A 71,129-nucleotide genomic window follows, 5' to 3' on the forward strand; every position below is an offset into this window, starting at 1 on the left:
AACTGTTATAACTAAAAAAAAACTTGTCACATTTTGGTTCATTGATTACAGCATCTTTTTAATTTTTATATTGAATACACATAACTGAAATATACATATACGAGTATGTAAGTAAACAAAATTTGAAAGTAAAATCAGAGCGTTATAATTAGGAATAGATCTGTCTCTCAGGGATACTGAGTAACTGCTGCAAAAATCGTCATCCACAGAAAAGTGTCCCCTAAGAAATCAAAAAAACTGCATAAATTATTTTAAAGAATGATCTGCATTCTTTTTAATATGACAAAAATTATCATATTTGTATCAACAGCAAAATGCTGATATTTACATTTGATTCTCTGGCTGTTATTTTCATGTACACCCTTATTGTCGAAGACCTGAAGTTTCTTGGTCAGAGTTCTGGTTTGGAATGGTGCATTTTCAATGTGCCGCTTTTTGCGAACTGTTGGAGTTCTCATACACAAATTCTATTTAAAATATTTTTTGATATAATATTTTTTATCATTTTTGTCCACCGCTTTCGCGAAAGCGAGGGGACATTAAATCTCATTCGTCTGTTCGTCTATCCGTCAGTCTGCCCGTCCGTCACAAAAACTTTAACCTTGCCCATAACATTTGATTCAGTGGAGCTATGACTTTCATATTTCACAGTGTATTCCTTATGACAAGACCTTTCTTTAGGTACCACCAAATTTGACCTTTTGACCTTGACTTTGGAGTTTGACCCAACTTTTACACAAAAATTCCAAACTTTTACTTTGGCCCTAACTTTTGAATGGTGGACACTAGGACTTTCTTATTTCACATATGTATTTTTTGTGGCAAGACCTTTCATTGGATACCAACAACCTTGACCTATTGACCTTGAACTAGGAGATTTACGTACTTATGAAAAAACTTTAACCTTGACCATAACTTTTGAACGGTAAGGGCTAGGGCTTTTGTACTTCACATATGTAATCCTTGTGAGAAGACCTTTCATTGGATACCAAGAACTTTGACCCTTTGACCTTGACCTTGGAGTTTAGCTAATTTTTAAAAACATTACCCTTGGTCACAACTTTTGAACGGTAGATACTAGGACTTTCATATTTCACATATGTATTTTTTGTGGCAAGACCTTTCATTGAATACCAACAACTTTGACCTTTTGACCTTGACCTTGGAGATTTACATACTTATAAAAACTAACCTTGACCACAACTTTTGAACGGTAAGTGTTAGGGCTTTCATACTTCACAAATGTAATCCTTGTGAGAAGACCTTTCATTGGATACCAAGAACTTTGACCCTTTGTCCTTGACCTTGGAGTTTTAACTACTTTTTACAAAATTTAACCTTGGTCACAACTTTTGAACAGTAGATACTAGGACTTTCATATTTCACATATGTATTTTTGTGGCAAGACCTTTTATTGGATACCAACAATTTTGACCTTTTGACCTTGACCTTGGAGATTTACGTACTTACCAAAAATCTTTAACCTTGACCATAACTTTTAAATGCTAAGAGCTAAGGCTTTTATACTTCACATATGTATTTCTTGTGAGAAGACCTTTTATCGGATACCAAGAACTTTAATCCTTTGACCTTGACTTTGGAGTTGACCTACTTTTAAAAAACTTTAATCTTGGCCATAACTTTTGAACGGTTAGGGTTTTCATCTTTCACATATGTATTACTTGTGACAAGAAACCAACAACTCAGGCCCTTAACTTGGAGTTAGACCTTCCTTTCAAAATTTTATCCTCAACAATAACTTTGAACAGGTGGTGCTAGGGATTTTGTATTTCACAATCGTATTTCTTGTGAGAAAAACCCTACATTGGGTAATAATATATTTAATTTGCATTTAAGAAAAGTTTAATCTTCGTTATTTTGCCATACGGGCCATTACGGGGTCATCAGTGTTTCACAAACACATCTTGTTCCTTATATTGAGAAGGGCTTTCATATTTGACATGTGCATAAACTGTGACAAGATAATTCCGAGCATGCTGCGATTTCTTTCCCCTTGACCTTTACCTTCACGATTGACCTTATTTTAAAAAAAAAAAAATCAACTACAATGATAATTTCTAAATAAATGACATTTGCTTGTCTTTCTTTAAATTCAAAACCGTATTTTTTTTTAAAACAAGACTGAAGTACTTACTTTATTTCCACTGGAGGTGATGCTATTATAAATCTTCACCTGGCATGCAATAGTAATAAAACCCTTGTCTTTTCTTGCAAATCGAAACCCGAACATCTTTGCATAAATGAGGGTTTTATTGTACCTGTAAAATCCCTCTAAGAGATCTACGTGTGTGGCACAGCTTTGATCACTGTAAATATGAATGATATAAAGACGGCGAACAGTTTTTCAGCTCAGAGTCCATTAAAACAATACAAATGGAGATCAGAGCGAAACAACAGAGGTGAGACCATGCAGGTACCATGTAAGAGTACGAAATTATGAACAAGTAAATGTAAATGCTATACCTACATGAGAGGTCCATGGGCCACATGTGCACATGTGTATCTAATGCTTGATTTGACAAATGCATGTACACTATATATGCGGATACTTGTTTTACTTTCTATGATAGCAGCTACTTTTTTCTTAATGAAATTTACTTGAAATGGGGGATCAATTTGGAATCTCCTTAACCAAAGGCTACTTTGTTCAGATTTATAGCAATAGTCTGGAGAACAAGATGAAACTTTGGAAATTTTACAACTACGCCTTCCTACTGCCCAGGCAGAACTTTCACAGTATTTTAAGTCTTACATGTACGTATATTTGTGGATATTCCACAACTCCATCGAATTTTTTTGGTCTGTTTGAAGTTCTTTTGAAGTCCATGCTTCCCCAAATGCTGTACACTTTTCAGGAATTACAGAATAATCCTGCTCTATAAAAGAATTCAGATGCAACTAAAATGTTTATTAATAGTATATACAAGGGCTGTTCAATAAATAATGTCCTCGGTGCTCGGAAAGAAGAAAAAGACGCTTTTCAATTATTTAGTCTCAATAATTTAACTTAATATTCTCTTTTAATATGAGTGCAAGGATGTGCCAATCAAACCCATCAAAAAGCTTCAAGTTTCAATAACTTTATGATGAAATAAAATTTTTAATATATTTTTGTGTGAAATGCTATCAAAATGTTAGCTGCAAAACTGTAGCTCTCCGAAAAAAAAAATGTATATATATTGATAGACCGGAGAGCTATTGTGCCACCCATTGTAAAAACTGTATATTTATTGCGCACAAAAAAGTGCGCTGTTTTTCAATTTATTTATCCATGTTTTTAAAACTGTGATCTCAAAATATTACTAACCGTGTGTTCCTTACATATTCTTTTACTGTTTCCACAACAAAACATTCCTTATAATTGTTTTTAATAGCCCTCCTGGCCCTGGAATTGAAATCATCGAAAATTTCGCCTGTTTATACTGCCATTTTGATTTGCAAGATTATTCGGTCCAACGCGCTTCGTACAGATGTAAACGGTTCATTCTACCTATTTCCTTTTTTTGAAAATCATGTAGAAAAAGGTAAGATTTTATGTGGGAATAGGTGAAATTTTGTGTAAACAAATAATTAACTATGTTCTTAAATTTAGGTATTAAGTTGCTTTTTTTTTGTAAGATCTTTTTATTATTTCAAAAATCTGAAATAAATCATATTTTCTCACAGATGTATTCACTATTTTCTGTCTTAAAATTACAAAATACATGTAAATCTAAACATCTATTTTATTTGCAAGTGGGAATAGGTGGAATTGAGATTTTTAAAAAGAGGGAATAGCTAGAAGACACCATGTAAACTACGAGAGTAATTGATACAGGAGTAATTTAAGGACTATTTCGAAATCTATCTTTTTTTGCAATTCAGGTAAGAATTTTAAGGAATTGATCCAGAACCGAGCACACTTTTTCGTGCGCAATAAATATAGTTTTTTTAAAGGGTTTATCAATATATATTTATTCGAAGAGCTATACAGTTCTGCAGCTATTAAAATGTATAAGTTGTGATATTTAACAGAAAATATTAACTTCAAATCTGTGTCCATGCACCTATAATTGATGGAAGAGCCACTTCTCAAGTTTATACATGGCGCCTGCTTGATAAAACGATCATGGTATTCTTAAGAAATAAAGGAGATGCATGTTATATTCAGTGGATGTAAAATGCAAAGTACGAAAAAAAGTCCACAGCCATCATTTATTACCTCCCATGTATTTGATGAACATGTAGAATTCATCTCCAGTGTAGACAGTGTTGATATCGGGAGCGGCGGAATCATTGACTGCTTTAAAACGCATCTCAACGGACCCGACTTCTTTGTAGCTTTTTGAAAGTTCGTTGAAGTCCCTGTAGTATATATTGATTGTATAATCTTGTTATTTTGTATGAAAAAATATTAAAAAACAAAAATAACAATTAAAGAAACGAAACACAAGCATGAAGTCTCTAATTAGACTGAAGCTCTACTTGGTTTTACTTAACAGAAGAAAAGAAAGGCAGCACTTCGCCTTGAAACTATGGCAACAGCAAGTATAAAAAATGATCCTTGGTTCAATCTCTTTCTGAGTCAAGTTTAGTTGTAATTGGACAAGAACAGTAGGTGGAGTAAGCCCTATGTTTGGACAGAAAGACGGAACATACCGTAGTCAAATACAGTATTTATGAAAAAAGGCTTTACAGTTGGTATGAAACAAATTTACAAGTACGGCAAAATACGACCCAGTGAAAGTTGTATCTGTTTACAAGGTCATTACAACGACCAAAGAATTTACGAAATGCTGACTTTCACAAGGCCATTCAAATTCCTGTACATTAACTTATTTGTCACTAGCCTATCTCTGTTTAAAATTAAATGATCATACTCGGAACATGCTCTTGAGTGATCGTACACGGTAAAAACATATGCAAATAACTGATAAAAAATGTTCTTCTCATGCAGAAATTTCCAAATGAATTCTGCCTCAGAGGATTATAAAACAGGTCAGCTATAATAAAATAAATGTTGTCAATGAGTAACTCCAGCATCTTTTTAATACCATCTTCAGAGTACTTGTGTGTACAATCAGATTGATCTTTAGCAAATATTTTTGTTGATGACCAATTACAGTTTGGGAAATTAATGTGTCAGTAAAATATAAAATTGTAAAATATTTAAAAATATACTAGTAGTCAGAAAAAGATTACAAATACAGCATCAAAAATATTTCTTTTATTCATAAACATATCTTTATCATTATTAGAATTGCTAACATATTGTAGAATTTGAGGAAAAATTACAATTATGATAAAATTTCAAACTTTTGCAGCCAAAATGTATGTCTCTTTAATTCGATATGTGTGCAAAGATGCAATTAACATATTCTGTTTATTTGTTTAGAGCAAGGAAACAAAAGAAATTAATAAATCACTAAGAATTTAGATAAATACTCACTTTTCTTGAAAAACATGGGCGACTGTTTTATTTATTCCTCTATCACGAATATTGTGACACATGATGACAAATTTATGCAGACCGAGTCCTCCTTGAAATATGGAAGGACTGTAAGTCGTAAAAGACTTTACTGTAGGTGTAGGTATATTAGTGCCATCAAATTCTCTGTCGTAAACAGTTATTGTTGCGGTATGCCCATCATCTGTTTCATTCTATCCAAGAAGAAGAATAATAAGTAGAAAATAAAATTCAATAAAATAGACAAATCATAACATTTAAAGAGCATTTTATTTTACCAAAATATCCTAAAATACATAAATTTAAAGGACACCATATTCACGTCAGAAAGACATTAACTTGTGGTTTTAGTTGATGGGGACAGATGATATACTAGGTGCAATGTCTTCACAGACCTGTCCACCCTCTTCAGTTAAAGCCTGGTTTTGGTGGTATTAACTAAATTAATAGGCCAAGACTTAATTTCGAATTATCTTTTATGTCTGCAGTCAAATCTAAACAACTATACACACCGTATATGAAACTTGCATAGTATAAAGAAAATAGAAACTCTTAAAAATCAAATATTACTCTAAATCGTGTACATAAAAAAATTGACAGATTTTTTTCAATGTTCAAACTCTATAAATACACATTATTATCTGTGTTTTCATTATATTTCATACACCAAAGAGTTGTCGAAGATTCGGGGTAAATAGTTTTGCGCTGTCCGTCCGTCTGTCTGTCTGTTTGTTCGCTAAAACATTAACTTTGTCCATTTCTTTTGATTGAGTGGAGCTAGGGCTATCATATTGCACATATGTATTCCTTGTGGCAAGAACTTCATTTTGGGTACCTACATATTTGACCTCTTGACCTTGGAGTTTGGCCCAATTTTGCAAAATTTTACCCAACTTATCCTTTGCCATTACTTTTGAACAGTTTTTACTACAATGTAGGGCTTTCATATTTCATTGTGACAAAACCTTTCAATGGGTTTAAGTATTTTTTACCTTGACCTTAGAGTTTGACCCACTTTTAAAAATTTTACCTTGGGCCATAACTTTTGAACAGTTAGTACTGGAACTTTCAAATTTCAAAGGTACATGTATATTCCTTGTGGCAAGAACTTTCTTTCAATATCAACAATTTTGACGCTTTGACTTTTATCTTGGACCTTAATAATTTGATCAGTTGTTGCTAGGGCTTTTATATTTTACACTGGTATTTATACTTCTTATGATGGGTTTTCCCTTTCCATTGACCTTGGAGTTTGATCCACCTTAAGAAAACAATTACATTGACCATATATTTTGAATAGTTGATGTTTGGGTTTTCATGGTTACTAGGTATATCTGTTGACACAAGTCCTTTTTTGGTAACAACATTTTTGATCTCGTGACTTTGGAGTTTGAATTGCGTTGGAGAAACGTTAATATTCGCCATAAGCTGCCATCAGTGTTTCACAAACACATCTTGTTATTTTACCAATAATAATGTATAAAGAAATTGAAAATATCCCTTGATGGATAAAATTTAAGGGCTTTTCAAGAAATACCGAGAGACTGCGAAAAAAAAAAGTGGGTCAATGATGTAGTACTTAGTTGTTAAAAAGTTAAAATAAAATAGCACTTTAATCGTAAGTCTTCTACGTGAAATAGGTGGGTTTTTTTCTATCAGTAATTTTTGTCCATCTGGAAAAAGTCATTCTTAAGAACAATAATTCCTACGAGGAAACTATACGAGTCATTCAAACAAAGACATAAGAAGTGTGAGAATTTACTTATCATATCACACTTTTTTTTCTCGATCTACCATTGCAAAATATGACATGTTGTAACATATACTAGTAATATGTATGTAAATATTAATTATATAACTGAAAGATTTGAATATATGTACACCTTGTTTAAAATACATGTAATTGTCTGATGTGCCAAATGGCATAAGGGAATAAAGAAATGAATTGAATTGATAAAAAAGTTAATTTGAATTTAGCTAGTCTAGTAACTTTTAGTTTTTATTTAGTTTGTAAATATACGTGGTCACCCCAAGGGCATACAAACTTAAAGGTAATTCATAAGTTTTTTTTTTTTTTAAAGAAATATATAAGATATTTAATTATTTTAGAAGACTATTAGGACATACCATACAGGTATATGGGATGAAATAGTAGAGAACATTATGTTTTCCTCTAGTTGTACTACAAGGTTTCCCTTCCACCTCCATGCCGCTTATACTATGCATTCCAAAAAATTCAACGCCCCTGTTCTCCAAACATCCTTGAACATTTTGAAATAAGAAATGTATGAGTGAACATAAATTTTATGATTTGTATATTGTCTTCATAAAAAAATGATGAAACCTGGTTTGTACAGAGAACATTGTATACATGGAAAAAAGGACATGCATGCAAAAGAGAAAATTATGCTGAATCTTAAGATAACTAAGCTGAGCAACTGTTGCGTCATGGTTTTCTTAAAGTCTTTGACCATATACATGTATAACATAATGCTGCTACAGATCACGCAATGCAAATAATGTGCAATTTACTGTGCAAGATTTTCTGCAACAGTTGGGGAAAATTTCTCCACTTTCCAGCATTGGCCATTCAACTACCTTTCACTTCCTATAGCTAATTCTAGACATATTTATTAACCACCTGTATATCTTAATTACCAAATCCTTAAAGGTAGTCTCTACAGACCAATTAACTCCTTGTTTTGATTACTTTGTCGTATTGCACAAAATTCAAAACCATAGCGCTACGGTTCTGCAGCTTAAGATAACTATACATAACTGTAGCTGTAGTGAGGATGCTGCCAATCCGCCAAAGACACGTGAAAATTCTGCCACAAAACCTTTAAAAAAAGTTCATTCATTTGTCTTTAGTTGGAAATTGCATAAGTTGGAATGTGAAAAATTAGAACTCAATTACAAAGAATATAATTTTTTTGGTGTACAATTTGAGTTTACGTCCTTTCCATAGTTTGTCTCATTTCTTTGCACGCATAACAGAACATGCATAATTTATCTGTAAAAACGTTATATATGCAAACATGCATTTCATGAGTTGATAAACCAGCAGAATTACAGAAAGCTGTACAGTTCGTTTTCCATTTGTCTACTACTTACTGTTAGGGTGAATACAAACACCAAAAAATTCTTCATCTCTCTCTCTGTAACAAATATCGAATCTTATTTTATAGCAAAGCACCTGAACAGCTATTTAAAGGAACATGGACACAGTTTCACCTAAAATTTTAAAAATATTTTTTCCATTTTTATGTTTACAAATATTTAACTAGTGCTAATTGTAACGGGGACCGTTACAGATGTTCCCCAAACGCTCCCAAATTCCCTTTTGGTGCCATATTCCCTGTTAGCTTCATTAAATAAGACAAACTTTATGCATTTGAGAATTTAACAACGTTAACACAGAAGGGTACCAAGTTCATTCAGATTTTAGCATTGTACGCGTGTGCATGTGAATGCATGTGCGTAATGACCATATCATCTTGTCTACACAATCTATATACTTTAATATACTAAATGTTAAAGTATTTAATCCAAAAGTATTAAAAAATACGCTCATTCAAGTGTATTTTTGGTTTTACTCATTTCAAGTGCATGCATGTGCATACATGAGCATGGTGACATACGTTCTTGTAGAAGTCCAATACATCTATCTATGTTCCAAATCCCACCCCGTTTGGTTGAAAACCAAGGGAGTTCTAGCTGATTAAAGTTTCAGCCAATCAGATTGCAGCGTACGTTCTCGCACGTGTATGGATGTGCATGGGGATCATACTTTCTTGTAGAAGTCCATTATATCTATCTATGTTTCAAATCTCATCTTGTTTGGTTGAAAACTAAGGGAGTTATAGCTATTTAAAGTTTCAGCCAATCAGATTGCAGCGCACGTACACTCACGTGTATGGATGTGCATGGTGACTTACCTTCTTGTAGAAGTCTATTATATCTATCTATGTTCCAAATCCCATCCTGTTTGGTTGAAAACCAAGGGAGTTACAGCTATTTAAAGTTTCAGCCAATCAGATTGCAGCCCACGTGCATGCACGTGATTTCTTGATAATTGCTATATATCATGTTGTAGGATATCCTAATGCATGGCTATGTTCCAAATTTCAAAGGATTTCATCAAAAAACAAGAAGGATATTGAGACTTTAGTTTCAGCCAATCAGAGCGAAGCGCACGTGCATGCGCGTGAGATCTTGCTATTTTGACCATGTCATATTGTCTATGCTACTACTATATCCTTATTAAATGAGTTTCAAAGCATTTCATCAAAACGGTAAAGATTTACCTCTATATCAATTAAATCGGTCATTTCACGTGTTGCTCGTGCGCGCTCTTGCAAGCACGTGCACACAAAATGGCATGTTGACAATGTCATCTTATCTACATTTATAATATGTCTATATATTCTAAATATCAAAGCATTACATCGAAAAATGTAAAAGTTACGGCAATTTCAAGTATATTGGTCATTTCACGTGTTGCACGTGCGCGCTCTTGCAAGCACGTGCGCGCAAAATGACCTTCGTTCCGCAAATCTACATAACATGCCTACTTACCCTAAAAAGGTTTCCCCTTAATCGGATGTGTACTTTACAAGATCATTCGCGGACAAAATTTTCCCGAGAAGAAAAATAATAATAATAATAATAAGAAACAGAGTAAAAACAATATGTTCCCCAACTTCGTTTGGGGAACATAACTAAGGTTATTTCTTATGATCATCAAACATTTGAATTTCAGTTGTTGATATACAAGACAGACTTAGAACTCCAAACTTGGTTATGTAAACATGACTTGTGTCATGTTTTGATTACATAGGTTACATTTATTAAATATATGCTCGATTTTGCAATGAAAAAGTTAATTCTAAGTTCTATTAGACAATTTCTAATTATTTGTCGAATCTCTTTTTGTTATAAATATGATATTAACTATACTCATATGTAAACAAAAACAAGGTACGAGTCAAGTTATCATTATGATGACTTTTACGTTCTATATCATTCTCCTTTGTAAACCAACAAATGATTTAAAGTTTTTGTAGATCATTAGAATTGCCCTAGTTAAGAACTGTGAACATTAAAATTGGTTTTAAAAAAATCATTTGAAACTGTGTCAATGTCCTTTCAAATAGCTCCATTTGAATAAAATATACAACACACATTTCTGTCTCCCTAACACACGTTTCTAGTCATACATATTTCAGCTATGCATTTATGATTTAAACTTTGAGGTATTTTAAGAATAAGATTTATTTTAATATTTTCGGGTATTTGAAAAAGAAATCCATTTTAGGAGGGGCTATACTTTTATACCTGCATACATTCAAATTCCAATATATCGGATGACTTGAATATATATACGGAAGATCGAAACTAGCATTCCTTTTATTGCAGTTGATCATAAATGAATATTATCTGGATGTTGGACAATTTTTGACAAATTTTATTTAACAACCCTTTGGGGATCCGGGTTAGACTAGGTCCTCAGTACACCCTTGCTTGTCGTAAAAGGCGACTAAATAGGGCGGTCATTCGGATGAGATCGTATAAACCGAGGCCCCGTGTCACAGCAGGTGTGGCACGATAAAAATCCCTCCTTGCTCAAAGGCCGTAAGTACTGAGCATATGCCTAAATTTGCAGCCCTTCACCGGCAATGGTGATGTCTCCATATCAGTGAAATATTCTGGAGAGGGACGTGAAACAGTATACAATCAATCAATTTACAAGGCAATACAAGACAATTTACAGGCTGAGAGGGTACATACATAGACTTACGCTAACTTTACAAGTAACTTTAAAAATAATACTCCCAAGGTCAAGAGAAGGATATGGAGATAACGAACAGAATTCAATATCAAAGTCCAGGAGCAGAACAAACACGGACCTCCGAAATATCAGATGTGGGATCAGGTGCCATGGAGGATTGAGCATCCCCTATAATCAGAGTTGATCGAGTACAATTCGAACATTTATTTTGTCTGTGATGTGCAAGTCGGCACATTATGGTTATTTTACCTGTGAGCGGGGTTTCAGTACCAGGATCTGCTGTAACACTACTGGACCTTGTTTTTCTCGAAACGACAAGTTTTAAACTAGCTAGCTCAGTGGAGTTGCGAATCCACAACAAAGGGATAAACTTTGCGAATCTACAACGCAAAACCAGGAAGACAGAATTGGAAATAGAGAACAAAGGACTTTTCGTGGAAAAGGCCTTGATATAGATGCCTCGGAAGTCTATTTAAGTCTTTTTTGAAGTCTATTCCCCAAATGGTTAATTAAAGGTCAATTAAAATATCTTTAACATAAATATTAACATCTATAATCCTGGTGATATTTCAGCGGTTGTGTTAGTGTTACTTTAAGGAAGAAACCTTGCCAAAATGAATGTCCTTAACTGGAATTAGGACGTTGATCACACTTTTAATGATCAATTTCCTCCACCTATATTTTTTTAGTTATATATAGTTGTTATAATTGAGAAATTAAAAAAAATATTGTTTACCTTCATAATAACTCCCTCTTTGTGCACCCCATATCGAAGAATTCTAGATACATGACCATGTAAGTGGGTCAACACATTTATTGATAATTCGCAGTTCTTTAAGTTCTTATGACGCTTGAAATTCTATCTTTTACGGAATTTTTGCTTGAACATCGACAAAGTTATCACCAGCTTCAGACCTTATCAGCATTGTGTTCATGCTTCCACAGAAGAACTAAAGCACATTTTAATCTTCGGTTAAAAACAGATAAAAACATTTTTAAACAGATAGTAAAATAGCCTTTGATAGGAAACAAATAGATAGATGTTCACTTTATTATATAATAATAGCAAAATTTAAAGATAATAGATCAAACCTAGTAAATAAAAGGAAAGGACAAAATACTAACATAAGTTGCATAAACATAAATACAGGTTGTTTAAAAAAACAACTTGTATTAAAAGAAATAAAATCCAAAGAATTGGCTGCATTTCTTGTTGGCGTTCAATCGGCAATCCTCGCCTGGACAAAGGACATAGGATTGAGGCTTTACCTTGCCCAGCAGTGTCTACATCTTTACAGCTGTATTTATGTAAAACCCATTTTGTTGTCTAATTTTCTATGACCTCTGTAAATCCTGGATCCGCTTTAACACGGAAGTTTCTGTAATGTATTCAATGATCATATATATACCTCTATTGAAACACATGTTTTCCATTATAACCCTCACACCTTTGCATCTTCTCATAAAAATTATGTTCCAAGAAACGCATGTGTTTAGCTTCTTTAAAGATGTTGCTAAATCTAACAGTAGTCATCGATTTATTTGCTACTGTGTACTAGCATATATAGTATTTCATGCCATAAAATTACTCTAGTATGATAGTTTATAAATGCACAAAAAAAAACATCCACATGGAGTATGTTATATACAAGAGCAAATTGATGCTGAGTCGTTACCCTCACAGACGACAAGAAAATAAAATTTCCTGTCATTTGAGGAAGGCATTAAACTCACATTTAAATATAAGCGCATGTAAAATATCCAAACTCAAGTACTCTGGCATTTGAATATGGCATGTCAATATGAACTTTATAATACGGATTTTATATTCTCAAAACATTTTGGATATTGTAACTGTGACCACTTGGAGAATATACAAGATAGATTAGACTGTTACAGTGAATTCAAATGATTTCATTAACTGGATATGCTGTTTATAAGCTTTTTGTACTCTTTAATAAAATCTTAAAGGGATAATTCATTAAATCAATAATAATTTAGATGGAAGAAAATGTGATTTTAACTAACCTTTTTCTCATCTTACGACACAGTGGCATAGTTTGTTAGAAAATGATGTCATATGCAGGCATTTTATCATAGAAGCACTAAACATTTTTAATAGTAATTCATATAGTATTTTATTATCTAAAACCACGATAGTAGGTGAAATCTGTGAAAGAATTAAACATATGAAGATAACGAATAGTATTCAAGATCAAAAGTCGATAACACAATACATAACAGGAGCAGAGCAAACACGGACCTCCAAAACATCAGAGATGGGATCAGGTGCCATGGAGGAGTGAGCATCCCCTGTCGACCGGTCACACCCGCCGTGTCATGATCGGGAAATAACGGAAAAGCCGTCGTCGATTCCATAATAAATAATGGATTAAAAATTAGTATGAAAAACTAATCAGACTCTATGGTATTTTTTTATTTCAAGCTCCCAGGTTATATCGTATCGACATAGAAATGGAAATTACCATTGTCAATTGACAGTGCATCGTCGATATAATAACCTAAATGTCTTTTCTATCATCAACGTTACTTGTTAGTTCCCTGTCGGTGAAATTTAGCGAGTATAAACTAGAGGTACTGTGAGCAATGAGCTCACTAAATGATACCCCCCGCTTCCCATATGAATATATTGGCAGTATCCATGTTTTGCTCTGGAAAATCCAAAATATATGTCAGATCAAAATGTAAAATAGGAGGTGCACAATGGCAATATGTAATAAAGATTCTGTGAAAGTTTCATTAAATTTCCTTCAGTGGTATAAGAGGAGTTGCGGATAAGAGATGGGTACCCCAAAGCGTAACAGACGGACGGACAGACGGACGGACGGACAGACAGACAGACGGACGGACGGACAGACGTACAGACGGACGGAAATACCGATTACTATATACCCTCCCGCTTTTCAAGCGGGGGGTATAATAATGCATGGCCTAACAATTAGTATGAAAAACGTTACTCATCATTTGACTCCATGATAAAATGCATTTGCGAATATGTGATTACATATAATTGTGTTAATGTACCTCTGACACTTGATTTATTCTTTATGTTTCTCATGTTCCATGTTTTATAGTATGAGGTTATGAGCGAATTGACTAATTGATTGATTGACTCTATATTGCACGAAACAAAGCCTCCAAAATGGCTTTGCCTGTAAAAAGTATCTTTAGTAGTCAATTTAGTCAATTATGCTTTTAATATTTGTACCACCTGGTTAGGCCAATAGATGAGAATAAACAAACACTGTTATGTGTTTGAGTAACTCGAATAAGTAAATTGGTACATGTGGAAAGTCTTTTTTTCCCTTAAATTATATTTCTTTGAACTTTAATTTTATTACAAATTCAGAAATATCTCACGTATGCGGTACTATACGTTTTATACATATTCATAATAATACATATTTTCTCCGAAAAACCAAAAATGAAAAATAAATCAAGAAATTTATTAATTTTTACTGGCTTTATAATGCTGACACTGTTGATATATATACAATGTATTCACATTCTTCGTCAATCATACATTTACTGGAAAAGGATAAAAATTAGTGAAAGAATTAATAATAACATATTTTTTTTTCAAATGACATAAGTTCTAGCACGAGGACAATCTGATTGTCTATGCGTATACGAGTAAATAACAACTACAGCTATATACAGGAGACATAATGCGTTTTTCAATACTGTATACAGGGTTATTTTCGCCCCGTGTTATTTTCGCCTTTTCACACTTGCAAAAAATTCCGCCCAGCTTTAAATTCGCCCAGTCAAAGTTTTGTTTAAGAAAATATATTGTATTAATTGAATTCGCCCCGTTTTAAATTCGCCCGATTGATAGTAGGGCAAAAGGTGTGAAAATAAAACGGGGGCGAAAATTTCCCCGTACATACAGTAATCAGGAATCCGCCATCCGCCACTAAACGTGCAAAGTAATAGTGGCAAAAATCATTATCCACAGCGAAGACGCCCCTAGTGAAAAAAATAAATGAATGTTATTGATTGGCTTGAAATTCAAGTATAAAGAAAACGTCATTTCAATCTGTTAGATGGAAGGTTGATACTTACATTTCAGTTGCTGGCTATTGTTTTCAGCAAGGTATACCTTTTTATTGTCAGCAACCCGTAGTTTCTTGGTTAACTCTTTTGTTTGGAATGACTCATTTTCAATGTTACGTTTTCTTCGTCTTGTCGGACTTAGTTTCATACATGGATTCTAAACAATAAGTATTAATAGTGTTGCTATGATTTTAACAGAATGTATACATTTGTAACCGGTCGGAGAGTTCGGAACCGATTACGATTTTAACACTTAGCTAGTACTGTAAAATCACATATTTTCAAGGGGTAAAATTTTCGTGGTTTGAGGAAAATATATTGGGTAATGGGGATTTGATTTCATGGTTAACGAATTAGTCAGTAGTAAAATATGGAAAAAATAGCATTTCGTGGTGTTTATAAATTCGTGGGTCTCTTCATACCTTGAAAACCAATAAAATTTTAAAAACAACACGAAAATTAGTGATTTCACAGTATATAAATTTTGCAGCATATTGATTTTTCATTATATATATATATATATATATATATATATATATATATATATATATATATATATATATATATATATTAACAGTTACTTGATCCGAAGGGTCTTATCACGTCGAGTTGACAGGCGCGGATCATCAGATCAAACGAGACGCGAAAACAAGATAAATCGATGCAAAGCCAAATCGGCCGCTTACAAAATCTACCATAAATTTTTTTTCTCCAAATTTTATAAAAGCATTCTTGCAAGGAAAGCAAGATATTCAAAGCTGAAATAGTGATAATTTTTAATTTCAAGATGTCTCCAAAGCAAAATAATGATTAAATATTTTTAAAAAAATTAAACAAAAATTTTATTGCATTTGCTCATCATTTTGATTCATCGATGTTATAAAGCCAATGATTAATGATAAGAAATTATTGTCATCAAAATGAAGATGTAGGCCTCTCACGATGAACCACGTGCTGATACCTTGGATCGTTGTTACGTGATAATGCTTATGGTTTCTGCAGAGTAGGATATGCTGCATGGTGCGGTGCAAAATGTAGAAAAATAATACGTGTGTCATTCGCAGCTGTAGTATATTCAAGTACGTTTAACTTGTAGAACGACTTTTCAATTTTTATTCACCATGCACTTTTATCACGTCGTTCTTATCCGGAAAATCATGAAGATTTCTTTTCGTATCTTACACACTACCAGGACGGGCCAAGCTCCAGACAGCTCAGTATTACGTTACGCTACAACTCCATATCCATGTAATCGAAACATAATAACAACAACTAGAGCCGAGCTCGTTGCAAAGCAACGAATAGGTCTTCCGTTGGAGCTACGGACTAGAAGACGTAACCTTGAGTCGAGGTCAAAAGCCACATACTATAGATATACATGTAAAAAACCTTGTAAGAGAAGCAACTTACAATGTTTCGCTAGGAAAAAGACTGTAGAGGAATACTAGTACGTGTGACCTTGATTTTTCTAAATGACCTTGTGCTAAGCAATAACTAACTCTCGTTAGAGCTAAAATTGAGATAAAAAGAGTTAGGTCAAGGTCAAAAGAAAGGCCAAGTTCAAAAATGGTGATGCCATTAAATAGCTCTCATCAGTATGCATCAACATGTGAAGTTTGATAACACCATTTTGAATGGTATGTTTAAAACTGAGCTAAACACTAATTTAAGAAAAGTGAGGTATATACATGTACATGTATTTAATGTCAAGTTTAAAAATATGTTAATGCAATTGCATAACTCAAATTAATTTCTTTCAGTATATAAAGATTGATAAAAATATCTTGGATAGTTTGTTTGAAACTGAGCTAAAGGCAAAGTGTGACAGAAGGAGAGACGGAAGGACAGAAAGTAGGAAGGATGGAAGACGTCCAACAAACACCAAATGCCTTGGCCATATTCATGGCAGGGCATAACGTGTCATGTATGATTATTGGTTTACATAAAAATAGGTCGTAACTTTCAGTCTCGGAATTCAACGCCTAAACTACATGTATATATGCATGTACAAAAACAAATCAACCGACTGACATTCTCTGCTTAGAAGAAAGACATTGTATTCATTTTAAGGGATGAGGTACTTATAGTGATGAGAGGAATTTAACAACCAGACGGTCCATGAAACATTATTTTGGAATGTCTGTATACAGCTGCGTGGCTTTTCTTAGAATGAAATTAGTATTTTTTGAAATATCTAAATAATTCTTTTATTGACGCCGTGATATATTTGATAGGCTGTATAATAGCTGTTCGGATATAGTGCCGTTTGAAGGTCCAGCACCTTTCTTTTAATATAACCAAAGGTTCTAGTGATCTTTTTTCCGTATAGTCGAAATGCATAGTGTGGGAGAAAGAAAAAAAAACCTATGGCGTCGTTCAAAAACAAATTAATGAGTTGCGTTTTTCATCTACACAGACACTTTTTTTCTTCTGGTTTTCCTTTTTTGTGAATTGCCGTATATTTTGTTTACAAGCTTGTGTTCATACCGCTGTTCATACGCGCTACCAATGTGAGAGGAGAAAACAAGACGTCGTCAAGCAACAATGACTGACCAGATGGACGTTTGTATACATTGATATCATTATACAACCAAATATCAGAGCGAATCGATAATTTAAGTACCTACTTAAATACATAGGAATTCAATAATTAAGGAAAGAATTTAATTTATATTTTATGATAAATAGGCAATAACGAATTTTCTAATTTTGTAAAATCGTATTCTGAAAGCTCTGGATGTATATGTTTAGCTGCTCTTCTATGTAAAAGTTCATACATATAAAACATGTAATTATTATCGGCCGCGGTAGCGGCCAATCTTTGTGTTATTGTGTTAGAGAGTGCACATGGGGAAATGAGACGTATTTTTATTACTTCAATAAAATAATTAGTAAATTATAACAAGTAAAAATCATGCGTAAAATATTTTAAAAACTTGTTTAAACTTTATAATAAATGTTGAAATATATTTCAATTTCATTGTCATTAATATTTCATGATCATCGATAATTTATGGTCATATAATTTAATATCACTTGTATCAAGCAATTTCATTGGCTGAATCATTCAGAGGAACATATAATATTTTGGATAACATAACTTGCCTACGTCACAATGAGTTACGTCAAAAAATTATTACTCCGCTTGACGTTACTTTTAAAATAATGCTCAATTTGAAGTCTTTTTCCGGAGTGAATATTGTCTCATTGTCTACACTGGAATTAAATTATAAGGAATGAAGCTTATTTCAACTTATGTTATCCGATATAACAAAACTTGGGGCAGTTTACGCTTTTTTATAAACCGCTTCGCGGTTTATAAAGCGTAAACTGCCCCAAGTTATGTTATATCGGATAACATAAGTTGAAATAAGCTTCATTCCTTAAATAAAAAGAGTTTACCTCAGATACTCCCCAGTCTGAGAGTGTGTAATATTTGAAAAATCTTTTGATTTTCCGGATAATGATGATGTGGTTAAAGTGCATAGTGAATAAAAAAATGAGGAGTTTTTCAACTTCTAGTAAAAATTGTTTTGAATTTGCTCTACATCTACAAATTACACAAAGATCATGAAGATATTTTTTTTTTAATTTTGCACTGCGGTTTGCAGCATAGCCTGCTCTGCAGAAACCATGAGCATTATCACGTAATCAAGATCTAGGGTATCGAGGCTCGGACAGGCCTACACCTTCATTTTGATGACAATAAATTCTTCTTATACATCAATGAACATGTTTTTTTGTTTTTTTTTTTAACATCGATAAATCTATTTATGAGCAAATGCGGTAAAATTATTTTTTATTTTCCTTTGAAAACAGCCTGATATAGAACTGAAAAACTATTTCAGCTTTGAATATCTTGACGTGCTTTCCTGCATGTGAAAGAATTTTTTTGCTTTGCAGCCAATTTTCGTACTGACATTGTACATGTACAGGCATGTAAAATATTCTGTTTATTTGACGAAATAGTATACCATTCTGTACAATATCATTTTAAGTTTAGTAGCAAATAACTGCAAACTTCATGAAATATGCCTACGTGACAAGTCTGTGTGATTCACACACAAATAATTCACACTAAAGTTAAAAACATTCCTTATATTTACATTTTACGTGTTTGGAAGCACAAAAAATATACTCAATATTTGGATTTCTTGCTGCCCTATATTGTTGTACTTTCACTAACGTAGCTGTAGCCTTATTGTGACGTCGCTGTAGCCTTATTGTGACGTCACGTTAACGCACGTTTCTCCGTGTATATTTCTACGCGTGAGTATACACGAAAATGGTTTTCAAATCAATTTCACAGTAAGGTTACTAGAAAAACACAGCAAATGTAAATATTCTCTGATAAAGAAGATGGGCGGATAAGGCGGGCAAAATGCCTATAGCGTAAGATATTAAGAAATCACACTTGATATGTAAATTGAGTATTTAAATTTACATCTCATTATGAAATTATGAGGGAAAAAAACTTTTTATGAGAGAAAATAAATTTCTTTGAAAAATTTCAATCAGAAAAATATTCCATGTTATTCGTGGGATTCGAACCCCAGCAATAAAATACCGATTCGTCAGACTGCTTTGAGACTAACGCGCTAACCACTATGCTACATGCATATAGCTCATGATGATTAGGGGCATTTAAATCATGTTTGTGATATGACCCTTGACTTAATGGACTTGAAGTATTTCTCGGAAAGATGCGAATGTTTTGTCATAAAAGTGTATTTTTAAGGTATAGTGGGTCTTCCCTCCATTTTTTTGTAAACCAAAAAATATGTATTTTATCGCAAACTTTTAGGATTATCTTTCAAAAAAATGGAGCGAAGACCCACTCACATTGAAAAATTTTGTTAAAGTATGAAAAAATGATCGTTTTTGTTCTTTTAAGTCTGTGTATGCTTTTTCATAGGCAAATATTTTCAGTTTTTGATAGATTTTTGTAAATCATAGAGATTTTACATTAAGTTACTTTAATACTAGATGAGATATGACATAAAATTTGAATATAATTGAGATTAAATTTTTTCACTTCTTATCTGTCGCGCTAGGCATTCTGCCCGCCTTTTACGCCCATCTTCTTCAATAACATAAAATTCAATACTTACATTTAATGAATCAGAATTTTTATATATCCTCACTTGACACGTAATTGTTATATATGTCTTTCCTTGAAACCGGAACCCATACATCTTAGCGTAAATCACACCCCCAAACGTAGTATTGTATTTGTAGAATTTCTCCAACAGTTCTTTATTTTTAACACAGTCTGCTTGATTTGGCCTGTAATGCATAAATTCATTCTTAATAAGTTAAAGATGATATTATTTATGATTTCAGAAATGAAGTTTATGTATTTATCACTTTTATCCTTATCAATACTTGGTCTGTTACATTTTTTTTTTGAAAACATATTTGATTCATAATCGATTTTTAAGAATAGAGGTTGAGTTGACCAGACGACCAACAAAATCCTCAAAGCCAAGTGAAGCGAAAATACAATGCGTTCCTTCTTTATTCCTGCAGCTATACAAGGTTAGCTTTTTCAACAAAGCTGAGAGTCAACCACTGTATTATATTTAGCGCTATACAAATTTTATAATAATAATAATTAGAGGCTGTTATTTGAAAATAAAAGTAGACTATTAATTGCAATAATTACTATGCGAGTGAAATCTGAATACAGTATATGTAGTATAAACGGATATCACCTTAAATACCAAGTGAACTCCAAGGGGAGAAAGTATGGACCCTGGGTTCATCTGTTCCAGAATTTATTTGCAAAATTTATTAATGTAAGGACACATGTAGGTGCCTTTTTATTTATTATAAACAACATTGTGTTACAATGTTAAAACTTAGTTTATAATGATATTTAAGGATGATAACATGATGGATAAACCAAATTATATATTATCACAAAAAAGAAAATGTCTTTTTTTCCCTTGACCGTTCTAATGAATATTTCACCTTTGACCTTCACATATGATTTTTGTAATTATAAACTTAATATTCTTACAATCAGTATTGGTAACAGCAATCATGTTGTCATTATTTTCTTACAAGTTTAGACCTTTCCAATGACCCAACTTCACTTTTCCTCCACTTAGCAGTTACTTATGCATGTACAAAAATTATTCTTTCTGTCATCACATGTTACTGATATGTACTCAAAGAAGGAGGACACATTTCAAATATTTGGGAGTTGAACATCACAGCAAATTTGTATGCTACTCAAATGTTCAAAGCGATAGAGAGTTTCAAAATTTATTGATACAAACTGCAGTGCCCTATCAGGAACAGGCATTGGTGGAGTTCAGTAAGAGCCAACTGGAAAATGATTTGGTTTGGCTTTAAAATCCAGAAAATGATTCTCCCAGAAAGTAAACAATTACTTGTCTATGATACGTGAAGAATGTTAGAAAGCAGTAAATTGTCCAGATTGTGTTTTATGCAAAGAAGAAAGTAATGAATGAAATTTTTTTAAACGAAATAATGGCTATATAGCTAAAAAAAGGAGGATGCATTGTGTCACATTCATCCCAAAAAAATTTAAAGTCATTTCACTTTCCCCCAGTAAAAAGAATTTGTCTCAAATATCTCAATGTTTGTATCGATGATGTTAAAAATTTGCAGAAATTGTTTCTACTTACATGTAACACTCAAATAATTATGTTGATCAAATGACTAGTATGATGAATAATGAGTTCACTTGGTTCACTTGTGTAAATATTGAGAAAGTATGTATACATGTATTAAATGTAAATAAAGGTTTATACTTAAGTTTATCCATTTAGTGGTTTATAAAGAATTAATAGCCCCCCTCCCCCGGCCGCCTTTTCCATGTTTTTTTTAATCTAAATTCATTTAGTATAAAATTTAGAGATATGTTTGTTTAAAGTCTTCATATTTTCTTAACATAGGCATTCTTAACAATAAGCAGTAAAATTTACTGGATTAAAACATCCCCCTTTTTAACAGAATAGTTTCAATTCCAATAAAAATTGTCACTTTTTCCAAATTTTGGAACAGTGCCAATTTCATGATCTACTTTCACTAAAACAAAAAAATGAATGTCAATCATTCTGACTTTGCATTTAAGAAGAACTAAGTTAACCTTTATTCTTTAACTATAAAACAGAATATTTGAATAATTTTTAAAGTTGCAATTTTTTTCCTCCTTAAAATATGTCTAAAATGTTGAAAAATTTCCTCAAATTTTGTTGCATAAGAGCTATTTTTAGTAACAGGCTATAAAACGCACGTGGGTTAGATTAACTCGATTTGGCTCATAAAATTTGAAGGCAATCGGAGAAACCTGGTTTTGGACTATTTTGTATGATTTTCTCGGAAACAGGCTGTTAAAAAACAAGTATATACTGACAAAAGGTCAGAAATACTCAAGCTGTAGAAAGTCAATTAGGAAGTGTCATTAATATCCTAAATTGGTATAAGATGAGGGCTATTAAGTTCAATCTTCTGTTGAATGAACTACATATACATGAAACAAAATTCATATACCGGGTACTGAATTTAATTATAAGAAATATAATTAATCATACTACTTTTAAAGATGAATTTCAGGAATGTTTTATAGAGCAAAGTAACGTTGCCGTTTCTTACTTTTATGAAATATATTTTTTATAAGTAAACATTTAGTATAGTTTACTTTAAACTTTATACGTTTTTTCGTATATTTTGCTTAATGACGTATATCGCATTCAATATATACATCAATATATAAATACTTAGTAGCTTGTTACAGTCTTGTAGAAAAGTTTTTCAAAGTGGAAGGGGCGGGGGAGGGGGGCTCCGGGCTCCAAAAAAAAATCCACGTGACTACAGGTTCCTTTATCGTTGCAAACCACAGCCAAAATGTACGATCCTCTCCTACTCCGGACCGTGGCTTGAGAAGATGGGGTTCATCTAGCTGAGCGGAATGTCCAATACATACCCAAGGCACGGAAGCCAGAGGAATCTTCAAGTTTCCTTATAGTATCCAAGTGGTTTCCAAAACATGGAATCCTCGAGATTCCCGAATCCAAAAGAAGTTATTAGGCCTATAACATAGGTTCTGTTACCAAAGCTTAAGATACATGTAATACGAGAATTTCACATTGATTTTGTTACATGCATTATTTTACTGTACACATCATTTGCAGGCCAGTGAAAAGCAATTTCAGTTGGGGGGTACACCCATACATTTTTTTGCCATGCATTGTAGAATTTGTTGACGATGGAATAACCTGCGTCCCCTTTCAGAATCTGCAGTGGACTCGTCCAAGGATGCTTTGTCGGCGACTGTAAAAAGTTACCTAAGATTCCTACGCAAAGAAAAGCGCGAAATTTCTGTTATAGAAACTGTTACGGCTGCGGAGCTTCACTCATTGCTCATTCGCCATAGAAAAGAATCCGATATTTAACACTTAATATCTTTAAATATACAGACATTTTTAAGATAAGCTTCATTTTTGTTTCTAGAAATATTTTTGTCTACAAAAATAATTTAATTTTGTGTTTTTAAACTGAGTAAATCGATGATCTAGCATCTCTGTAGATAACTCAAGCCCCTCTAGGGCTTGAGTAAAATTTGATCTCGACTGCATGGTACCTTAGCCCCCCTCCTTAAGAATTGGAATTATATCGGTTTTAGGATTTCCTTTTTTCTTCTTCTCCTCTCTGTCTCTGGTTATGTTGGGCATAAATATACACTCCTGAAGTATGGAAGGGAATTACCGCCAAAAGTCTATGCATCTTGCTTTTATTCTTATTCTGCCTACTTCTTTATGCTTTGTTATTATTTTAATTATATGTCACTTTAATGTTTTCATATTCGTCTTTATTACATTTCACTTTGACTTTTATCCATCTTCATTTTGCCCTTACTTCTATGTTGCTTTATTCTTGTAATTTCATTTTACTTTCTTTTAAATTGATACAGTTTCTTAAATGATTATCTCTATTACGAAAGTTAATTCAATCACGCAAACAATGAAGCATATTCAATGAAGACGAATACAAGTCGTCTGAATTTAGTGCCGCATTATAACGCTAGGTGGCAGGGGTGTTCGCTAAGAGTGTTGGTAAAATTACATGTAGGTAAGCAAACCCGGGCCAGGGTTATTCGATTTTTTTAAATTTTCTGTCTTAATACTTAATCAATCAAACTTTAATTTTCAAATGATTGATGTTTGTTATAAGATTAGGTATGCACCCGATACATGCCATTCCCTCGGAAGTCTCGCTAGATGGTATAAGATTTCCCCCTGGAAGACTGACTACATATGTACATAGTGATGCTTTTTTCGGAAGACTATACAGTGGGACTTCCCCCCGTGGAAGTTTCAATATATAGGTAGTTTTCTGTGGAAATTTCGCTATATATAGCAATTCACCCCCTTTATAGCAACCCCTCCCCCGAATAGTTTTTTTAATCGTAAAACAATGTTTATATACCGGTGTACCGGGTGTATACTAACGTTTTCAGTTTTTGAAGAAAAGTTATCCGTCCTATATGAATAAATATTTGAATAATATCATTTTAATAGTGTTTTATAATGAAATCAATTTAACCATTAGTTAAACATAGATAATCTACATATACGTATATATATCGTACATATGGATAATGACTCCCCCCCCCCCCCTTAGTTGTAGCTTCCCTCGTGGCACTATGGTTACGGCGTCTGCTTTAGAAGTACAGTAGTAAGGAGTCGATTAATACGTCCCAATAATGGCTGATGACAAATACGGTGCATACTAAAGATAGTTCTTTCTTTATTGAAAAGTGATATTTTAATATAAAATATTAACGCAGAAAAAAGACCGGGGAGTTTCTAGTATGTCTGGGTGCATGTAGCCTGGTTCCGAATTCGCCTACCATGTCCAGATTTAGAGAGGGGTTTAGGACCCCCTGGAATTAACAATTTAAGGTTACTAAAGCAAGGAAAAAAAGTTACCCCCCCCCCCCACCAACACACACACGAAATAAAATTTTGTCGTTTGGGCGAGTTTACAATTTTTTTTCTAATTTTTTTATGCTTGTCAAGAAATTCCTGGAATTGGATTTTTTTTTTGGAATGGTTTGCCCACCCCCTCCCCCCACCCCCGGAAAAAAATTATGGATCAGCGCCTGCCTACCCATAACGCTTCTCACTCCTTTGCAAAGCCCTGTCTCTAGAATCACGCGCATGAGCAGTTACTATCTGTCGTGAAATAAAGTTCAGTTCAGTGGAAGGTTCTGAAAAACAACCCAATTTATAAGGGTTAACTAGTATCAAAATATTTAACATTTTTATATCAACTAAAGTGGAATTCAATTATCCAGCAAATAAATTTCATAGAGTTATATTTTTCAGTTTTTGAAAGTGGGGAGGGGGGCAACATGACAATATATATATTCAAGCTACCCGGCTGAAAACAACTTGACAAGCGCAAAAAAAGACCCAGGAAATTGTCCAAACTCGAAAATACAAAGGGGTCGGAACTGGGGAAGGGGAGGGGCTTAGCCTCCACTTTTTTTTAAAACAAAGATGGACTTAGTATTGACATTGAACATTCATGTGTAGGCTTAGCCAGCCCCCTCCCCCCACCCCCACTCTTCATGGACACGATGCAGTATAGGTTTAAAATGGGGAAAGTGGTGGTGTTTAGAAAAAAACTTTGGCACCAGAGTTCGAACCTACACCCCCCTCCACACACACACACACACACCCTCCCTCACACACACACACACATACACACGAGGGCCACACGAAATAGGATTTTTGTGTTTGGAAAATGGACATTTCATTTTTTTTTTTGGCTTTTTGTGGGTTTTTCTTAAGGTTTAAAGACATTCGCAACGTAATTTTCTTAAACTTATAATATCATTACAAGTTCTTAGACAAAAAAATCAGCATGCGACCAGGGGTTTTGAAAAGAGAGTATCGAATTTTGAAAATTTTTGCATTATTCAAATAAAAATGCACAAAAATTATAAAACATGAATTCCAGATTTTTTTTCATCAAAAATTGTTTCAGAAGAAGTATACAAATCCATATGTAGAGAATGAAAATATTGCACACAGGTCCTTCATTTAGTTGAACTCTTCAACTCCAGGGAAGAATCCAAAAAACTTCAAATTACGTTGCGTGTGACCTTATTAAAAATTGTTACACTTAGTCCCCTCCCCCCCCCCCCCAACTTTCAATTTGCTTCCGACGCCATTGAAATCCTTTTTCGGGGGCGGGGTGGGTTTTGGGTTAGATTCAACTTCATCTATAGAATCAAATTTAAATTTTCTTCCTACTATACGTACTACGATTACTTATTTGACCCTTACTCTTACAAAAAGTGGGTCGGTCTTTCAATGAACATATTCAGTATAGTATAAAATTATGTCTGAAAAAAAGAGGCCGCTATTCCTGTGTGCCCAGACAAATAAATAGGGAGTTTCCATCATTGGAACGGGTGATCGGATCCGGCCTTCAGAATTCGATTGATAAAGTACTAAGGACTATTGAAGAATCTCAAATAAACCGACCCGGGTTTGCTTACCTAATTTTACCAACACTCGTATCGAACACCACACCACCTAGCGTTATAATGCCGCACTAAATTTTGACGGTTTGACAACATTGAATATGCTTTTAATTGTTTGCGTGATTGAAATAACATTCGTAGTAGAGAAAATCCTAATAATTTATTTAAGAAACTGTATAAGTTTAAAAGAAAGTAGAATGAATTAACAAGAATAAAGCAAAATAGAAGTAAGGACAAAATGAAGAATGATAAAAGTTCGAAGTGAATTGTAATAAAGACGAATATGAATACAGTAAAGTGACATATAATTACAATAATAACAAAGCATAAAGAAGTAGGCAGAATAAGAATAAATGCAGGATACATAGACTTTTGGCGGTAATTCCCTTCCATACTGATGAGCACAGGAATAATAATCTAATTCGACAAGGCCCCGGGAAGTACTTTAGAAATCAAGCAAATAGCATCCATGCAAATACGTAAAGGAGCCTATATCTTGCTTCTTTGAATAGTATACTACAAAAAGATTAAAACCTGACCAATGAAATCCCTCCTAACAAAATAAACAACCAATCCTTGGATACAATACAAATGAAAAATTATCGAATACAAATAGAGATTTTACAATACAAATAATTGATTATACAATGCAATCGGAAAAATAGAATGCAATTGAAAAATTACAATTCAAATGGTTTTTAACAGTACAAATAGAAAATTCAGAATACAAATTTAAAATTATACAATTCAAATGGAAAATTATACAATACAAATGGATAAATTTATACTACAAATAAAAATTATGCAAAACAGATGGGAAATTTATAATTCAAGTGGAAAAGTATACAAAATAAAATTATACTTAAACATGAAAAAGATCGCATATTGCAACGTTTGACATATGCCATAGTTATAATTGAATGTATGTTTTAATGGTTTGTTGATCTTAAGAACAATATACTTTTTTTTAAAACATCAACTCTGACGGGCATTTCTTAAAATTCACCCTTATAATTCTTCATACCTGTACCTACAATAACCCTCACTCATAAAGGTATACCATAATCATATATTTATAACTTACCCATTAACATTCCACAACTCCACCCTATGGGGACTGGAAGTTTTTGGTACTAGTCCTTTTTCAATCCAAGGCTCATCGTAGGCATTACACTCCTCGGGAATTACGGTGTAATCTTCCTCTACAGAAAATAAAATAACTTAAATGTTCTGAACCCCTAAATAGAAAAAAGGGAGGACCCAATGGACTTAACTGATGCCTGAGTTTAACACAATTATAAGGATCCATAGAGAATAATATAAAACAGTACATGAAGCTATGTTGCCCGATAATAAGATCTACAGGATAGTCAGGATCAAGAAGAATAAATAGTCTAGAATTCAGCAACAACTCATAAATTAAATTCTAATAATTTTTTCCCCACTTTTTATTACAAAAGATTCTTATTAATACCAAAGAGCATATAAAAAGAAATTTTCCATGAATGCATTTTACTAATAATAAAAATTGCCCATCCCAACAATGACCTAGGGGGCCCCGAAATTAAGTTTACTATAGTAAACTACAGTAAAGAATGGAGGCGCACAAGGCGATGTCAATCCCCCGCTCTGAGAAGTCATTTCTCAATTCTAAAAGTTCATGAAAGCTATATTTTTCAAAATCATATGGTTTATATAGTCTTTTACTCATTTAATTCTGTATTTCATTGTTTTAATAATTCATTTTTTCATTCATGTTTTAACATGTTTAAAGCTATGTTAAAACAAAAAGAACGTATGATTCGAACTCTCTCCATAGTGCAGGGTTTGGCACAAGACCGACCACTAAGCAACGAAGTATATGCGTTATCGATGTCTGTAAGTGTGATTTAAATGAACGGGTTTGTTGAAGCTTGTATTTTTCAGAAAAGTTCCATTTTCATATAAAATAGGTACAGATTCCATTTCTTTGGAAAAATGAAAGATTTCACATTTACGTCTCTATAATTTAAGCCTTGACGAAAAATGGAGACTTGATCCATTCATGTTCAAAATTCATTTTTTATGGCTCTAGTTACATCCATTTCCTTGAACACAACCAGAAGAGTCCATTTTTTCCGTTCCCTTGGGTACCACCGGTAGAATCCATTACATCCGTTCCGTTGGTTACCAGCAGAAGAATCCTTACATCAATTCCCTTGACCACAAGCAGAAGAATCCATTTCTTCCATTCCTTCGGCTACCAGCGGCAGAATCCATTACATCCGTTCCCTTGGTTACCAGCAGAAGAACCCGTTAGCGTCATGGCTTTTCCTAGGTCTCATTGAACTGCAGGATACATGGTCTTCTTACAGGCTGTTTTTTTATGGCTGAATCGAATTTTGCTAGAAGCTCGCTGCTGATCCTGTTACTGAGTATCTTCCAGGGCCAGTGGCCAATAATTGAGCTTCCGTCATTGTGCCATTGCTATATTGATTCTACGTCATATACTATTGATAAAGTCGACGTAGACCATTGTCTTTGTAATACATTGCTACGTGCTCATTGCAATTCATATCATTGAATATCATTGTGTATCATTGAATATTAGTGTATCATTGAATATCATTGCCTATCATTGAATATCATTGCCTATCATTGAATATCATTGTACCCATTGTGTAAATACATGTATACACTTTGCGTACATAATTGATTGAATGTCATTGTTTATCATTGAATATCATTGTACCCATTGTGTATTAATTTATTCAATATACACTTTGTGTACATCATTGAATTGATACTTTATGTACATCATTGTAGAGATACCTTGTGTACATCATTGTATTCATTGTATTGATGATTGATTTGACTATTGATTTGACCATTGATTATTGATTTTGTCTATTGATGATTGATTTGACTATTAATCAATAAAGCCATGACAAAAACTGCCAATCATTCTTAATCTATTTTGTCGACATAACTTGATTTTTCATAAATTTACAATAGAGAATACATGACAAATGTTATTGCTGATATTTCAATTTTGCCTGTGGACACTTTCATGTCATATGATATTTTTATACAAGTACATGACCTAATTGTGTTATTCATTTGTACACATATACATGTTTAACTACTAAATCATTTTGCTGAAATCTTACAATTTAATTGTACTCATTTAAGAATATGTTAAATACATGTATCGACAAATGTTACTGACTTGTTTGTATATTTTCTTGTTTTGAATGTACACTGTGAAAAATAAGTTATTTCTTTTGATGAAAAAAAAATTATCAAAAAAGTTGTATAATCATTAATATAAGATATTTTAAAATATTTAACCAATGAAGATAGATCATTGTAATGTAATGAATTTTCATCTAAAGCAGAAATATCTGATTTTTATATGTGTACAAGAATGTGAAAAATATCGAAAGAGAACACACACAAGTGTTTCATATGATTTACATATGATACCCTTTTTATATGATTCTCATATGTAAATGGCTTGACACACATAAACAATTCATATGAAAATCATATGAAGTTATTTTCATACGATTCAAATATGTGGATCATATGTAAATCATATGATTTGCTTCATATGATTCTCATATGATGCCCTTTTTCTATGATTCTCATATGAAACCAATCATATGATACTCATATGTGGATCATATTTGGATCATATGTGGCTAAGTTGCCTGTGTACAATGACCTTGTCAGCAAATACAATTTATCATTGGGTCAAATGCTGACTGACGTTTTTCATACCAATTGTTATAGTGCATTATTTATACACTGAATTGACGACGGATTTTTTTCCCGTTATGTCCTGATCATAACAACGAGCACACGGCGGGTGTGACCGGTCGGCAGGGGATGCTCATTCCTCCATGGCACCTGATCCCACCTCTGATGTTTCGGAGGTCCGTGTTTGCTCTGCTCTTATTTTGTATATTGTGTAATTGACTTTGAGATTGATTACTGTTCGTTATCTCCATATCTTTCTTGTATTGTGTTTTCTTAATCCAATAAATTACCTGTAGCCATCCAATAAGACCTTAAATACTGTCTTACTAAATACTAAACTTATTTGACAGTATCAGGTAAATTATTGGACTGTTGTGGGCCTTGAAAAAAATAGAAAGTGTCAAAAGAACAGAAGATGATGTCATTCTAATGTTTCAAATATAATTTTCCCCTTGAGTGACCTGTAAAAGGACCGATTGGAGGTTTAAGTTTGTTTTCCCGTCTCCCTCGCGTCAGTTATACTCGGGACACGAGAATATAAACTCTATTTAACCCCAACTTTGTCTTATTTCAAGTAAAAAAGGAAAAATCCAAGGACCAAGGACATAGGAGTTGCTGGGCGTAAGGCACATACCAAAGCTATTCACCAGGCGTTAAAAGACTCGCCATATTACATGTATAATTACGACCACTAGCATGGCATCTGATCCCACCTCTGATGTTTTGGAGGTCCGTGTTTGCTCTGCTCCTATTTTGTATTGTTTATTGAATTTTGATCTAAAATACTCTTCGTTATATCTCCATATGTTTCATGTACATTACCGGTTTCTTATGAACTTAAGTCAGATAAAAATAAATATATCAGTATTGTACAAAAGGAAGGTTTCTTTTAATTGATGAATTTGATTATTAGTCCCCATAATAATTAAGTACTGGTATCTTAATGTACCATCGACAAAACCTTGACGTTATTAATAGATTTGAAAAAACAAATAAGGCATTATTTCCTCACCTCCCATATATTTGATGAACATGTAGAATTCATCTCCTATGTAGACCGTGTTGATGTCAGGAGCTTTCATATTGTTGACTGCTTTAAAACGCATCTCAACTGAAGCGACTTCTTTGTAGTTGTTTGGAAGTTGATTATAAACACTGAAGAATATTTATGTTTATCTTAAACATATATCGCCAGATAGCAATTTTAAGATCGTTTCGTATATTCAAAGCAATAAACACATTTATAGACAATATTATACGTAGCTGAATCATCGTAAAAGAACCACTTGGTATTCGTAAGAAGTGGGATAGAATGACAGAAGGACATCTAGGCAGACAGCTAAACAGGTACACGGACAACGAATAAGAAATGTAGAGTTTACTCTGGTTTAACCATCAAAATATACATTTACTTTCTCCACATTTACAAGCTTTTATCTATTTGCATCAAGTTTTTGATTCTTGGCACTTATCAAAAACAACATCTAGATATTCATTTTTCAATCAGAAATTCAAGGAAATTCAATCAACTTCGGACAACTTCTGAGTACAATTAGATTTAATGTTTTAACAAAATATTTTAAATTACCATTGACAATGCAAGGAAAGAGCCATAGCGCATTTGATAGTCACTTTCGCCTACTCTATAGTAGTGATTTTTTAAATACTTTGTTTAACCAAAATTTTGTCAAACAATGTTAGTTTATACATGGCTTAAAGCAACTCACATAAAAATAATACTCAATTATTAACATTTCCCTCTTATGATAGTTATAAAAATCGTTCAGTTTATATGGAGAATATAGCAAATACTGAGGTACCTCCCTAAACAATGACAAACTGTAGGAAAAGACCACCCTTAACCAGAGAAACAACTTCTGAATAATTTTATTTGGATATGACTGCACTTCATTATGTTTAGATAATTTTGGTTAAAGGTGGTCTTCATATTGAAAATGTTGAAAATATGTATTTAATTTTTCTTCTAAAATTATTTCAAAATTAAACAATATGTCTTAATTTTATTCATAAGAATATTAATTCTTCGTGGCGTAGTGGTATGATTGCTGGATTGAAGAAATAATAATGATCGTGAGTTCGAGTCTCACAGCGCGTGTAAACTTAACAACGATTTTATTTTTTTTCTCTGTGTGCATTTTCCTATGTTTTCTTTTATTATGTACATGTATTTTATAATACATACATATTTAAATAATTTTTAAAAGAGATATATAATACAACATTACACATTGAAAATGTCTTGGGGAAAAACAGTCTTAAACTATTTTAATGACCCAAAGTCATAGCTTCTAGCCTGTTTTATTTTTAAAATTTACAAACAATCTTGTTTAGAATAAGAGTATTGGACAAGTAAAATTACTGTCATGCAACAAACTTGCAACTATGAAAATATAACGCTGGTTCACAAATGATTATGTATACTTGTAGTTTGATTTTGATACAAGGTACATGTATCTATAAATAGAAACAGGTGATTTCCTTTTAAATACTCGAGTAGGCCGAGTCGTCGGTAAGGCAGCTATGGCTCTTTACGAGTTTCATCTTTTATTGAAAAAGTAGCTGTCTGTGATATTAAAAGCCTGTAATTTATCGTGGTGATTATAAATAAGCAATATCTTAAAAGAAACACCGTTGTTTTTTTTTTAAGGAATATAAATTTCCTTATTTTCTTGATATTTGATATGTAAAAAACTAAATATCTACATTTTGTTCCTTTAACATAATTATTCTACGCTCTCTATAATATTATGTTTAAAAGTGCATTCCCCTTTTGATGATGTATTGATGTTTTTTAATATATGATATAATTAACCCATTTCACAAATGCTTATATTAATCTATAGAGTCATCTTTCAATTTTTTTCTTGTTGAATTGTGCATAAAACCGACCAGTATTGAACACTGTACAACTCTGTACAACTTCATACAATTTAAATATTTTGCAACCCACTCTGATACCTCCCAGATGATATTCTGCATTACAGTCTAACATATTCGAGGTTCCCAGGTTTTAATATGGTAAGCAAGCATAAAAAACTCCAATGCTCATACACATATTCGCTAATGCTCGTATGTGTATCAGTTATTTTAATCTGTGAAATATCCTGGAGAATGCTATCAATGGATGTTCACGACTGCATTTACTTTCTTCATTTGCAGGTAAAATTAGATAAGCCATGATATCCGTCTCTTAAAGTGGCTGTCTTCCTTGTTTTTATTGCTAAGATACATGTATACTGAAAAGTAACTGATATACACACACTAAATACGAACACTACATGTATATCGTGTTCCGTACGCGTCCATCAAAAGTAGCAGGGAATCACAACTTATACAGAAAACTTTTCCCTGTGGCTACAGGGTTATAGTATACAGTTAAAGAATATCATTGAGGGAGTTAGCAAGATTCCAGATTCCCAAGACCAGGGCTATTTCCCAAGGCAAAGCCAAGGGAAATAGTCCTGGCAGAGGGGAACTGGAATCTTGCTAATTCCCGCAATGATATACTTTTTCAAAAACTGTTTTATTATACCGATACAAATTGTAAAGATCGCCTTTTAGAAAAAATATTCATTTACAGTTTAAGTAATCATTATTCTAATAACTAAATGAAATCACATTTTGTTTTTTTTTTTAACTAGACGATTACGGATAACCGCGAATTAGCTTTCGACGGAAGGCTTAGCTAAAAAAAAACAAAAAAAAAACTAACGCTCGAGGATCAGCATGACTAGCTTTCAACGGAGGGATTAGCTCAAAAACTAACGCACGAGGATTAGCCGATTCACAGCGATTTCTAGGGAATTTTTCAGATCTAATCACTTAATTTTGTTTAGGGAAAAATCAGTAGAGGTATAAAAAACAACGGAAGTGTTTTCTTGAAACATTGTGTTTTAGGATAATAAACGAGTTAACTGCAACGTTATGCAGTCTAAATATATTTTTTACCGTCATGCACAGTGTCAGTGTAGTATAAATTAACGTGTTTTTGTAGGGACATTTTTAAATAGAAATTTCGTATTCCTATAGAATGGGTTGAATTTTTCTTAAAACCAAAAAAAAAAAATTATAGTCATTTAAATATAATCACAACCTTTGTTCAGAAAGACTAAGGCAATTGATATATTCAAAAATCATTTTTTATATAATAAACCCATATTTTACCAAATACGCTTTGTTACAACGCGAAATGGAATAACAACGCGAAATGTAATAACCCTAGATTATTACGTTTTGCGTTATTACATTTTGCGTCGAGATCAACGCAAAATGTAATAATGTGCTTTTTCGTTGTTACATTTTGCGTTATTTTATTTTTGCACTGAAAACAACGCAAAATGTAATAATACAATATGTAATAAAACAAAATACAATTATTTTTTTTGATTGCGTTTAACAAAAAAAAAAATCATAAAATTTATTCAAAATATACATAAAACCAACATGGGAGACACGCTGTACAAAATATTTAGAACTTAAACAATGAGACCAACGTTAGGGTTTTTACGGACATAAATACATCAAAATGTATCGTTTTTCTGACTCTGACTTCAGTTATATTGAATACACTGTGCTAAATTATAAAGCATTAATTTAACTTTGATTGGCATATTTTTGATAGTCTTATTAAATTTCTAACCAATAACACAAAATTTATTTAATTACCATAGGTTCATTATTAACTCTTGATATGCATGTTTGGCATGTGTACATTGGTTAACAAAGAAGTGTATGTGTGTGTCAAGCGAGGAAGGACAGGGATAGAGTGGAGTGTTAACTTAGTATGTTTATCATTGTATTACTATGGACATGCAGAATCAATCCATTATATTATAAGATGGAGAGAAAGAGAGGGGGGTGTTTTTGGATGTCTGCAATGCTGTTGATTTGTATGGAACAGTATGGTATCACAATTGTCAATAAACCCCTTCCGATATATATTTACACCTGCTAGTACAAATAAATAGGTTTTCTTTTAGATTCATTGCATTTGTCTATATAAAAAAAAGAAGAAAAAAAAAAACAAAAGTACACTGGTCAATACCCCAACAATCCCATCTACACACGCGCGTTTCTAATTTGCAACACCTATTGTTTGAATACATTTACTAAACTGATTTTAAATACATGTAGCTTATTAAATCAATATATTATGAAATTCATTAATCGTAAGAAATTGCATAGATCTATATCTGTTTTTTTCTCCATTTTGTTTTATTTTCTCTTCATCGGCCACTACTCTATTAAAAATTGTACTCAATCTGGCTGACCAAAGAGTGTGTTATTACATTTTGCGTTCTTGCTTTTTGCTTAATCTCGACGCAAAATGTAACAACGCAAAATGTAATAATCCAAAAATCGTGTTATTACATTTTGCGTTATTACATATTGCGTTGATCTCGACGCAAAATGTAATAACGCGAAATGTAATAACCCTCAAAAGTGTGTTGTTACATTTTGCGTTGATTTCGACGCAAAATGTAATAACGCAAAATGTGATAATCCATGTTTATTACATTTCGCGTTGTTATTACATTTCGCGTTGTAACAACGCTTTCATCGTCAACTTAAGGATTTGAATCATGTTAAAGTTGTAAATATATTTCACTTCAATGCAACAAATAATTGAAAAAACATTAACCAAACAAAATCGTTAGAAAAGTCAAGAAAAAAAATATATTTGCCTTCCTTGAAACACATGTGCCACCGTTTTATTGATTCCCTCGGGTGGAATATCTTCGCAAGTGATAACAAATTGATGTCCACGGTGTCCTCCAATTATATTAGAGGCACTGCTACTATCTGTAGCAGGAGGGGGCTCTGACACGCCATCAAAATCATAGTCGTAAACACTGATAGTGGCATTATAATGATTTGTCTTTAAAAAGAAAAATCAAAGAAAAAAACAAACGTGTGAAGTTTGATTTATAAGTAAAAATGATAAGAAAAAAAGTCATAATATTGAAATAAAACATAAATGTAAATGCATACCAAACATGACTTAATCAAGTAGACATGGGAAGTTTGATCATAAGTGCAATTGCATTCACTTTCCGTCGTCTCAACTTTTATGGTACTTTTCTCATGCACTCCAAAGAATTCCACATCACCGTTTTCCAAACATCCTTGAAAAAGAATGATTAATCTTTTTTGTCTTTATCTTTGCACAAAGGCAGCCAAATTTTCATGAAATACTCTTCAACATTATTTTTAATGCATGCGTATGAAACCCCTGGACTGTCTTATCATGAGAAAATTGAATTTATGATGTGCATTTATCATTTTTTGGTGTGCTTTTGTCATTATGTGACGTGATTAAGTAATTATGTGGTGCGCATTTGTCATTATGTGAAGTGCCTATTTCATTATATCGTGTATTTTCAAAAGCCAAATACATTCATGTGTGGTGCAAATATCTTTGCGTGATGCGCAAGGTTTATCGTGATTGAAACATTTTCCTTTTACATTTAAAACAATGGATGTTAAAAAAATTCAGTCATAGATATATAATTGAGAAAAAACAGCATCATATTCGAAAATTTAATTTCATGGACTTAGCATCACTTTTTCCCAATCACAAAGTTTTACTTTTGAACACCACCACCATCATCACCACACTTTTTGTGCATTATATATAGTCAATAATAATAAATAAGGGCAATGTAGTAGTTTGTGAATAAAAAAAATTGGAACAAATAGAAATATGCCCCCCTCCCCATCCAAGAAATATATTTTTTCGAGTTTGACATCCCTCTTTTCTTGCTGGTTAATTTTTTTTTCCAGTAAGTTTTTTTTTCTAGTTTAATATACCTCAGCCAATCCACTCTTCAAATAGGTTTCATGTTTCAAAAAGTTTAATTTTCCCCTATACTTGTCAAAAATAAAATCTGGGATTTATTTTCTTGAGTAGGATGGAATTCCCCTTTAAATTCCTGGATCTGCTTTTGTAGTATATAGGCAGATACTACGAATAGGAAAGAATTTCACTCTGGGAGAAATTAAATTCAATATACTCAAAACCAAAATATTTGTTTTAGGGTTTATTTAAATTAAAATATAGTACATGTATAAGAGGAATATTTCAAACAATAAATCCATGTTCGATTATTTTTGAGTAATTTGATTTGAACATATTTTATTATGCAAATACATAAATGGATTGGGCAGCAGGCATAGCATATATAAGCCCTCTCCATAAGTTTTTGAGTAATACATTGTTATACATAGTATAAGGAAAAAAGATGATGCCAACATTAACAATAAATATTATAAAACTTAAAGATCACGAAAAGAACACGACGTAATGGCTATTAGTACATGATCTTATGAAAAAAAGACACATCACATACAGACAAAAGCACATCACATAATGATAAAAGCACATCGCATAATGATAAAAGCACATCATATAATGATAAAAACACATCACATAACGATAAAAGCATATCACGTAGTGACAAGAGCGAACCACATAGTGACATAAGTACATCACACGTTGATAAATGCCATCACATAATGATAAAAGCACAACACGTATTGACCTTTGTACACCCCATATTGACAAAAGCACATCATAAAACCATACAAGCACATCATAAATGACAAAAACACATTACAAAAAGATAATTGCATATCATGAATTTAATTTTGGCATGATAAGGCAAAGTGAAGTTTGGAATAATAAGAAATAGTCTAAGAATAAGATATACAATGTAGTAAAACAGTGGCTCCGATTAAGCCACAAACCCTTTTGTCACTTAAATCCGACACTAATTTAATGTATCGGCGGTATATAATCCCCAGGGTGCATTTAAATTTGAACAACTTAGAAACCACATTTTCCCGGAAACATTTACATAAGTTTCATCTTTTCTAGCACAATGGTTCTTGGAAAGATTTTTTAAATCACCATTACCAGAATTTTTAAAAAAAATTCTACCTGGTAGAGAAAATCGCCTTTTATTTGAACAAATAATAATTAACTTTTCCCAAGAATACTCTGTGCAATGCTTGGTTTTTATTTTCCCTGTGGTTCTGGAGAAAAAGATGAAATTGTAATAAGTTAAGGACCACGTTTTCAACATCGACAACGATAACAGCAATAGACAACGAACAAAATTTTGTCATAAAAGCTCACTTGAACTTTTGATTAAGATGAGCTTACAAGAGTTAAAATCGTAAAATGCATTTAAATCATGCCGAAATAGAAGAAAAGGAATCCGCAATTATTCTGAATTGAGCCAACCACATGAATATAACTCACAACTCTAAGATTAAATAATTTTACTCATAAATCAAATCTTTTATGAACCCAGACATTTACAGGTATTTAGTCAGGTCAATTATGGTAATGAAAAAAATTTGGTTTTTTTTTTTTTTTTTTTGAATGTTACAATAAAATACTGAAACTTAAGGAAGCAAGGAAAAGATTCTGAACATTTAAAAATTCGAAATCAAAAGATAAGAAAACTTACTGTAGCTATAGTTTGGATGCTCCCAGTCCGCAAAAGTCAGGTATAAATTCTGAAATATGTTCGATGTATCATTTTCTTAATTTTTTCACCACCATATTTCAAAAAATTCTAAACATCGAGTTCATACATTTTGTAAGTTCACAATTCTTATTTGAACCACTTCAATAAATGCAATAATAAGCTTAAGATAACAAAGAACCGTCTTTTTTAATTTTAAGGTGACTTTAGAAAGTCCTTTCTTATGACAGTAATAAAAAATTGTCTTTAAGATTTAAAATGCTTTAATTCAATTTACATGCATAATAAAAACTCGAAACATGCTAAAGTACTATATTTCTATGTATAGTATTTTACTTTGTTTCGTAAACAATAATATCTACTAAAATCAAATACATGTAAAGCAAACTGATTCTCATCTAGCATAGTATTTCAAACGTTGAGGTCGGCCGCGTGGCGCAGTGGTTAGAGCGTCTGCTCTAGATTAGCGGAGTAAGGAGTTGATCCTAGCTTACGTCGCGGTTTCGAATCCCACCGTGGGATGCAGAGACCGGTCCTTCGGATGTGACCGTATACGTCTATACCGAGATCCCGTGTCACAGTAGGTCCTGGACGAAAAAGATCTCTCCCTGCTCAATGGCCGTAAGAACCGACCATAGCACGAAATTTGCACCTCTCCACCCGGCAAGTGGTGGCGTCTCCATATGGGTGAAAAATTCTCGAGAGGTGGGATAAACAACATACAACAAACAAACAAAAGTTGAGTTCTTAAATATAGAAATAATAACATTTTATTTTTTATTACATTCTTTCAGAAATATGAGTTAATGTTGCTATTAAAATTGACTTTTAATTTGATAACATAGTACTTACGGATAGTATAAATGCAAACAACAAGAATGTCTTCATCTTTCTTTCTGAAAAGTGGATAAATAAATGAATAAAATATTATTGCTTTTGCAAATAACAAAAACAACTTATTATGAAGACACCAACAAAGTAAACCTTTCCCGTTTCAAAGAAAATTTCTTTCTGATGAAATGTTTATTTAGATCAATCCTATCGCTTACGTTTATCACAGCTATTTCTCGGAATATCGATGTCCAAAGCTTCGTTGAACTACCCATAATAGAACTCATATGACTGCATATTTGTACAGTTTATCTATGATTCAATTATACGACCTATTTTTGAGATTACCTAACTTCACCGCATGAAAGTTGCTTTTATGCATTTTCTTTAGTCTGAACATCATTAAAATATAAGATAAATGTACGTTAACTGCAAAAATCTTTTTAAAATGGGTAGATAATAAAAAAAACTGCTGTCGATTCATAATGTCTTAGGAATTTCATACATATAATACTGTAAACAGTGGATACTCCTTCTTAATCTCAAAAGATTAAGAAAATAATAATAATAATAATATTAATGATAATTATACAACAAAGCTTTTCTCCATGTCTGATTATGATCAATGTCCTGAATGTCATAAATATAGGTTTCATAACCAGTGCGATTTATTAACCTTTTTTAGGTCACCTGAGTCACTCAGGTGACCAATTGCTATCCGTTATCGTCCGTCGTCGTGCGACGTCCGTCGTGTGTTAACATTTGAACATTTTCAGCTTCTTCTCTGAAACCACTAAACCAATTTCAACCAAATTTGGTATAGCATCTTTGGGTGAAGGGGAACAAAAATTGTGATTTTGATGGTCCCCGCCCCCCTGGGGCCTGAGGGGTGGGGCCAAAATCACTAAAATTAATGAAATGTTTAAAAATCTTCTTCTTTACTACTGGACATTAAGCAGGCAAACAGCTGGTGTGAATTAATGTAATGAGCATTGAGTCCTCTACCAAAATTGTGAAATTCATGACCCCAAGGTCAGGGGTTCTAATGCTAGGGTGGGGCTCTATTGATTGTATAGTGAAAATGCATTAAATCTTTGAAAATCTTCTTTGCTGCTCCTGGGTATTAAATAAACTAACTAAGTACATAGTTATGATGAGCAGGAGTGCCTTTTCAAAAATTGTGAATTTTATGACCCCAGGGTCAGGGTTCTAGTGTTAGGGCGGAGCACTATTCATTATATTGTGAAAATGCATTAATTCTTTCAAAATTGTTTTCTCTGTTCCTGGGTATTAAATAAACTAACTTAGTATATACGAGGGGGTATCAGAAAGTTCGTAGACTAGCGCCATAAAATTAAAACCGCTTTAGGTACAGCAATGAATTTTAATATGATTAGTAAGCATCATCTTTTCTATCTATAGAATAAACCACAAATTATCAATTTTATTTTTTAATAAATTAGTAATGTTTTTGTAAGTAATGGTATGTCCACACGGCGCAACCTCGGACACGAAGTTTTTGCGACTTATGTGTAACTGAGATAAACTCTTTTGTTATGAACATTTGACGTCCAACAATCCGGTAAATCCAGTTATGTGTTGGGACACTCTTGGTCCATAAAATATGGAATATCTACCTCATTCTGGAAGTTATATGACATTTTATCGTAAATTTTGCATGCAGTGTCCAAATAAATAAGGTCTTGAAAATGACGTCAAAAGGGGTGAGGGGTTTCCTTTTCCAACATTCCATAAAAATTTGCCCCTGAAAAAACTTTTATAGACCTAGAAAATGTTTAAACTGGCTACGGAGAAATAGCATGCATCCAGAGTGCTTGTTTTTTACTGCCAAAATAGATTCATAGAGAAGATTGATGCTCAGTTAATGTCGATTTGTAGTCAAGGTGTGAAAAATCAATCACGTCAAAAAATGACGTTGATCATGTGTGGTAGATATTAGACTCCAAAAAGCAAAATATGATGGCACAATCAGGCGAGGGTCTCTCCAAATGTATAAATCAATTTGCAGTATCATATCCATTGAAAGCCGCTACTCATGACAATGTAAAGTTATATAAACAAGACGGGGTTAAGTTCTTACTTAACTCCAGGGAATCTCATCAAAATAAGTGTGTGAGGTAGAAGAAGAGGACATTGAAAAACAATCGCGTTGTCGGACGTCATGAAACTAAACGGCGGCAGCGCCGGGTGATCATGTAATGTCGTTTTTATTTTATAATAATTTGGCAAATAATGAACGTATCAAGCTGAAATTTTCAATATTTCTTTATTTTTTGTTAATTTATGTTCCCCATAAATTTTGAAAGCACAGACTACATAGTACTAATTTTATAGCCTCAGTCCACGAACTTTTTGATAACCCCTCGTAGTTATAATGCCTCATTTAAATTTGTGAATTTCTTGACCCTTGTTTCAGGGGTTTTGCCATTTGATGTAAGGGGGGACGGCTCTTTTGATTATATATTGAAAATACATTCATTCTTTGAAAATCGTTTCCTTTGCTCTTGGGTATTATGCTAATGATCCAAGTTTATATATTTATGATGAAGTAAGGTGCATCTAGCAAAATGGTTAATTTCCTGCCCCCTGGATCAGGGGTATCGAGGAGGTGGGGGTACATGTACATAGTCTGAAAATAAATTAATGCTTTGATATCTGCTCTTTGGTATTAATCAACCATTTATGATGAAATGAAATTTATGATAAAATTTCCAAATATTTTAAATACCGGTATGTGGCCCCAGGGTCAGTGGTTCCTTTGGGGTGCACAACTGGTAATAAAGTGGAAGAGCATTTTCTCTTTGTTATTCTGATCTACCTCTGGGTATTACGTAAATAGAGTAAGCATGCTTAGTTTATAATTAGGATAAGCAATGGTGCCTCTTTCCAAACTTTCAGAATTTCATGGCCTCTAGTTTAAAATACAAACCAAATTCAATTGTTGGAAAGTTGTTACATGATACTCAAGTGACCTATAAGGCCCGTGGGCCTCTTGTTTATTTTAGTTCCTTATTTTTAGCTCTACTGGTCAGAGACCAGAAGAGCTTATGCGATAGTAATGCGTCCGACGTCTGTCCGTCTGTCTGTCTGTAAACAATTTTTCAAAATGCTACTCCTCCTACAGTTTTGGCCCGATTTCAATATAACTTGGCACACAAGTAGACTACACTAAGATACATAATTCTGTATATCGATTTTTGATTTCGATGAACGGTGTTGCCGTGGTTACTAAAAATAGAAATTTCTGTGATATACTTTCAAAATGCTACTCCTCCTACAGTTTTGGTCTGATTTCATTATAACTTGGCACACAAGTAGACTACACTAAGATACATAATTCTGTACATCGATTTTTGATTTCGATGAATGGTGTTGCTTTGGTTACTAAAAATAGAAATTTCTGTGAAATACTTTCAAAATGCTACTCCTCCTACAGTTTTGGTCTTATTTGAATATAATTTAGCACACAAGTAGACTACACTAAGATACATAATTCTGTGTATCGATTTTTGATTTCGATGAATGGTGTTGCTTTGGTTACTAAAAATAGAAATTTCTATGAAATACTTTCAAAATGCTACTCCTCCTACAGTTTTGGTCTGATTTCAATATAACTTAGCACACAAATAGACTACACTAAGATACATAATTCTGTGTATCGATTTTAGATTTCAATGAACGGTGTTGCCGTAGTTACTAAAAATAGAAATTTCTGTGAAATACTTTCAAAATGCTACTCCTTCTACAGTTTTGGTCTGATTTCATTATAATTTGGCACACAAGTAGACTACACTAAGATACATAATTCTGTGTATCGATTTTTGATTTCGATGAACGGTGTTGCTTTGGTTACTAAAAATAGAAATTTCTGTGAAATACTTTCAAAATACTACTCCTCCTACAGTTTTGGTCTGATTTCAATATAACTTAGCACACAAATAGACTACACTAAGATACATAATTCTGTGTATCGATTTTTGATTTTGATGAACGGTGTTGCCTTTGTTACTAAAAATAGAAATTTCTGTGAAATACTTTCAAAATGCTACTCCTACAGTTTTGGTCTGATTTCAATATAACTTGACACACAAGTAGAGTACACTAAGATACATAATTCTGTGTATCGATTTTTGATTTCGATGAACGGTGTTGCCTTTGTTTCTAAAAATAGAAATTTCTGTGAAATACTTTCAATATGCTACTCCTTCTACAGTTTTGGTCTGATTTCATTATAACTTGGCACACGAGTAGACTACACTAAGATACACAATTCTTTTTATCGATTTTTGATTTCGAGGAATGATGTTGCCATGGTTACTAAAACTGTAAATACTCTAAAAGTTTATCAATAGCTACTTCTGCAGCTGTAGTCTTATTGCAGTATCTTGCCACAAAAAGAGCTCAATCAAGCATCATTTTATTTATTGCTGTTGTAAAGTTTTAATAACTATTCTCTGTAACCACTTAAACTTCGTTGCTACGCATGGTCACCGATTTTGATGAAACTTCACCCATGCTTAGTACTTGACACCAGAAACAAATATCAAACAAAATTTCGTTGCTAAGTGTCTCGGTTGCTATGGCAACAGCCGGAAAAGTTTGAAAAATCGAGATTTTCAGCCACTTTAAATCTTGACTGTGGCTTAATAAAAACTAGAAAAAGCAAACAAACCATTCTCACAAAAACATGACACCTTGATGTTACTTATACTGTAAAGAAACTGTTTAGAATATATCTCTAAGTAAGTGGTAACCAAGGGTACATTTGGAATACATTTAAAATGCTGAAATATGCTGAAAAACACTCCATATTTACTAATGGTAGGTGTTACATGCTCAAACTCAATCAACGACTTAAGAAAAACAATGAAAATGTTTGACCTTAAGTATATAAGTATAAGCAATATTATTCTATAAATAACTTTAATGGTTGCCATGGTAACATAGTGTAACCATGCAAAACCAGTAACTAAGATTGGGTTAATGCTACTGTCTTGAGGAAAAACATGAAAATTTAAGACTGGCAAATATACATCCTTAGGACCTTGCAACACCAAAACCATAAGAAATATTGGGTATAATTGCTACTTTGCAGTGTTACCATGGAAACAAAGTACCAGTGCTTAAAAGTGAATTATTATTCGCTGCATTAAGAATCAAATTGCCATATAATCAAGAAACAAATTAAAGGACTCAGCTTGAATAGTACTTATCTGTTAGAACTGAAGTTGAATATCATATATTGATAAAACTTGACGAAGAAAACAACACTGTTGCTATGGTTACCAAGAAGGGAAAATGTTCGATTTTGTGAACTTTATATCAATATTAAACCCTGTGTGCCAGCTTCTTGCATCCAGTTAGAGATTGGATGATAGTCAAAATTAAAAGTCAGGTCAGCTGTTAATAAATATCAATCATAAAAGTTTTGGGAATCTACATTTGAGGGTACGTATCCAAGGTAACAAAATATTTTTCAGATTTTTAAGCATATTTTTTCTGCTTATTTCCATAGCAACGCTCTATTTAAAGAATCCGATCTAAAATTTTTTAAATGGGAAAATAAGGACCACACCAACATCTTTAAAAATTGATCATTAGTTGTGAGGAAATGTGCTTTCTTAAAAGATAGGATCAGATTTAAACATACAGAGTGTAAATTTGAAGGCTCTCTGTTCTATAAAAACCTTGGCAACCATTGCCAACCAAACTGAAATATCATAATTTGTTCTTGGTATATGTTTCAAGGCTCTTTTCTCTATTATTTGATCAAATTTCATCATATAATTGCTTTTTATTTTTACGTGTATGACTTTATAAAATTCAATGAATATTTTTTTTACTTTTTAATAATTTGTTACCATAGTAACGTATGTAATAGTTGATTTACCAAACCTGTTTATCATGCATTTGAGGCAACAGGCCTTCAACTTTTGGAAACATTCAATGCCAATTGTTTGCTTTGCCGCAAATGTTAATTATGGGGCTCTAAACATGGTAAAAAATGTCATTTTTTAAACTTTTAGACATGTTGCCATGGTAACTATAATACATAGCAACCAATTTTTGCCTGATTTTAGTTAAGGGTATCAAAGACTTTTATCATAGAGAATTTGGAGAAATTCTGAGACTATGCGTGCCACAGCTCCTATATAAAATTTCAAGTCATTACAGAGAATGGCTCTTAAGTCCCAAATGCTACTTTTGTCTTCATTTGTTATAAGTACAAACCAGTAGAGCTTCAGTCTCGACAGAGACTTCTGGTTTTATTTAGGGATGAGAATTTGAGAAAGAACGGTTACTAACGAGCACGTACTTCATGATTAGTGGACATATTTCTCAACTTACGAGGGGCATTTCAAAAGTTCTGGCAACTGTTTAATAAAAAATTGACCGTTTTACGTAAATTATTGAGTTTGATATTGGAAAGATCAGAAAAATATATACATATTGTGACGTCACGTTATAAATTTTATGACGTAACTCCAAAAATGACGTCAGAATATAGAATATTTAGCATACCAACCATAAAAATGACGTAACAAAAGACACAATTTGATCAAATTAAAATTTTCAAGACAACTTTTGCTCATTACCCGGACGTAAGCTAACGGACGCAAATGCCAGTTGGTGGAATGTTTACATAGACTACAATCCATCATATGGTGTTCTATTTTGGAGGTCTCCTTGTCCTGAAATGGTTTTAGCAAATGTCAAACTTAGCATGTTTTTATCGAATCTCGCTCAAACTATTGCGTAAAAGAGACCTATTTACAAGAAAAAGACAAAGTTGACAATCAAAGAAAAATAGGCGATCGTATTACAAAATTTGATGGCATAAATTCGTCAGGTGTTTTAACCAGATTTGTGGGATACATAAAGGCTCAAGAGAAGTTTAGTTTAGTGTGCCTCATATATTCTCGTAAAATCCAAATTTGCGGCGGCGCAGTTGTAACCCCACCGTACCTCCACATATTCGCAAATTTTAATGCATGGAAAATAAATAAGATTTTACATGTCTGAGCAACTTATATCCATTTTTTGGATTCAAAAGTCAAAAGCAGTATTGAGTTTTGTGGCGCCAAAGTTGAATTAATATGAAAAAAAAATACGCACAGAATCAAGTCAGGGACAAGATTTAGTACATTTTATTCGTAAACGCTAAGAGTCCTGTTACTCAAATATATTTGATGAAAACTGCATTAATATACTTCAGTTTAATACAGGACATATTTTATTTCAAACAATGGAGAGCTATATAAAAGATCGAAAAGCCAGCCGTATCATGTAAATAAAAATTTTAAATGAATGTCGATGATAGCATAACCGGACATAAACCGTGCTTTTAAACAAACCATGCAATGAATAATGGAATTGCTGATAAACAGTATCATAGTCCTACTCTACCTATGTGCAAATTAAAATTTTCTTTGAAATGTTTTTTTCAAATAAGCCTTTGGCAGCACTTTAACGATCGTCTCATGTGGAAAAAAAACGCGACTTTTCAGTAAACTAAACATTCTATATTCTGACGTCATTTTTGGAGTTATCACAAAAATTATAGAGTGACGTTACAAAATGTGTATATTTTTCTGATCTTTCCAATGATATCAAACTAAAAAAATTCCGAGAAACGATTATTTTTTTATTAAACAGTTGCCAATACTTTTGAAATGCCCCTCATATTAGATCATTGGCACATAGGTTTTGATGAAATAAACATGGCAAAGAATGTATATTCCGTGAATTTAATTGTTAATTATCTCAATAATCTGTCGAAATAAAATACGTAAAATTTTATTAATTGCAAGGAAAAAAATCGTTGCTGTTTTTGAAATTTCCAAGCGTACACTCAATCTGCATTTTATAACATAGGCATTAACAAGATAATAAACCCTCTTAACGAGGTTGGCTCCTGATATTTCAAGTCTTAAACTTTTTGTCGAGTATATTTTTACTTTCTACACACATAGCTTAATTCAAAATCAAATCAAAATATGGGGTTCAATTTGCATCCTTTGGCGCTACAATATACATTAAATATGACCTTTTTGCACTGAAATCGGCGTGTTAACCAAAAATTACAGCTTCAACGTTTTGCCTACAATATTTTTATCAAAAAAAAGCATGTAACAAAATAAACTATAAGTCTACTTTTAAAAAGACACTTCAAAATAGGTTCAAATTGCTTCGCATAATTAATTATTTGACTTTTCTGCACTCACATATGATTTTTATGGCAGTGAAAATGTAAAAAGCAAGAAAGTTATTTAAAAAACTTAAACGTTTGCAGAAATTAAGCAGATAAGTTATCTTGAATATTCAGAAAAGAACATGAAAAGTGGGCGTATATGATGTTAATTTTTAGAAATTACTAAAATGTGTCAAATTTATGTTAAAATTGGCTCAATGTTTTCCTGAGCTTTCAGAATTATATTTACTACATTTGTCATAATTCGTCGAAAGAATTCATAAGAAATAATTTAATAGATACTTCAGAACAAGCATAACACATTTCACTGCAAAAAACAGCTTCTTTTGCAACCAGCATGGAAAAATAGGAACCTAAAATTAACAGTACTATATATAGTTCAAAAGGGAAAAAATTATAATTTTTTTTTCTACTTCCGCAACAAAATGTAGTTCCTGGCTTTATCCTACTTAAATGGAATTTAATTGCGTTTTTGCAATGGATATAGTTTAATCTGCATTGTAGAATCTAAATTCAATGTTAAAACTTAAAACTGTTGCAGAATATTAGAAATATAGGTCCAGACCAAAATCGACTCAAAAGCACAGGATCGAACGTCCTTAAAGCAACTAATCAGAATTATCCTTGGCTCTGACCAAAAAAAAGTGCGCTGGAATGGTGGAACACACTTGATATATGAAAAAGGATGTTATGTCTTGATCTGATTAATTTATTTTATCAAACAATGCTGTCATACTTTTAAAGAATATAGTTGTGACCATACTGAATCAATGAATTTAAAAAAAAATAAGAAAAAAGATAATTTAATGCATGGTCAGTGACACTTCTATTACATTTTAAATATTCGTGAAATGAAGAAAACACTATTCTAGAAAATGATTAAATGCACACAATTTTGGGACAAAAAAATCAAAAGAACATATGCTTGAGGGCAAGAAAGTTGGATCTACGAAGATAATTTTATAGGAAGTTTCTGATAATGTAACGGGGAGTGAGTTTGAATCCATGACCCTTAAACGAATTTTCTGTTTTATGAAAACAGCGTCACATTGAGATAATTGTATGAGCTATCAATTAATGCAGTCTTATAGTAATAGTGATTTTATATGACTTTTTCCCTGGTTTAAGGGTTGTACTATTATGTAATTTTTTTTCTTCAAATTTTATCTTTTTTGACCTTTGCAAATTGTATTATCTTGCTCAATACTCTCAGCTGGTAAACCTAGGTGAAGAACCGTTGCTCTCTACTTGAGTAAATTTGGACAGATAAAGCTGTGTTACTAAATCAAACGTTCGATTGACGTATGCGTCCTGATATTTGGTCGCTCACTTCACTACTCAGGTACTCTTTCTTGTATCTTATGCTTGAAAACACGAACTCTTCAGTACTCATTGTTTAAAGGTTATGGTCAAGTTTTTAAAAATGGTCAAACTCTAAGGTCAATGTCAATTACAAAGGCCAAATATCTTTACCTATTAAAAGGTCTTGTCACGATACATAAATAAGTAGAGTATGAAAGCCCTAGCAGCAATTATTGAAAAGTTTTGGTCAAGAAAGGTTAAAATTTGAATTTCTTTTGTAAAAGTGGGTTAAATTCTTAGGTCGAGGTCACGAGTTCAAAGAACTATATTCGATATTTTGCATATCTTTGTCCCCACAAAAATTAAATTTTGAAAAATTCTTAAAATGTGTTGTATTGTATAAATTGTATGAAAAATATAAATTAACAAAATATATTATATTTTCAAAGTAAGTTATTGACAATTTTTTATTTTATGACGTCACAAACTCGTCGGATTTTGCATTATTTTTCAGGAAAAGGACAAAATGGACAAAATTTCAACAATTTTATTTATAGAATTTATAGAGCGCATGTCTGTTCAGGAACAATATTTGCATATTTAATTGATATTATTATTCTACATATTATATAAAAATATTGAGCCTCAACACACCTGCGCTCGGTGATTTTTACTCAAAATATTGACTAAATTTTTACATTTTTCTAAAGAAGTCATGGAAATTTTAGATTTACATCATTTTCCTGACGTCATTTCTGACGAAAACATTCAGTGCTTTGAAGTCAGCATGAATCCCCCTGTTTTAAAACATAATTAAATTTTACTCCGTCAAAGTTTGATTTTGGGGGCAAATATTGGTTACTACCGAATAAAGTTCTTTGGTGAGGCCCAAAGAGAGATCTTGACGCTCTTCCCCATTCAATCAAATGTTATGTCCAAAGTTATATTTTTTTTTGCAAATATGTATTTTGTCAAACTGCCAAAGGCGGTACAGTAAGGAACTAAACAAAATCTGACAACGAAGTTTCATATTTACGTATTGGTCTGTTCGATCAAAGTCTGAATTTAATCTTTAAAAATTTGAAATACAAAACTACTAGTTATAATAAAAGCAAACAAAGATAAAGGACGCATGCAGACTGGGAGTGCATATAACTGCTTTCGATAAGATACCGGGTATATCTTATCTAGAGGAATTGAAAAACAATAATCAAAAACCATAAATCCAGTATGGTTCAAAGGTTATGGTCATTTTTTTAATAAGTGGTCAAACTCTAAGGTCATTGTCAAAGGCCAAATAATTTTTTTACCTATTGAAAGGTCTTGTCACAAGAAAGAAATATACTTGGAGTATGAAAGTGCAAGCAACGACTATTTAAAAGTTATTGACAAGGTTAGAATTCGGAATTTATTTTGAAAAAGTGGATCAAATTCTTAGGTCACGAGTTCAAATTTGGTGGTACCCAAAGAGGGATCTTGTCACAAGAAATACATCTTTTGAATATGAAAATCTTAGCCCAAAACAATAAAAAGTTATGGTTAAGGTTATATCATTTTCTTGCAAATATGTATTTTGCCAAACTGCCAAAGGCGGTACAGTAAGGAACTAAAGAAAATCTGACGACGAAGTTTCATACTTACGTATTGGTCAGTTCGTTCAAAGTCTGGGTTTAATCTTGAAAATTTTTAAAATACAAGACTACAGATAATAATTGCAAAGATAAAGGACGCATACAGACTGGGAGTGCTCTATAACTGCTTTCGATAAGATACTGGGTATATCTTATCTACAGGAATGTGACTTAATATGCTGAAATATTAATGAACACCCCATATCACTGTTTTGTTTAGATCATACTTTATACCTTGTCATTCAAATGGCAAAATGTTTTGTTGCATATTTTTACTAGTCAGTGCATATCTCAGGATTAAACTGTGTGATAGTTTTGTAATGTGTTGTATTTATATATGTTTTTGATTTGTAATATATTGAAGGAGTGTTGTATTTTTGTACCTGTCACAACACATCAAATCTTCTTGATTTTGATGTATTGTTCTTTTTTGATTTTACATAAGTGTATGCTTTTATGTATTGTGCAATTCTTATGATTTGTACTCCTAAACAAATGACCAATTCTATTCTTTATATGGGAGTTGATTCTTCTTCATTATATTGAATTTGCGCACGCAGGCATTAAAAGTTTTATTGAACAATATTTTTGATACAAAGAAAACTCTCGCTTTTCTGTAATAACCTTGCCAAAATTCAATTTCAAGAAGAAAAGTAGAAAGATATTAAGCATAGTGAAAAGGTTATAGATATTTTAGTTTACTCCTACATGTATCACCGAAAAAAAAACAACATAACAACGACTAAGAAAACAAATTTCGTGAACACACATTTCAAAACCTGTTCAGATGATTTTGTGGAAATGACAAACAGTAATCAAAACCATAAATCTAGTAGCTTTCGCCTTCATGGCGCATTGGTGGGAGCGTTTGCTCTAGCCTCTTGGAGTAAAAAGATGATCCTTGTTTACGTCGCGAACTTATATCAAACTTCAGAACCTGGAGAACGTACCGTCCTTCAGATCCTTCAGATGAGACTGAGATCTTGAGTCGCATTAGTTGCTAACATGAAAAAATAAAGCCTCATTGTTCAAAGGCCTTTAGTGCATTGGTTCAGGTCTAAATTAATTTTGCAGCACTTCTCTACCGATATGACAGCCTTTCAATAGGGTATATTCGGGTAATTCCGGACAAAACTCACATAAGCGTTGTTCTGTGGGAGTAGCAGCTCGAAACTGATTGATGGGTAACCCAGTTTTGAATCGATGTGTGAATTCCATGCATAATCCTCGATAAATTGATGTTTTAGATTGTTTTCCCCCAGGTCTTATTCAAATATTAGCAAAATAAAACATATTGGCAGAGTGGGGTAAATCCGGACACAATGCGGGTAAATCCGGACAGGCCAATCTTGTATGGCGGCGTAAACGTGCAATGCCAAATAATAGCATACAGTAAGTAAATAGATTATTTGTAAGATTTCAAAGATCCGCAGCACGATTATATAAAGCATCTCAGTTGTTAATACAGTTCTATTCAGAAATATTTAAAATTAAATTTCTAACTAAAGTATCTTACATCTCGTTTGTTACTTTTGGACTTCAGAATCTATGAGGACTACCATTTGTTTTTGATGAGAGGGGAGTTTGCATTTGACAATAAATAATCTGTTCTTTAAAAGAATAAAACTATATATTATCAAATGAGAATAACATAAATAATCCGATCCTGATTGATATGTCACTACCCCCCCCCTTTTCCCTTTACAAACACGCACATATGGATGTGTATGAAAATTCTACGATTTTTTTGTGTGTATAACTTTATCATTGTTTATTTATGTGGTGTACTGTGGCTTTATAGTAAATACTAATTTAGGCTAAAAGTACAGAAAAGACCAATAATTCGATTTTTTGCGTCAGAATATCTATTTTTGCAAATTCTTTTATTCTAAACACAATGAATGAATATTCAACAAAGAAGAAGCCAAGAATGAGACAGAAGATGTACAAAGTAAGATTTTTTTTTTCGATGGAGGGGGGGGGGGGTATTTATGAATTTTAAATATCAATTCGACAAGTTGACATCGCTATTAATCTGAATTTCTTTTTTTAAAAAAGCGAGCTTTTATATTTGGTTGACATTAAAATCGCTGAGGTACATTTCGAAGTCATGAGTACATTTGTTAATAAACATCTACCGGGAAACTGCGATCATAATTTAACCATACTGAATAAAACTTCAATTTATGCCGGAAAGAGAGACCGGCCTTTCATTTAAACATTTTCATTCTGTTTAAACAAAAAAAAAAAAAAAACAAAAAAAAAAAAAACACACACACACAACAGTCCCTTGAAAGTTGCAACTTACGTATCTGTTTGTTGAGGCACGCGTTGAAAGGTAAAAAAAAAAAATCAATGCCTTTTTGCATCAATTAATGGAATGACCTGACAACCCCTTGGTATAAAGGAATAGCCATTGGATATATAAATTGAAGCGTTAGTCGCATTGATGACAAGTTATACAGCTGTAAACAGCGGAGAAGAAGTCATATATTGACAAAAGGAAAAGAGAACGCTAAAATCATCGTAACTGAAAAGCATCAATGGTAAGTTAATTTAAGAACTTTAAAATACTATAATTTGATCAGAAACTCAGAGTAAGAGGAATACACACACACATACGATCTTGGGAGAAGTAGAATACACCTTTTAAAAATAATGTTACAACTAGTTGCTAATAAATTAATTCTGGTTGTAACGCTGTAATTGATAAGATGAAAAAAAAATACTTTTATATATCGTATAAAATGGGTTGCCTACGTCACAATGACTTCCGTCAAAAACGTATCAATCCGCCTGACGACAATCAAATTTTGTACAAATTAAAAGTCATTTTGTTAGAACAATCATCTTTTTTCCTTAAATAAAATGAATGAAAATTAAATTATAAGCAATGAATTTTGTAGCTACCCATTTTATACGGTATAAACTGCATGGGTTGGAGCACTTCTACGCCTTTTTATTAACCGCTTCGCGGTTTATAAAGCGTAAACTGCCCCAACCCAGTTTATACCGTATAAAATGGGTAGCTATTAAATTCATTCCTTAGATAATCAACACCTTTAAAAAGAGACATGAGAAATTGAAATTATCGTACAGCTGGGAACTTCATGCCAGAAAGGGTATTTATTTATTTAACCAGTTAACAGTATGAATTATTTAAATTAACCAGTTAACAGTAATTTTCTGGTGACTCGTTTTCAGTTGTCAACATATAAAAATACAGAAACTTAAGGTATTCATTCTTGTAGTGGTGCCTTGTTAAGTATAAAATACTCGTCATCAACAATGAAATAAATATCATGCTTAACAGAAACAATAAATAAACAATTTGTCAATCAAAATTTTGCCATCAGATTAAATGTATTAAGGGGTTCATTTTTTTTTCTTTAAATCAAGCTTTTCCTTTCTCTTTTGTTTTTTCAGGTTAGCATTCTCCTTCTTCTGCCACATCATCTGTTTTTCCAGAAGAATTTCTTCCGAGGTCAAGAGTCTGTGAGATGAAGACTTTGATCTCGGTTTAGGCTCAGCTGGTTTATTTGGTTCAACAGACTGAAGTGGGAGAAAAATGTCTGATATGGCGGAATCCCAAATGCCAGACTGATGAATTTCAACTGTGCCCTCTTCGTCTGGGGTAAATACTTCTACATGGCCATCATTTATCAATGCAAGTAGCATTTCTGGGTCATCTGCCAAGGGAGGAGTTGTCATATTGTCAACATGTGAAACAAGACTTATTGTACTATCTTGACTTTCATTGATTTCAGGGGCCTCATTAATGGAAAGATCCTGTCGTGTAGATGGGGTGACTGTAGGCAATAAGGATGAACCAACTCCTGAAGAGACAATAGTGAAAGATACTGGACCACTAGAAGAAGATACAGAAGGACCAGAAACCGAGGGGGGACCAGAGGATACCTCAGAATGCTTAGAAAGAGTGGTGGTTGCTGATATTTCATCTGTGGAAGACAGAAGGGGTTTAGGCTTATTTGAAGGAATGGAAGGCTTCAACAGCTCAGGAGCAACAGCTGATGGATTGAACGGAAATATGCCACATGATTGGAAACCAGCTTGGATATTTGTTTTGGAGACAGCTGTTTCCCATGCAACTGCCAACATACCCGGAAATGACCATTTGTTGATGTTGTTAAGTGGGGTTCTGGTTAAGGAAGTTTGAGCATTCAGTGTTGTAAGCGCTGTTAAGTGGACCAAATACACAGCGATCAAGAGGTTGAAGAGCATGTGTAGTATGAGGAGGGAGGCTCAGAATGTGGATATCATTCTGGATGGCCAACTCAATGATGGAAAGACTCTCGTGGGAGGAGTGGCCATCCAAAATCAGGAGCTGGGGCCTTTCTGTGCCACACTCCATAAGGAACACGTCCTCAAACCATTTTTCGCCAATGTCGTCGTTCATCCAGCCATTAGCTTGGTAGTGCCAGCGTGTTCCTTGTGGGGCAGCAAGGGTGTTAAATCCATGCAAGGATCTGGATGTCTTGCCTTTGACAATAAACAATGGAGACATCTTACCCCCAGCAGCATTCACACATGCCATGACCGTTATATTTGTCCTGCATGACGATGTCCTCCCTACCACAGCCTTAGATCCCCTTTCCGCAATGACTTTTACTGGTGTGTGCTCAAAACTTTTTCCAGTTTCATCGCAATTCCATATGCACGCAGGTTTTGATAACAAGCCAAGATTTTTCAGAATTTGCCCAAGATCATCGAAATATTTTGAGACTATCGCCGGATTTGTCATCCTTGCTCTTGTTGTCGCTAACTTCTCTGGTTTGCGAATTGACAGTGTTAGATGTCGCTTCATAAAACCAACAAACCAGTCCTTTCCGGGGGTCTGTTGCTTAAATTGATCAACCTCGATTTTCATTTTTTTGCATAAACTGCCTACCCGGCGCAGTAATTGCCGCCTTGAAATGCCCATGCCCTGTTTAGATGCTTCCTTCAAAGCATTTGCTATCTTATGTTCAACTTCTGGTGGGATCGCTGTTTTTCTACCAGGTTGACCAGGGTTCTTATACTTTTTTTTAATCGTGTCATGGAGGGTTGATTTATTTACATTAAACATTTCTGCAGCCTTTCTAATTGAGTAAGTGCCTTTCATTACAGAGGACACTGCATTCTGCATACTCTCATAGCTGTAAGGTTCTCTTTTCCGTTGCTTGTATGTTTTTGGCATGTTCTGTAAAAATATTTAACCTTATGTTCTATTGAATGATATGTAAAATGAGTACTATGTGATTTATTTTCATCTTAAATAGCCGAGGAAATGTGGTTAAATTCAGATTGATTTTCAGATCCAGGCACGTAACATCGTGAAAGTGGGGGGGGGGGGGGGGGAAATTTAACTTACCTGAAAATGTTGTCAAGCAAAATAAAAGGGGGGGATTGCCCTAAGTCGAAAATCCTATTTCGGTGGGGGGGGGGGGGGTTGTCAACTACTTTCAGGACCTATTTTTGTACTTTTTTTACTACATTTTTTCGCACATCACTATCGGGGGGGGGGGGGGGAACAATACTTTCAACTAACATTTCTATAGAAAAAGTAAGGTTGAGGAAAAAAGTGGGGGGTGCCTGAGCTCGAATGCTGGAAGCGAAAAATTTAAGTTGTTATCCAGCTTACCGACACGTTTTTGCATCCCCCCCCCCCATTTTGTATAACATAACTTGCCTACATGTACGTTACAATGAGTTTAATACGTCAAAAACATATTACTCCGCTTGACATAACTTTGAAAATGTGTTAAATTTGAAGCCTTTTCCGGAAGAAAAAAAAAATTGTCTACACTAAATAATAAGGAATAAGCTTCATTCCCTATATGTTTTCGATTGAATGAAGAAAAAAAAAAGAATTCTCGGAATTTTATTTAATTAAATAAAAAATGTCACACAGTCATTTACTTTTAATATTTGATCTCATAAATGATATTTGAAGAATCAAGTTCGTGGACAACTCGTTGAAGTACAGAATCGTCCGAAATCCTGCAGCCTATCGAACATCGCTGTTGTGGACCAACACGTTGATTCAGTACTACTGGGACCTCTTTAGGTTTTAATAACCATTTTGACCCTGGTACAATAGTAAACAAAGACGATACTATTTTGGCATCTGTCCGTTTTAAATATGCCTTCTTATTTGGCCCGTCTAATATTGCCGTCGCATTACAATCATACGGATTGTTTTCTTCATGTTGGAGCTTATACCCTGCCCCCACTGCCAATTCTTTAGGTCCCCAGTGGTGCATTCCGACGGCCCATAAGTTGTGGATGACTAAAATTGGCATCTCTGCGGAAATGTATAGAACTGAAATGGATAAGATGTAGGAAGAATTTATTATATGTATGCGTGTCACTGTGTGTAGATTTGAGTATTTTATAAGTATAATTTTTAAATAAATATTTCGAGCGTATTATAGGCACCTTATTTTGTACGTTGAAATTGTAAAAAATTATTGTATCATCACTCACTCTTAAAAAAGAGCTGCTTTATAGGGGAAAAGGGGGGAGGGGGCAGAACAGAGTATTAAATATATATTTGAGCTCTTCCACTTCATGACTGTTCCGTCATGTTACTATGGATTTGATTTTCTCTTCGCCCAACTCGCATTTTGGCCCCTGTTTTATTTTTATTTTTTTAAATAATCAGTATTTCATTTTTTTTTTAGTAGATAGTAGATAACTGTAACGGACATCACCCACCCACACCTGCGCACACACGAGTTGATGATTATGAAAGCTTTTAAAATGCTTTATCTGTGCCCGAGAATTTTAGTTTAAGAGCCCCCTCACACCTTTTCCCTAGCTGCAGACCTGTAGCTATACGAAAAAAAAAATACATACTCCGGTCTGTCAATAGGCTGATTTTTTTCCGGAGAGCTACAGTTCTGCAGCGACCCATTTTCCCCAGTGCGTGACTCTGCATGAGTCTCTGTAGCATACACTGATACAGCATAATACATTCTTGAAATTAATTTATTATGTATGATATTATGTAAACAACTCATTCAAATAGGCCTAGTTTAGAATTTCGTAATCTTATAGATTTAATGTAGGCCTAGATGAAAATAAATCACGTAGAAATGCTAAAAGAACACAATTTAACTATGTCCGCAATTACCCTCACTTAATTTTTTTGGTAGGGTAAATCCGGACAATTTATTTTTTTTTCATTTTAAGTTAAAATTTGACATAAAAATATAATATAACATAAATTTTTTCGATGTTTAACTTCTTTGGAACTAAAATATTACAGTTATTAAAATATTTTCATTTAATACTTACTTGTTTCGTAGTTTTTTCACTTTGGTCTCTGGTGTAGGCAAGTTGAATATTCCCGCAAATCGACAACAACAAAACAGAAAGTGCAAAGGTCATTTTATTGACGTCATGCTAAATAATCGGGAATTCCCTTTGCTTATAAATGAATATGATAGAAAAGAATAAAGGTTTTATTTTCCAAAATGATACACACAATTCAGAGAAAATAAGACGATTTTCATTGACGATAACATAAAACAGATGCTTTTTATTTCTGTCCGGAATTACCCGCTGTCCGGAATTACCCGAATATACCCTATCAGTGAAAAATTCTCGAAGGCAGTTTTACAAATATAAAACTGTAACTGTTAAATACAACAACAAATTCATATTTTTGTCTTTAAATAGATTTTAAAAAAAATTGTTTTCACAAATTGTATATTTTTATGGCTTTGACCGAAAAATTAAAGAAAACCTACTATGCCCACTTTATGTCATTTTTTCAGTGTAAAATCAGTTTATAGGCAGTTCTTACATTAAACATATATAGATGCATGAATTGAATATTTCTTTATCTTGTTGTAACATGGGTAAAGTTTACAAGTCGGAAACATATATGTATGAACGGAACATATATATATGAACGGAAAGCGAATCAACAGCAGAATTGGTGATGGCCTTGATGCAAGTCCAAGCTTATTGTCATATAAACTGTAAATCCGCTTACTGTATTTCACTGGACTTGGAAAGGAATATCCAAGAGAAGACACTGAATGGAAACTTAGACAATCCCTATCCAGTTGAACTTGGAATCGATGAACACATCGAATTTTTGAATGTACATAGCTTCGGACGCTTTATCCCGGACCGACCTAGGCCAAAAGTGGCTAGATTCGTATACCAAAAAGATATAGACCTTGTGTTGGATAACGTATTTCGTTTGAAGGGCAGTCTTTATGGAAAACGTCAACAATTTCCATCTGTTGTTGAAGATCGCTGAAGAGCTCTGTAAAATGTTGTAAATTTTTTGATTTACCGGGTGGCAGTAAATACAAAGTTTACAACATGACAGCTTAAATTTTTTATCTGCTGCCACCCGGTAAAATTCAAAATTTACAACATGACAGCTCTAAATCCTGTGATTAGACAGTTCCGCGATCAAGGAGACACGGTCAGTATCCGATGGTAAGGGATAAACCGTACGATAACGGTCAACTGTACGTACCAGCCGACTATGAGTTCCAGGATAGCGGCCCAAAGGAGCCCTTGAGAGGACCCGCCCCAACGAAGGAGCCTGTGAGAGAACCCACCCCAATGGAATTCAATCATGCAGGACAATCAATTAACTAAGGATTTGAGGAGGATGAACACAGATCCTGTGGTGATATATCCTCTCTTAAAATCGTTTCCCTCAATGTTTGTGGATCAACAAATATGATTAACTGTACATAATTTATTAAATACATCACAAATTATGATATCATAGGAATAAACGAATCTAAAAGTGATAACTTGACAGATTATATAAAACAATACCTGGTTTTGAAATGTTTGGAAAGCATCGTCGCGAGTTATCTCGTTTTTTTTTTTAAATCAGATGTACGTGTATTGTTGTTTTTGTAAGAGAAACGCTCGTTCATTCATTAGAAATAATCAATTCCGCAAGTAAACATTGTCTATGGTTAAAATTCAACCTTAACAAAAATGTTAAATGAAACATTACTTTTAGGCGCTGTTTACATACCACCCGAAATTTCTAAATATGTATCTTGTGATGTTTTTGAACAATTGGAAGAAGAATGTGTTTTTCTAATAATTGTAAATACGTTTGTTAAATTGGTTATTATAATGCAAGAGCTGGAATGGACCCAGATTACACTGCTAGCTGTGACACTTAATCTGTTTTTTTTACCTGAAAGTTTACATGTATTAGACTTACTTAATATGCAATCACAAAGTCCTCAAAAGACCTAGTTACGAATAATTTTGGCAAACTTTTACTTGATTATTGTAAACATACTGATCTTTTTATTCTGAATGTTGTATGGGAAATGATAGAAAAGTACTGGCAAAATTACATGTTAAGGTATAAGTGTCATAGATTATTGGATAGGTAATACTGAATTTTTGACTGTTAAAAATTTCGAAGTTCATGATTTTTCGAATCCATACTCTGATCGTCATAATCTTACTTATGTAGAACTATCACTGACAATTAACCGAGAGATGCGAAACACTATCAATAAAAATACTTTTAATAGCAAACAAAAAGAAAAAAGCTAAAGGTTGAAATGATGACTTCCAACAAATTTTTCTTGAAAAACTAGATCAGAAAAGTAATGAAATTAAAATTGATGTGGAATTCTAGACAAAATTAAGGAGAAAGAAATCGATCTAGATTTTATTGAATAAAAATGTTGACGATACATGTACATGTAGTATCCGTACATCAAGTGCAAAAGAAACATTTTGGATAAAAAAAAATAATCGAAGAAAAACAAAGATTTTCACCAACCATGGTTTACTTAAGAAATAAACAACAATGTTCAAAAGTTCTCTGGGAAATGAACTTTTAGTTGGTCACGTGATCAAATCCTGTGAAGCCCGAAGGGCTTCTCAGTAGATTTGATCACGTACCAACTAAAAGTTCATTTCCCAGTGAACTTTTTAACATTGTTGTTTATTACTTGTATTTACATTTGAAACGAATACATTTCGAGTTAAATTGTATTTATTACACGAACGGGCCAACGAATTGCTATGTAGTGACGCGCAATGACCTAGAAGTTGTTTGGTCAAAATATCACATCGCTCTGTGATCCGATCGCGCTATGACCTCTGACCCCAAATGAAATTCACACAGAATTGAACGTATTTTCTCTTCAGTAGGTTCATCTAAGAAAGATATTTGCAAATGTAAATATAATGGAATGTTACAACGCAAGGTAAATACATCTGCTGGGTAACTATATGAATTTTTAAATAAAATTTAAATGAAGAAAAAGATAATGAACTAGAGCAAAGCTCGTTGCAAAGCAACGAGAAGGTCTTCCGTCCTGTTTGACCGGAAGTAACTTTCATTTTTACAAAAATGAGTAATAACGTCCTATAATTGTTTAAATCCTCTAAATCTATGTCATTTAATGCAAAAATCAGCCATTTTTGCTACTTCCGGTTTGACCGGAAGTGACGACGACGGAAGGAAAATTAATTTTTTTGTTCCCAGTGACAGATGTTACCCAAAAAACTTGTCAAGAATGGCAAAATATGCGTTTTCCGACTACTTCCGGTTTGGTCGGAAGTGACGTCGCTGGACGAGCTTTGACGACCTCAATAGATTGAGCTTGACATTTTGAACAACTTTGCTTCTTTGACGTATTACAAATTCTCAATACTTTTTGAGATATAAAGGAAAAACTTTTGGCCCCTCTTGGCCCTTAATTTTAGGGGCCAGCCCTTTTTTTGAGGTATCCTTTGAAAGATCTTTTAATTCTGCACAAATTATGTTCTATATATTTTAACAAAATATTTCTAGTTTAGGAGATAAAAAGCAAAATATGAGTAATTTTTGGCTCTTTTAAGCGTTCTAATTTTTGACCCCTATATAGCGCCATGTTGAATAGAGAAATCGAAAAACAAAAACCGATGTGCACAACTTCAATTCTTCTATTATCTAAAATCAGTAAAATTTTTGCTCCAGCTTTAGCCGTCTCTGAGCCTTTGTCTGGAAACGAAAGCCTATAAATTTTCGTTTAAAGGGAAATAACTCAAAACCGGAAGTGACTTTTTGAAATTTTTGAAACACTTTGATAGAGTTTAGTAACGTCTAGTACCTCTGAAAATTTGAGCGAAATCAATTGAGAAATGAGTGAGATATGATGCTTCAAAGTTGGCGTCTAGGAAGTAGAAGAAAAAAAAAAGGATAACTAGAGCCGAGCTCGTTGCAAAGCAACGAGTAGGTCTTCCGTTGGAGCTGTGGACAGGAAGTACAGACCTTGGGTCAAGGTCACTGCACTTTCTTATGTCAACAATCTTTCTTCCCAGCATGAGCCTCCAGTAAATTTTAATTATAAAGTTATGCTTAAACATTTTTTTCTTTGTCAGTGACCTTGATTTGCCAGAAAGACATTTGATTAGGGTCATGACAAAACCTCCAATCATAAGTAATGTATGTTTCAAGTAAGAGCCTCCAATGATTTTCATTTACTAATTCATAGCGTAGTAAAGAAAATATTTCTTCTGTCAGTGACCTTGATCTTAACAGAATAACCTTGGCTCTGTGTCAAGACAAACACCTTTTAGTGATTAGAAGTTCATAACCCTGACAGGAATTTTACAACTTTTCTGTCATTGGCCAATGAAGATGTTTGAAATTTGCATTATCTCGCACCATTTTGTCACAGGTCAGAAAAACAACATTGAGGTATTTTAAAACATCAACGGATATTAATATTCAAACAACATGGAGTTTCTATATATGAAAGATAGACGGAATTGAAAGTCCTTTCCATAATACGTATTTTAGGGCAATAGCTTTACTTTCAATAAAATTAAACTCAGAAGTCCACAAATAAAATATCTTTCCTCATTTATTTCAAAGTTTGGGTAAAGGGGGTGAGGAGCATAGGGATGTCATGATGTATACGTAATACATTCGAGGTTATTATTCTGTTAGACAGGAAGACCCGAGGAGTTGTGATTTGCTGATCATGATCTAAAACACGTTGACAAACCGAAACCACGTGGTTTTATACACGTTATTCAATCAATTCATTCATAATTATCTTCCTTGAAGGAGGAATGCATGGATAAAGGATTAAAGAAAATTCCCGATGTACAATAGCATCCGTGCATGGACTTCATTTTAGTACTACATAATGATATTGTGCTTAAAGTTGAATAAAATCATAAAATAAATTAAATAAGAAAGGGAGACTATGTTTAATAGAATAAAAATTAGAAAATACTTGATACAGGGACTCGCTGTTAAAAACTTGAATGTACTTGAATAAAATGCCTCTTACTCGTTTTCTCTCGTACGCGTATTTTTTAAACCAAGGAAAGTAATTTGCGCTAGATATAAGTTCATCATTTTAAAGAAAATACTGAGTTATATACGGTAAACGATACAAATGGTTTGACTTTGGTGCCGGTTATGATTTTAACAGTTTAATTTAGGTTGTAAAAGCGTTAAATTACATGATAAGTCTGTAATATTCAGATAACATTGTTAGCCCGGTATATTAGTTCTTGAATTTTCGATTCTGGACATATGCAGGTTTATTACTACTTGAATGTACATTGTATAACCTGCTAATGATATTTAATCACGGAACAAAATTACAATGTTAGCACACTATACTTATCATTTATACGGGTTGTGAATAAATTATAAAACAAATTAAGTTCATTGCTTTAAAATCGTTATTTCTTGAACTTTACTATAAAACCTGTAATATAAATTAATAGACAGTGTGCAGCACAGAAGTCACTTATGAAGTTTACACGTGCCGGTGTTGCTTATCGATGTTTAGTCCATTTCATTGAGTATAATTCTATCCTTACGATTCGGAAGATTCTCTTTCAAAGTTTAAAATTGGTATAGCCATGGTTAATATCTGTGATAAAAAAATGTGTTTCGGAAAACTTGTGTTGAAAACGGATTTATTTGTGTGTGAAAAGAGCAAAGCTTGTGCATTTTAATAAATATTGGTTGAAGTAAAGTAACTGCAGATCGCCAGTCCTTGCGCTATTAATCGTCAAATTACACATGGATCTAACGAATATTTAAGAATTGAAGACTGATTTATGTACATGTAAAATAAATGCCCCAGCGTTTTGTACTAAAGTCAAACCTAAAACATTTTAAGATATTTTTGAAAGATTTAATTTACTTAGAGAAAATAATATTTTCTTACTGTTGTAGAATGGTTTGTATATACCAATTATTTGTCTATGACTGCGGGGTCAATGGTTCACCGCGGTGTGTCGCTTTAGAATTTCTAGGCAGCGTGTAATCGAAAGATATAGATTACGTAATGGTAAACACACTTTAAAAAAAGAATCTTGGTTCCAGGTGAATATGAGAATCGCGCAGTAAATAATTGTGTATTATTTGACTCTTAAAAGTTTTTTTTTTATGAAATCCGTTCTTATTGTTTATGTTCATATTTAAACGAATAAAAGATACTCGTACTTTTTTTTTCTATAACTCTTTCTCTTGGAAAGATCTTTATTAATAAAAGGAAAAAGATACCATCGAATGCTCTGAACGGGAAACAAAGAACACGTTTAAAACCTAATTTTAAAAAGAGATATGATACAGCGTGGTAAAATATTTATTACTTACGGCAAGTTTATTTCAATTATACGCATAAAGAGTTCTTCAATATCAAAATGAGAACGGAGCCTTGTTTACGGTGAATACGGATCTAGCTTTCTTTCCTACAATACGTAAGACTCGAACAAAATAATATTTTCATGGGACAGAGATAGTATACGAAGGAACAATTTTATCAAGAATTAATTTAACCATTCTGTGGTGGGTTTTCTTTTTGTGTATGACTGTGGGTCGCTGGATCACACGCCGATTGATTCCTGGTGACCGACTTTGCCCCGCCGCTATCGAGGGAGGCGCGTTATATAATTGTAAACAAACAAGGTGAATGTTAAAGCCATGCACTTAATGGCTGTGAATAATATATGTGCTTTTTAGTTATGTTTTCTCACTATATTGTTTGCTTTTATGTGATAAAAAGAAAAGATGATATTTTCTTCCCTTTTTAGTAGACTTTGTTTATACGATTTTAAAAAAAAATGAAATAAAAGGGAAAGTTGTCAGTGAATAAACATGATAAATTGTAAGAAAAAAAGCACAAACACTTCGAGAACTTTATTCTGAAGAATATTAGCATCCAATGAGGCCATGTTTATTATTTATAGTAAGCTTGCTTTGGTTACTAGCATGAGAAGCTCTCGTTTACGTGCTGAGTGAAAAGAATTACCTGTGCATATGTAGGTCATGCACCAGCTCATTTAAAACAAGACTCGAACACAATAACAATTTTATGAGATCAGTAAGATGTTAAAGCACAACTTTATAATCGATAGTCATTTCGAAATATTTACCGTTTTTGAGTTATAAGGCAAAAACTTTCAAGGTCCCTTGATCCCTAATTATAGGGGCCAGTCCCTTTTGAATATTATTATATGAAAGCCCTTGCAATTATGCACAACTTTTGTTCATTATGTCTTAACAAAATATTTTTAGTTTTCAAGATAAAAAGGAAAATATGTGTAAATTTTCGCTCTTTTAGGCGTTCTAATTTTTGACCCCTATATAGCGCCATTGTTAATACAGAAATCGAAAAACAAAAACCGATGTGCACAACTTCAATCCTTCTGTTACCTAAAATCAGTAAAAATTCTGCTTCAGCTTTTGTGGTCTCTGAGCCTTTATCCGGAAACGAAAGCCTATAAATTTTCGCTTAAAGGGAAATAACTCAAAACCGGAAGTGACTTTTTGAAATTTTAGTCAGCATTCTGGTAGAGTTTATAAACGTCTATAACCTTTGAAAATTTGAGCGAAATCCGTTGAGAAATGAGTGAGATATGAAGCCTCAAAGTTGCGATCTAGGAAGTAGAAGAAAAAAAAAGAATAATAATCTTTACCATCAGAATCAGTAGAAGGTCTTCCGTTGGAAACGGAAGACCTTAATAATCTTTACCAACAGAATCAGTAGAAGGTCTTCCGTTGGAAACGGAAGACCTTAAATACCTGACTATCTTTGGTCAAATGCGGATCTAGGTATTCTCTCTTATTTACAGTGTAATGAGTCTATAAATGAACCGATACCTTGTGATGAAATAATGCAAACTATACAAAGTCTTAAAAGAAACAAATCACATGGAAGTGATTATATATACAAAGAATATACTAAAAGCTCATGATTATAGTACCCCTCTATCAAAAAATATTCAACAATTTTCAACAGTGGATGTTTCTTTCCTAGTAGTTGTTTGGTGAAATAATTCCTATTTATTATACTTTCATGTTAAATACTAAACTCTGATTGGTTTAGACGCAGTTAACAATCCGTTCTATTACCCTCAGCCATAGCAACACACGTGACAACGGGTAACACAACGGTAATGCCACATGCGTGGAAATTATGCGCGTACGGTTCACCGTAGAATTCTCAAAACGTCAGTTGCGCGTTTGAAAGAACCGGAATAAACTTGACGTCAATAAAAGCTTGCGTCCGATGTAGCTTACTTGAAAACAACAAACGACAGACGAAACATGCTTGCGAGTGCAGAAATAACGAAACTTTAGATGATAAAGGACTCGTAGAGTATCAAATAAACAATAAAGAGGTCAGTAAATCTTTTTCGAAGTAGCGGGGAGTTTGAAAGCTTTCTAAACGTGAACGAAAAGGCGATCGACGATTTGTATATGCTGACATTGTAAATCTAGAAGACATTCAGTATAATAAAATTAATGGTGCCTGTTTTGGAGGGCAACAGTTGAAATTGACACCCCACGGAAAACCATTGTCAACCGACGCGCTCCGCGTCGGTTGACAATGGTTTTTTGAGGGGTGTCAATTTCAACTGTTACCCTCCAAAACAGGCACCATTTATATACTATAAGAATACAGGTGATGATACTGAACCCAAAAACTACCGCAAAATAATTTTAATTAGTTGTTTTGGAAAGCTATTTACATCTATTTTTAGCTCACCTGAGCCGAAGGCTCAAGTGAGCTTTTCTGATCACATTTTGTCCGTCGTCCCCCCGCCTAGCTGTCTGTCTGTCCGTCTGGAAACTTTTCACATTTTCGACTTCTTCTAAAGAACCACTGGGCCAATTTTAACCAAACATGGTCCAAAGCATCCTTGGGTGAAGGGGAATTTAAATTGTTAAAATAGAGGACCAGGTCATCTCACAAGGGGAGATAATTAAGAAAAGACAAAAATAGTGTGGGGTCATTAAAAAAATCTTCTCAAGAACCACTGGGCCAGGAAAGCTGAAACTTATATGAAAGCATCCTCAGGTAGTGTAGATTCTAAATTGTTAAAATCATGACCCCCGGGGGTTGGGCAGGGCCACAATAAGGAATCTAATTTTTACATAGAAATATTTAGGAAAAATCTTTAAAAATCTTCTAAGAAACATACCGTTCACGGTAGGTCAGTCGGTATAGCGCTCGCTCCGTGATCGGGCGGTCGTGAGTTCGAATCTCGGATGCGACTTACCTAAGTATTTAAAAAATGGGTAGCAACTGTTCCTTCGCCATGTGCTCGGCACTTTGAAGTGAAAGTTGCGGGTCCTTCGGATGAGACCTTAAAAACCGAGGCCCCGTGTCAGCGACAGGTGTTGGCACGATCAAGATCCCTCTCTGCTCAATGGCCCTGAGTGCCGAGTAAAGGTCAAAATTTGAAGCCATTCACCGGCATACGGTGACGTCTCCATATGAGTGAAAAATTCTCGAGAATTAAAGCCGCTTCATCCGAAACAGGCACATATTATCTTAAACAATAAAAGTATGTAATTACATAGATAATATATAAAAATTAATTATAAGATTGATTTAATAGTTTATTACAACAATCCTTACATGGAAAACATGGACCAAAAACCTTGTTGACAAACAGCTGTTCCTGACGGGAAGTTAAGATCTGTTTTGAAGTCACCTTTGAAAAAAATACTTTTATCGGTTATATCTAATTATAAAGAGAATTCAAACCCGAGTATTTTTTTTCCCATTAATAGAGTCCTAAGTCATGATATATCTTTTAAAAATTAAGAAATTAACTGAATATAATCCATAGTAATTTTTATATTAATATGCATATTTACAGAATAAAGGAAAATCAGATATTTTTAAAGATTTTTTAACAAGGAGTTTAGTAACGAAGGCTAGAATATTGCCCGTGTACACTTCGTTGTGGAAAAAAATGCTCGGGTTTGTTCTTCATGAGTTATACATGTAAGCAATAAATTTAATTTTTCGAAGGTGATTTCACGCAATGTAAACAAAGGATTATTTTTTGTGTGACCTACCAAAAATTATTTTTTTAACTTTTGAATTTTGATATCTTTAAAAAGAAAAAGACTTTGGGGATATAATTTGACAAAAGTTGAAATAATTTATGGACAATTATTTTTCAAGAAGAAAAACGAATATCTTTTTTTAGCGATTAGAATCGGACCAAGCGGCTTTAAACAATATACAATCAATCAATCAATCTCAAGAACCACTGGGCCATAAATGCTGAAACTTTTATGGAAGCATCCTAGAGTATAGCTTAGATTCTAAATTGTTCAAATTATGAACCCCGGGGTTGGGCGGGGCCACAATAGGGAATCAAAGTTTTACACAGAAATATACTGACGGACTTTAAAAACGCAACACCTAAAAATTTTTTTATTTTAAATTTATTCATAGATCTAATAAGCAAATCATTTCTTGTATACATTAAACCATGTTTAATGTTCAGTGTTCTTTAATTTCTAACATCATTTCATTCACAAAAGGGGTACAATTGAAAAAAAAAAGGTCAAAGAAGGGTGCGTCAAAAATGTGGTTTTGGTCATTAACACCGTGTAAGGCCTCTATTGACACAGATGACGGCCCGAAGGCGACGTTTCATTGACTGGCAGACACTTCAAATATTCGTCCACGTACCTCCTGGCAGTGAGAGTTCAGTTCAAAGTTAACAGGTGTGCACGAAAAGGGTGGTTTATCGCACCCCATGCAGACGATGACGCCACCCCCTCCAAATCTGTCGCGTTCAAGTACACAATTGTCCATAAAACATTCGACATCTGCCGTCTGCATTGCTAACATTAAACTTAGACTCATCTGAAAATACAACCTGTATCCAATTTCGGTGTTGATTCAGATTTTGTCTGGCCCATTGCAATCTGTTACGTCGGTGATGCTGCTTCAGTTGTGTACTTTGTAAGGTCTTCTGCTGCGAATCCCATGGAGTTTTAGTACTCTAGAAACTGTTCTAGGATGTATAGGCCTCCCATGACGTCCAATAATTTCCTCGTCGTGTTCGCAGCTGCCGTAAAACGTTCTCGCAAATGACTTTGGCGTATGTACGCCTGTTGACATGGTGTTGTCACAAACGGTTGACCTGGTCTTGGACGATCATTTATTGATCCTGTGTGATGAAGCCGATTCAGCAACCGACTAATTGTATAGGGATGAACATTAAAACGCCTTGCTACTTCCCGCTGACTAACGCCTGCTTGCAGTGCTCGATTTTGCATTTCATTATTTAACCGCGGCATATCCAATTTTGAAGCTTACAATACTATATTTCCTTCATATTAGTTTACTTTAGTATAAAAGTTGGGTGGGGGGGAACCAGCCTTTCAATGAACATTTTCAATAGTAAAAGTAGTGTTGGCAAAAAAAGCTGGAAGCCCCCCCCCCCCCCCGGCACCCCTGCTTCTAAGTGCCTGGAGAAGTATGTCTTCTGCTGGAGCTGTAGACATGAAGAAGTGACCTTTATTCATGGCCATACAAATTCTCAGTATCAGTTATATGAGTTACCTTGTATGAGGTAGCAACGTCTCTTGTTTCACCAGCAGAAATACAGTAAGCGAATTTACAGTTTATATGGCAATAAGCTTGGACTTGCATCAAGGCCATCACCCATTCTGCTGTTGAATCGCTATCTGTTCACATATGTTTCCGACTTGTAAACTTTATCCATGTTTTTCGGACCATAGATCGAGTCAAAGCATCGTCTCCACCATATTCTCTAACGCAGACCATACATGTATATATTCATTACAACAAGATAAAGAAATATTCCATTCATGCATCTATAAATGTTTAATGTACATGTAAGAACTGTCTTTAAACTGATTTTACAAATGACAAAAAGTGGGTATAGTACGTTTTCTCTAATTTTTCGGTCAAAGCTTTAAAAATATACGATATATTTATACCTATATTTCAGCTTATTGAGTAACATTCCACTAGATCCGGTTTCTTATCGAAAGCAGTTATAAAGCACTACCAGTCTGCATGCGTCCTTTATCTTTGTTTGCAATTAGTATCCGTATTCTTGTATTTCAATTTTTTAAAGATTAAATTCAGACTTTGATCGAACAAACCTATACGTAAGTATGATACTTCGTTGTCAGATTTTGTTTAGTTCCTTAATGTACCGCCTTTGGCAGTTCAAATGGCAAAATGCATATTTGCAAGAAAATATAACCTTGGCCATTACTTTTGATTGAATGGGGCAAAGGTTTTCATATTTAAAAGATGTATTTCTAGTGATAAGATCTCTCTTTGAGTATCACCAAATTGACCTCGTGACCTCGACCTAAGAATTTGACTCACTTTTAAAAAATTTCGAAATTTAACCATGTCAATAACTTTTAAATAGTAAGTATATTTATTTAGTGTGACAAGACCTTTCAATAGGTATTTGAAATATTTGACCATGACCCTAGAATTTGACCACTTTTTAAAAAAATTATAACCTTTGAACCGTGAGTATTCGAGATTTCATGTTTTCAAGCATAAGATTCAAGAAAGAATACCTGTGTTGTGAAGTGAGCGACCAAAAATGACAGCGTAAATCGAAGTTTTTTTTTTACAACGTTTGGACCAGTAACTTTGTTCTATCTGTCCGAATTTTTTCAAGTAGATAGCAACAGTTCAGCACCTAGGTTTACCAGCTGAGAGAATTGAGCAAGATAAACAATTT

General features: G+C 33.3%; 3 protein-coding genes across 3 annotated transcripts; all 3 read right to left on the minus strand.

Annotated features, from left to right (window-relative positions):
* Positions 1 to 56: 56 nt before the first annotated feature.
* Positions 57 to 8,621, minus strand: LOC134248219 (uncharacterized). The gene is made up of 9 exons (XM_062730632.1): positions 8,582 to 8,621; positions 8,247 to 8,307; positions 7,595 to 7,728; positions 5,450 to 5,661; positions 4,223 to 4,365; positions 2,774 to 2,897; positions 2,156 to 2,327; positions 329 to 467; positions 57 to 220 (listed from the first exon to the last, which is right to left on the minus strand). Exons 1-9 carry the CDS (start codon positions 8,615 to 8,617, stop codon positions 168 to 170), a joined length of 1,074 nt encoding a protein of 357 aa, XP_062586616.1. The 5' UTR covers positions 8,618 to 8,621; the 3' UTR covers positions 57 to 167.
* Positions 8,622 to 27,942: 19,321 nt separating this feature from the next.
* Positions 27,943 to 40,189, minus strand: LOC134248222 (uncharacterized). The gene is made up of 7 exons (XM_062730634.1): positions 40,166 to 40,189; positions 39,969 to 40,012; positions 39,099 to 39,147; positions 36,616 to 36,749; positions 36,309 to 36,502; positions 31,616 to 31,758; positions 27,943 to 28,064 (listed from the first exon to the last, which is right to left on the minus strand). Exons 2-7 carry the CDS (start codon positions 40,002 to 40,004, stop codon positions 27,943 to 27,945), a joined length of 678 nt encoding a protein of 225 aa, XP_062586618.1. The 5' UTR covers positions 40,005 to 40,012; positions 40,166 to 40,189.
* A 15,071-nt stretch (positions 40,190 to 55,260) lies between these two features.
* Positions 55,261 to 56,310, minus strand: LOC134248221 (uncharacterized). The gene has a single exon (XM_062730633.1). It carries the CDS (start codon positions 56,308 to 56,310, stop codon positions 55,261 to 55,263), a length of 1,050 nt encoding a protein of 349 aa, XP_062586617.1.
* Positions 56,311 to 71,129: the final 14,819 nt, after the last annotated feature.

Source organism: Saccostrea cucullata, unplaced genomic scaffold (genome assembly GCF_032062105.1).
Source record: "Saccostrea cucullata isolate Sc308-1 unplaced genomic scaffold, CSIRO_AGI_Scuc_v1 ctg4933, whole genome shotgun sequence".
Classification (NCBI taxonomy): Eukaryota; Metazoa; Mollusca; class Bivalvia; order Ostreida; family Ostreidae; genus Saccostrea; species Saccostrea cuccullata.

What these genes read in the sequence shown, in the direction of transcription:
- LOC134248219 (XM_062730632.1), bottom strand. Translation starts at nt 8,617, where the DNA reads ATGAAGAATTTTTTGGTGTTTGTATTCACCCTAACA. An exon ending in ATCCACAAATATACGTACAT is followed by an intron (nt 2,328 to 2,773) that starts GTAAGACTTAAA and finishes TCATATTTACAG; the next exon opens with TGATCAAAGCTGTGCCACAC. An exon ending in TCACCTCCAGTGGAAATAAA is followed by an intron (nt 468 to 2,155) that starts GTAAGTACTTCA and finishes TATTTTAAATAG; the next exon opens with AATTTGTGTATGAGAACTCC.
- LOC134248222 (XM_062730634.1), bottom strand. Translation starts at nt 40,004, where the DNA reads ATGAAGACATTCTTGTTGTTTGCATTTATACTATCC. An exon ending in ACTTGATTAAGTCATGTTTG is followed by an intron (nt 36,503 to 36,615) that starts GTATGCATTTAC and finishes TTCTTTTTAAAG; the next exon opens with ACAAATCATTATAATGCCAC. An exon ending in GTTCATCAAATATATGGGAG is followed by an intron (nt 28,065 to 31,615) that starts GTGAGGAAATAA and finishes TATTTTCTGTAG; the next exon opens with AGGAAGATTACACCGTAATT.
- LOC134248221 (XM_062730633.1), bottom strand. Translation starts at nt 56,310, where the DNA reads ATGCCAAAAACATACAAGCAACGGAAAAGAGAACCTTACAGCTATGAG.